Here is a 53,456-nt window from a genome sequence, read left to right as displayed (position 1 = left end):
ATATAGACCCTGTATCATGTGTTCAATGGAGTATATTTTTCATTCAATTCCCAGATTTGGTGTTAATGATTTCCAGTTTAAGAAATAAATAAATAAAAACAAAAAAAAAAAACAATCTCTAACTAGTACATACTAAAGTAGTTTTTCTTTTGTTTTATCTCCTCGCTACTTTAAGCAAAAAGTTTGTGTAGTTTGAAGGTCCGTAAATACTAATAAGCTGATTTAATCATAATAATAATTTCCAACGGATAATAGAGATATTCTAAAGTTCATCAATACCACATCTATATAGGTATACTGACAATGTGTTATTTTTAAATAACAAAACATCATTTGACCATCTCGATCGGATATATCATGTAAAACTTTAATCCAATCTTTGTTGGAAAGAAAAAATAACAAATATTGACCTATTACTTAAGAACTGAAAAAAAGAAAATTTACATTACTCTCGGGGAAATCATCCAAAGTTTAATTATTCCAAAAATATAGTTTCTTGTAAATACTATTGGAATAGACACTGGTACAGTAAACTATTTAGATAGGATGATATATAAATTTATATGGGATGGAAAGCCTGATAGGATAAAGCAAACAGTAATGATTGGTGATATTGAAAAGGGCGGGCTGAAAATAAGAGACATTGAATGTCATGTTAATGTTTTACGCATCTCGTGGATAAAACGTATATTAGCTTCATGGAAACTGATTCCACGTTTTTATTTCGAGCAATTTGGGAAAAATAACTTATTATTTAAAATGAATACAGATTCTATAAAACTACACGTACAGCAAAAAAGCACGAAATATCAGCTTTTTATTTAGACTTGCTAAGAGCATGGTATATGATGCAGACTGATAATAGTGTGAACAAAAATTACAGAGAGATAAAAAAAAACAACAAAAAAACCCAAGTGATTTGGGGAAATAAATACATGACTTTTAAAGGTGAAACTTTATACTATACCAACTGGATTGATTCTGGTATGGTCTACATTAAGGACATTATTGGAAGAAATGGAAATATTGATGATGATCTTATATATAATAAATTAACTTGTAAAAGAAACTGGATCGCTGAAATATCTGCCGTAAAACAGGCGAATTTGGTTAGAGGAGCTACAAAAAGAAGGATCTAAGTCTGTTGTTCAAATTGTTTGGAAAGATGTTTGTCTTTACAATAGGAATTGTGTGATGTTAGTAGAAAATATAAGTAACCATGATATTTATGCAATGTTACGGGATAAAAAAAAAACCACGCATATCGCATAACTTCAATATATGGAAAGATCAATTCAGTATTGAAGAAAACATTCATCAAACTTTTACAAGCTTCTTTCATTTTATATTTAGAATAATAATAGAAAATGATGAGAAAATATTTCGTTGGAAACTATTTCACAATATTATTTCAAATGGAGTATTATTAAAGAGATGGAATATTATGTTAAGCGAAAGCTGTCATGTTTGTAAAATTAAGGATGATTATAATCACTATTTTATTGAATGTCGTTGTATTGATCCACTTTGGTATCATGTAAGACAGTCGCTGGATAAACTTGGATACACTATTGATTTAAGGAATTTGAAGTTTATAGTACTTGGGTACAAAATTGTTTATACTGCTTATTATGATATTAACTGTCTTTTATCACTGATTGGTTTTGTTATATATAAATGGTACCACCTTAGTGAATCAAGGACCAAATATGTGGATATAGTCAAATTATTTAAGCATGAATTAAGAAGAATATTTTATTTAAAAAAATACCAAAGGCTGTCTTTGTTACATACTTTTCTATAAAATAAGTTTGTAATCATAACGTTACTGAAAAACGTGTGTAGATATAAAAAGAAATAAAATAATCAAGCGCAATGATGAGAACAAAATGAGATGATATCAGCAAAAGCATCACACGAAATCAAGATAAAAAAGAAGATATATACTAAACTAAGTATGTGTAGATATAATTGCATGTATGCGTTAAATGTCTGTCAGTGCGTATGTGCTCGTAGTTGAGGGAGTGACTGCCTGGTGTATTTAGCTTTGAATTATCTTTGTACTTTTTCTTACATGTCTATCTAAGCATGTCCGTGTCCTTCGTGAGCGTATGCAAATTGTTCTTTTTGCATCTGCATGTCTGTGAAGTACACAAACAGTGATGATTATCTAGTTGTTTGTATGATTGTATTGACGAATGCGTGTGTACTTATGAAAGGACATGTATATTTGTGTGTGTATCCACTTTCCGTGTCAGTCTGCGTTTTTTTTCAGTACCCTTTGCATGTGTGAGGGAGTGTGAGGGTATGCTCTTGAAAGGACGAATGTGTGTATGTAAGATTGCACGTAAGTATACATTGTACAGGTATGAACATGTATGAACAGGTATGAACGACATTTATGAAAATATATAAAAAAGGAACATATGCCGTGTTGTTGCTGGCTGATAGGTTGCATTAACCGGCTCCGAGTGCAAAAAAACAAACAAAAAAACAACTTTAAATCAAGGACACTACTCCTCAAATTAGCCGCTTATCTCGATCTTTACCTAGAACGTAACCAGCAGGAACTGATTACAATTCAGTTTCCCAATTTGTATATTTTCCATTTCTAGCTAGTAATGTCCCTGTCTACGGTGTTAACATATCCAAGCTCATTCGATATTCAATGATGCCTTCCCATTATCAGGATTTCCGTGACGGGTGTCGACTACTGACGGAACATACCATGGTAAAGTTTTATGGCCGACATCCTGATATCGTTTGGAGATGTTTTATTTCTTGAGCGATGTGAATCCAGACGTGTTCGATGCTTGTCGAAATGCCTAGTTATTCCGTTGTCATCACCATTTATCATGTTAAGAATGTGAATAAACCCAAATTTGACCTAGCTTTATATGACTGGGTAACGTCGTGACCTAGATTTGTATGGCTGGTTTCATCGTGACCTAGATTTGTATGGCTGGTGTCGTCGTGACCAGGATTTGTATGGCGGGTGTTGTCCTGACCTAGATTTGTTGTATGACTGGGTGTCGTCGTGACCTAGATTTGTATGACTGGATGTCGTCGTGACCTAGATTTGTATGACTGGGTGTCGTCGTGACCTAGATTTGTATGACTGGATATCGTAGTGACCTAGATTTGCATGACTGGGTGTCGTCGTGACCTAGATTTGTATGACTGGATGTCGTCGTGACCTAGATTTGCATGACTGGATGTCGTCGCGACCTAGATTTGTATGACTGGGCGTCGTCGTGACCTAGATTTGTATGACTGGGTGTCGTCGACGAAGCAGAAGACGCTTACTCTGCTTGAACACTGGTCTTCTAATTCCTGTATTTTTAAATGGTCTGCATGAATTCTAGATTTTTTTATTCATTTTTTACAACCGATTTTGAGTTTTTAAGAGTTACGGTTTTGTTATTATGTCGGTATTCTCTGTGGTTGGTTGTTCTATGGAAAACTTTTAATGTGCGATGTCCTATACAGTTTTATTGCCGGTCTGGTTGGTTCTAGATCACGACTACATTCAGGAGTTTTGTTACAGAATTACCTCAATTTCACAGCAATCATCGCTTGGGTTTCGTTAGGCACACGGAATGCTCCCCCTTATATCTGCTTGACTGGTCAAAGTATTGAATTGTTATAGAATTAATGATGCAATTATTTCCTTTCAATTCCACTTTGTAGTATCCCAACTCATAATTAGAGTTGCGATATCATGTATTTGGTGTAGTTCAAAACAAGAGAATGTTGATTTGTGAACAAAATCGTAGAAATCGGAAAACAGCTTAAAAACACAGGAAAAACATTACATGGAAGCTCTCAAGTTCCACCTAGGATATGAGCAAAACTACACACTTACATATCTTTAATCAACTCAATGAAAACATAATATAAGAAAGTATGCTATTATCGAGCCACATACTACAACTTCAATTTGTTCGACGATTTCAAGAAAGCAAATAACTCAAAAGACCAATGTTTAGCATGAACAGTTTATTCAAAATGGATAATCACAGATTCAGAAGCATTCAAGAAATACAATGCATGGCGTAAACCAGCATACAGGATGATACACGTCTGGTAACTGCTTCACTTCCTTTTTTGTACAAAATTATATTTAATCACTTGGTTCTACTAAAGCAATGTTACAACAGACAATATATACATATTATAAATAAGTGAAAACTAACGCTTTCTTTATATATCACAGTCAATAGGTTTATCTAAAAACTCCACATTAGCTCGAAAACCAAGTGGATAAAACGTACGAAACGACATATTAGGTAGAACAAATACATTCGATCTGGTATGATTGTTAAACAATTAAACGTGAAAAAGGGAAGAATTAAGTATAAAAAGTGAAAGACAATTAGATTAAAACTTCAATACAAATTATAATCATGAGCAAACCGATATTGATAAATTCAGCAGTAAATGATTTAACTTACAAGCAACTCCACTTCATAAATCATGCAGCATTTAATTGATTTATCCCTGATAGTTAACCTCACTTTTGAAATTCTTTCTTTATAACTACTAATTGTACCTCCAATGTCCAGCACATGATACAAGGAAATCAGCACATTAGCTATGGGCTAAAATCGGCTTGCATGATCCGATAATCGATTAGGAATATAAAGAAATATTTAGATAAAAAAAATGAATAAAAAGTTTGACAGCTTTTTGTAAGAGACATTACTCCAAAGTACTACGGGTAAATAGCGCTATTAAGTATATGGTTTTCTTCCCATTTAACAAAAAAAAAATATAAAAAAAAACTATAACCAGATCTTTAGTGAGAAGTGAACATAACAGGGTGCAGAAACAGTGGCTAGAACACAAATCTACAGACAAAATAGCACATATACTGTAACATGAGGCCATGTATGTACACATGAAGACCACTTTATAATGCCGTATGGAGTAATATAGGTCGTGGTCTGGACGGCTAATACTGAAGAACTAACAGTAATCATTCATATCACATTTTCATTTTCTTTGATGTTTTTTTGTAGAAATTATGTCAAACTTTCAAATATCAAAGAATTATAGGTATGCCTTTAATCATATATAGTCCTACACCATGAGTCGTGAGCCAGGGATGTAGCGAGACTCACTCCAGATGTTAGACTCGCCACAGTTGACCATTTTCCTCTTACACTGTCCACACCGTTTGTACTTATCACACTGTTCATGTACAAGAAGACTAGGACTAAGGGCACGTAAGCGTTCATCCATCTCATTATTCTTCTTCATGGTTGCCGCCTTCTGCCAGTCGCTCTCCAAACGCTTACGCAAATGGTACCTATTTGTAAATCTGGTGCCGCGGTCCTCCATTAGTCTGTGAACAAATACAAATATTTTTGGTGTTATTTTTGATAGTCTAAAAATATAATAGGTTTACACACACTACTCTTTTGAATCAACAAAAATAATTTTGGTACTTAAAGAATTATATATTCATGCCATCCTGAAAGTGATTTAAATATGAAAAAAATCACTTATTTCTTGTTTAGTTAAACAAAATCTTCACAAATTTGACCTTTCATCTGTAAATACGATGCCATTACATCAGAATAAAGTGGAAGAACACATACTCTTTCTTTGTCCTGTCCAATACGTCTTCTTCATCTTTCTGGTCATTCAGACGTTTGAGGATGGCTTCCCTCTTCCTTTGGGCGACCAGATCTTGTTGATCACGGAACAAGTCGTAGGCACGTGATCTCCTAGCAGCCATTTTCTCGTTGGTCATATCATTCTTTCCGAATACTTCGTTGTCTGCCTCCCTGGGTGGTACTTGTAGGGGTTTAAACCGCAACTGCAAAGTACGGACAACGTATATTTAACATTTGATAGTTTTCTTCAAAATAAAGATGTCTGTGAAACATCAGTGAATTGTTTACCTTCAGGTGTAAATATAAACACGATACACAATCATTTATAACTGTACTAATCTGCTTAGTTTTAATGAAGGAAATAATTACAGAAACATTTGGTTTGTTTTGTTTAACGTCCTATTAACAGCCAGGGTCATTTAAGGACGTGCCAGGTTTTTGAAGGTGGAGGAAAGCCGGAGTACCCGGAGAAAAACCACCGGCCTACGGTCAGTACCTGGCAATTGCCCCACGTAGGTTTCGAGCTCGCAACCCAGGGGTGGAGGGCTAGTGATAAAGTGTACAGAAACAAAGATAATGTCATTTTAGCAAGTTTGGATACGATCAAAATGTTATCCTTCCTTATACAACTGATTTTCGCTGGTTCAGTATTTCTGTATTCTACCATTGATCGGAATTGTTTGGTAGATATATAAAAGTCGAACATTGCTATTTATTTTCTTCTTCTGATTTTCAAGAATCAAATTTAGCAGGTACAGAAATGTCTTGTTTTGGTATAATCCTTTATTCATAGCAAATTTTGACTGGTTTATAATAAAAATGCTAACCTTTTAAACCTGGTACAACTAATTTTAGCAGTTCTAGAATGATATAATATCTTAATTTGTTATGCTCATCTATAACAGATTTAGCAGGCCAAAACATAATCAATCTTGTTAATTAATGTGACTTAATCAATATTAACCAATGTGCTCTATTTTGTTTATCAAACAGAACGCATAATCAAGATCAATGATATACCATTAAGCGGTTCTTGTCTGAAATTATTCTGTATACAACAGTTTTACATTGTTTTCAGTTTGACATATTATTTGAATCTCTTATGGAAGTAATATTATCAAAACCATTAACTAGTACACTAGAGACTATTCATATGTAACACACATTTTACCATAAGTTAGATACAAAACCGACAATAGTTTAAAACTATGTACTGGTGTTGTGTCTCGTCAACTTGGAATACAAATGTACTTTAGCAGTATCCGTAGACAGGTGTATAGCACTCTCTCATGAATAACTAATATCTGGTATTCTTTTTATGTGCCACTGCTTTCAAGAATAGCATCACGGTACTTTTAAATCAATTTCAGACCTACATAATCATAAGTAAATAGAACTAACAAATTGATCAATATGATATACATTTTTACATAGGATAGAAGCAAATATTGAAAGCAAGCAAAATGACTACAAAGTGCATGCAAAATAAATCATGCTATTAAAGCATTAGTAAGACATGAAGATGTGCAGCTATCCAAGAACCTCACTTAACTCAACAATCATAATCCTTTCATACATTCATTTTGTTCATTTTTGGAAGTTACGAATTCAATTTCGTGTGAAATTGGATAATGTTCTAAATCATGTATACTATGGAAAATGGAATGCATTACTCTTATTTTGAAGCAGCTTAAATCTAAATAGATTAAGGGGAATGAGAAAGTTGAGTGAGGTTATTGTGAATCTATCTACCCGTGGGAGTTCCTCGTTGAGACGGTCTTTGGAAGAATTGGAGAAGGGGGACAGGACCTTCGGGATCATGGGAAGGGTGGAGGTGGTAAGGTTATGATGGGGAGGAGGTAGTATTAGGGGAAACCTCGTCTCAGAGGTCGTTTGACGCATTGGCAACAGTGCAGTGGGGCGATCAGGTGTACGAAGCAGACCGTCAGGCTTCCGGAAACGACTGCGGATCTTAATCTGAATAAAAATGTTAGTGCAGAAAATAGCAAGATCTGAAACAAAAGCAATAGGCAGAGGTAGAACAGTATAGGTTAATAAGCCAGACAATAAAGCAGATCGATACACGTTAACACAATAGATACGATTAATTCTCATTAGACAACAATGTGAGATGATTAAAGCAGTAAATGACTACATCAGAAGGTGATATAATATGAATATTAATGATAGATATTGTGAATGACTACATCAGAAGGTTATATAATATGAACATCAATGATAGATATTGTGAATGACTACATCAGAAGGTGATTTAATATGAACATCAATGATAGATATTGTGAATGACTACATCAGAAGGTTATTTAATATGAACATCAATGAGAGATATTGTGAATGACTACATCAGAAGGTTATACAATATGAACATCAATGATAGATATTGTGAATGACTACATCAGAAAGTGAAACAATATGAACATCAATGATAGATATTGTGAATGACTACATCAGAAAGTGAAACAATATGAACATCAATGATAGATATTGTGAATGACTACATCAGAAAGTGAAACAATATGAACATCAATGATAGATATTGTGAATGACTACATCAGAAAGTGAAACAATATGAACATCAATGATAGATATTGTGAATGTCTACATCAGAAGGTGATACAATATGAACAATTTCATGACAGATATTTTTGTCTCACTCGTAAGACAATATCATATGGTTGAATTATAATTTTGTCAATAAAAGAATGAAAGTTTATTAAATTCAATCATAATGATGTGAATAACTATACATGTATTTGTATTAGACTTTCTGAGATTATTTCAAAATGATCATATTTCAATACTGATGCAGACAATGCTCAAAAATTAATTTGGTATGAAATTGCTCCAAACACATTCTAGCACTACTCATGCTACTAGGTTTAGAAAACACAGGTGATACATGTATGCTAATAAACAGCCAAACCAACCTGAACCTCCAGTGCTTTCTTATACATGTCCTGTTGTTCATTCTTATCTTTGAGGAACTGTTCACGCTGAGCTGCCAAACTATAGCACAAATGAAAACGGTCACTTCATTTACAGCTATATATCAAACACACTTAGAATATGAATATTTTCATAAAAAGAAATTCTTATGTGAAATACCTCATAGGAATTTCCATAGAAATTAGTAGTTGCTTACAGTATCCAACTAAAATGTATAGTGTAATATATCGACTACGTTTTACAATTAGTCTTACAATGTTTTAATCATGTAAGTCTAGTTTTACTGTTTTTTTAAACAAATAAGGGACAAAGTTTTTATGAGAAAATTCTGGAATGAACTCCTTAATCAACATTTCCTATACATATACCGGTAAGTCTCATAACATCTATCTATCTGGTAGAATTGTTCAGACTTACTCTTCAGCCAGCTGAACCTGTTCTAGCCTCTCCAGGAACTCTTCATCTGTTTGGTGCTTCTTTTGTGTGGACGATTTAGAGTCCACCTATACACATAAGGAGGTTAGATTATTTTTTTACTACAGTGTTTCTGTGGAAAGGCAGCAATTCTACAGATACAATAAAACATCTATAATCACAAATGAAATGTATTTCTAAACTTTTGTTTATTCTTTTTTTTTTTATTAATGTACAAGCTTACCTGTTGTGCTAGCTCCTTGGAGTATTCTTCTTGTTTGAAAATTTTTGGTGGAGTTAAAGGCCTTTTTTGGAATATGTAGGATTTCTGTAAAGTAATTACCATAATAAATACACAGATACATCAATGATTCTATATAATTTCACTCATCATATTTTATTTTTATTTCCATATTCTTCAACATATTTGTGAAAATCATTAAACTTATTTAAAACTATATTAAAAATCCTATTCTAAAACTTAAGACAGGGCTTACATGGAATTCTAAATCTCTGGCTTTCTTTTTGGATAACACAGCTTCAGACACTCCTAGATTGAAGGCGGCCATCTTTTGAAGGTCATGGCGTTTGGCTAGAAGATTTTCCTGTAAAATAAATGGAAACCCAGATGAAAAAAAAACAAAGTCTAGGTAGTTAAGTGGCTTGTAAACCCTGAATATGAGATTGTTGCAAGTATTTTAAATATTTAAGCATATATAGTGATAGCAGTCTTACCTGTTCTCCTAGGGTATCCTCAGCATCCTTCATGTACTGAAACTGTTGGAGAAGCCTGTCCTCCTCCTCCTCTCGTCGCTTCCTCTCTTCAGTAAAGGAAACAGGAATGTTCCTGCGGGAGCGTTGGTGGCACAGATAGCACAACTCCTGACCAGCGTTTGGGTGACCACATGCTGACATTGGAGGATTTGGGACATTTCGCTGCCCCATACGGATTTGGTCCACGCTCTGTGCTCTTTGAAGGGGAGACAGTTTTGGGGATGGAGGCTTCATGGGTTGAATTTGACTGCAGGTAACAAATATTTTGAATTAATGAAAAGTAGGGCAACAATGGAGAATATTCAAAACCAGAATTAATATGTAACAACGATTTCCGTGGTTGTAACATACATGTAGACGAGACTTTGAAAGGCTGACTTGAGTGATTTAAATATTAGTGATGGAAGGTTCTGATATACAAAAGTCATTAGTGATTTAAGTGGTGATAATGCTTGGAGACTGATTTGGATTATTATGTATTGGAAAGTGATAAAAACAGTAAATACTATTCCATTAGTTCTAATATCCTGTCCCTAACTACTATATACATCGTCAAAGGCATGTTGCTCATCACTATTTAATGTTAATGGCTTCCTCAGTAACAATACAAAGTTAATATATATTGATTATATCCATGGCCTTGTGATCAGAAACAAAACCTGCTCTACTTGACTAATCAACCATGTCTATACTCCAGGTACAATCTACTGAAATTTTATATTTATATCATGTTATCTCTGTTTTACTGGGGAGTATGGGGTTCACTAAGCCATCAAACAGAATGATAAAAAACATCGAACAAACTTTCATTTTAATTAATTGTCAAGTGTTGTTGATTGCCAGACCAAATACTTGATCATGACTCCATTTCAAAAGATATGGAACTTCAACCCATCATCATATATGCCATTCAATTAAAATCAAATCAAGAGTGAGTGTGTCAGAGGCCAGTCCATCATTAATATATATGATAGACAGAGCTATGGGGTGGGTGTAATCTAAAATCAATAATTACTGACTAAAAGCCTTTCAACAGGACCTGGGGTACATTATACTCCACCTAATTAATATAAATCACAATATGATAGTGACAAACTCATGAAGCATACCTAATGAGAGTGTAGGTGATATACTGCCTATTCTATGTACTAAGTGTATGGCCTAGGTACCTAATACTTGTACTAATTCAGCTAGTGTACAGCATATCTAGTACATGTACATGTACTAATTCAGTGTACAGTCTAGGTAGTACATGTACTAATTCAGTGTACAGTCTAGGTAGTACATATACTAATTCAGTGTACAGTCTAGGTAGTACATATACTAATTCAGTGTACAGTCTAGGTAGTACATATACTAATTCAGTGTACAGTCTAGGTTGTACATATACTAATTCAGTGTACAGTCTAGGTAGTAGTACATATACTAATTCAGTGTACAGTCTAGGTAGTACATATACTAATTCAGTGTACAGTCTAGGTAGTACATATACTAATTCAGTGTACAGTCTAGGTAGTACATATACTAATTCAGTGTACAGTCTAGGTAGTACATGTACTTATTCAGTGTACAGTCTAGGTAGTACATGTACTAATTCAGTGTACAGTATAGGTAGTACATGTACTAATTCAGTGTACAGTCTAGGTAGTACATGTACTTATTCAGTGTACAGTCTAGGTAGTACATGTACTAATTCAACTAGTGTACAGCATACCTAGTACATGTACTAATTCAGTGTACAGTCTAGGTAGAACATATACTAATTCAGTGTACAGTCTAGGTAGTAGTACATATACTAATTCAGTGTACAGTCTAGGTAGTACATATACTAATTCAGTGTACAGTCTAGGTAGTACATGTACTTATTCAGTGTACAGTCTAGGTAGTACATGTACTAATTCAGTGTACAGTATAGGTATAGTACATGTACTAATTCAGTGTACAGTATAGGTAGTACATGTACTAATTCAGTGTACAGTATAGGTAGTACATGTACTAATTCAGTGTACAGTCTAGGTAGTACATGTACTTATTCAGTGTACAGTCTAGGTAGTACATATACTAATTCAGTGTACAATCTAGGTAGTACATATACTAATTCAGTGTACAGTCTAGGTAGTAGTACATATACTAATTCAGTGTACAGTCTAGGTTGTACATATACTAATTCAGTGTACAGTCTAGGTTGTACATGTACTAATTCAGTGTACAGTCTAGGTAGTACATATACTTATTCAGAGTACAGTCTAGGTAGTACATATACTAATTCAGTGTACAGTCTAGGTAGTATATATATACTAATTCAGTGTACTACCTTTAACTGGATTAAGGACTGAAATTCAAATTTTCTGTATGATTTATTTCCATTTAACCCTTCATTTTATTTTTACAAAACTATGAATATTTTCCATAATTTACACAACTTTAAACCTTTCAAAATGTGAATTACTTAAAACAGCTCAAAATTGTTTTCTTTTAGTAAAATTATTAAATACTTGAAATTCAGAATGGCCACATCATGGAATTTCATTTCATCCGGTTAATTATTTATCCTAGATTAGCTACAAGAATTTCAGCTTAATTACCTGGCCCCAGTTTCATCAATACTTCTTAACTGAAGGAAACTCTAAGTTAGAATTACCATAGGAAAGCATTATTAGATTTAAGAAAAAAATCTGAACAAATGAACTTTCTTAAAATCTGTAATGCTTTTATTTGGGAAAATTTAATATAAGGAATTTCCTTAAGTTAAGGAATATTGACTGGGACAAAGTAGTTTGTAAAGAGTTCTGGGTATTTCAGAAAACGTATAATTCATTCAAAACATAACAGAATTGATTACAGGAAAATTTTAGGTGTATATTCTTGAAGATTCTTTGTCCATTCAGGTGAAGTATTTTGTTTCTAAATGCTTTACAAGCACAACTACCTGGTATCATGCTTTCTGTAACACCATCAATGTATAAACTTACCCATCGGCTAGCTCTCGAGGAGGTGACGGAATAGGCTTTTGGATGGGTCCCAGAGGACTAGGGGCTGACTTTGGTGTATAAGAAGATGGTATAAGGTCATCAAGCAGACTGACCCCGGTGGCTTTTGCCAGAGGCATGGCCATCCGTGACCCAGCACGGCTTGGTGCCATTGGTACCCTCTTCTGGTCTGTAACAAACAAAAAAACAAAACAAAAATGAAATGAAATATAATATCCCAATGGTATCCATTGATTGTTAATACTGATCAACTAATGGACTGTCTCTGACAGTAGTAGACACTTGTATCCAAGGTAATATTCAGTCTTCAGGAATGTGATTAAGGTTCCTATAAAGGGCATGATCCCAGTGGAAACTATTTGTTTCCAATCACCAAGAAATGATACATTGTATTCTAGATTGCTTTTTAACCAAGTAGGCTATCTTTTAATATCAAATCCATGAAATTGTGTGCTCCGCGAGTATATGATTAAATAAAACATGACTAGAGGGAAACATCAAAATCACAAGTATTATAAAGTGCCTTTATTATTCATGTAGACAACTAACGAATAGAAAGACAACAGTGACTGTAGGTTTCCTTCCTAAATTTTTTTTCTCTTCGATGCAAACAGTTTTTAATGCAATGTGCTTGAGTTTAAACTAGTTTATATCTACATTATAACATTTTGAATATATAAAAATCATCAAGAGTTTGTTTAATTTACAACTGAGAAAGTATTCAACAGACGTGTGTACATAAAAATAGATAGATACAAATCATTGTTTGATTTTCTCTATTCACTTTCTAACTCTATCACTGTATGGAAAACTTGTCTCTAAATAATTATATATAGGATAAAGAAAATTTCTAAATATCAATTAGTTGCCAAGATATCTTGATATAAGCTCACTATAAAGAAACATCAGAACAAAATCCATGTTAAAGAACAGTAATTACTTACAGTAATTAGAAAAGGTGTCTCCTGATTTGAAAATGCCTCCAGAAAACATTGTGAATCAAAACTTGTTTATCACAATCCCTAATAGCTTAAGTCTTTAATTTCATCCAGTGTCAACAGAATTAGACCAACTTAGTAAATCTCCATCCAAAATTACCACAGCAGGCACACAGCATTAGTTTGTTTAGAAATCATAACTAATTCATAAAGAATATCTATGACAACAAAATGATGACGCGTCCCCTCATTCACTGAGTTATCATGACTAATTAATGTGTTAAGCGGGCTTCTCCACCAGGTGGATACAGGTACTGGGCTTACACTGGTAAAATCCTATACACATCAACTGCAGCAGAGCATAGAGATACGTTGTTAGGTAAAATGAACTCTGCTTGGTCTGTAACAAACTAATTAAGAAAGCTCTAATTCAAAGAACACATTCCCGAAAACTAAGATGGTGGTCCTAACCCTTTGGTTTCTAAGGCAGCCATGTTTTGTTGTTGTTGTTGTTTTTTGTTTTTTTTTGTATGCAAAATTAATCTTCTTTTTCATGATTAGGAAGTGTACCGCTAAATCAATGAATTTCAAAAAGCTAATTCTGTTGAATGAAGACAGGCATGCAACTTTTCAGTGAAGGAATGTGAAGTGGAAGGTTTTACCGCAACTGTGGGCATTAATACAAACTCTTTGTCAATACACAAGCATGAACTTTACAGGTGTGCACACTGTGTGAAAAGAAGTTTCATCAATTTAAGCCTCATTACTTCTGTTCAAGGATAATCTAGTGTAACCAATTGAGAGTCAAGATTTTGTTTGTCAGAATGATACCATTGTAGTTCCAGCATATCCATGTATAACCTCAAAACTGTTTTGTAAAGAATTTAATTTCCTTAGCAGAAATTTACCAGATATCAAGATTTTGTAAGTTTTATATAAACATACATATATAAGCTGTACACAAAGATTTGCATATCCAAATTACTTTAAATTTTCATGCAAACATGTTTGAGAGCATTGCCAATAATGATGTTGTTCGTTCGTACAACTTGTCTGATTATGTTAAACAGCTAGACTGTTGCTAGTGTAGTGTTTAAGTTCAATACCAGTCCTAAACCATCATGCTGGAACTTGGCACTGATCCTAATATCAATGTGTTAAAACCCCATTACTATCATCATGTTTAAGTTTTTAAACACCAGTCCTAAACTATTATCCTGAACTTAGCAATGATCCTAATATTTGATAACTCATTAATATCCCATTACTACCCATAGTGTTAAAATTTTAATAACATGCCTTAACCACCCAAATTAAGTAGATTGTTTGCATGGTCCTTAATTGTTTAATTGAAGTTAATTCAAATATCATCCTACTGAAGTAATACCTATAAATATTGTATAACAGTTGTTCCTATACAACTGAGGTGATCCAATACCACCCTATGGGTTGATCTTATCATACCTGATCCTACTGAGGCCATACCATCCTACTGAGGCTGTACCATCCTACTGAGGTTATACCATCCTACTGAGCTTGTACCATCCTACTGAGGTTATACCATCCTCACTGAGGCAATACCATCCTGAGGCAATACCATCCTACTGAGGCTATACCATCCTACTGAGGCTATACCATCCTACTGAGGTTGTACCATCCTACTGAGGCTGTACCATCCTACTGAGGCTATATCATCCTACTGAGGCTATACCATCCTACTGAGGTTATACCATCCTACTGAGGTTATACCATCCTACTGAGGCTATACCATCCTACTGAGGCTATACCATCCTACTGAGGTTATACCATCCTACTGAGGCTATACCATCCTACTGAGGTTATACCATCCTTCTGAGGTTATATCATCCTACTGAGGCTATACCATCCTACTGAGGCTATACCATCCTACTAAGGCTATATTATACCATCCTACCTAAGAAGCTGATAATAAAACTAGCCTACTCTTTCTGACTATTACCAGTTCTTTGCCATTCAATGAGAAAGTGTCCCAAGTCGTGGGATATGTGGTATTCTTATAGAAATTGTGTGTAACTAAAACATTGGACCACAATTTGTAACAAATAGCCTGACTAATAACTGGGCTGCATAATTGATAGGTTCCCATGTAGTTTATGGGGTGTAAGGTGGATGGTGGTATTTCCCTTATCTTTACATTGTGTGTATTGATTTGGACAGCAGTATATTTTATTGTTAATTAACAGTAAAACAGACAGACAGACTGAACCAATCACGTACAGTAGTTAATATACTCAAACATGGCTTCACCTGGGGTATTTTCTGTCTCAAATTTACACTATTTCATATATATATACATGTATATATATATATTCAATTTTTGTCTAGCAAGTAGCTGTTCACCTACTACCACAGAACCCTGACCCAAATGTCCCCACCCTTTTACATAATGGTTATTGCTAACAGGTATCTTCCAATCACAGCCCTTATATAAGCACCTCATACCATAGATCCTTCTATATCAAATACCTGTTCATGACTTTCTACATAAAATCCTCCTGTCCGATTATTCATGATTAATGCTGTCCCTCAGGACAAAGAACTATTTCACTGATTGATTTAATTACAGTTCCCACTGTCAAGTAGATCCCTATCTGATGGCACTAGACGATTCTATTGATTCCTTGTATAATGGCCAATTTTACCTTACAGTAAGGTGACCTATGTCATGATTTATAGATTACTAATTGGCTAGCATTGCCTTCTTACAGACCACAATATATGTCTCTTGTTTGTTGTGGTGATCGGCCTTACCACAAACCATAGCAATTATTTATCTCCTGGGTTGATAAATTTGGATAAGGAATTCATCCAATACAGTCATTGCCTTACAGGTATGATGGTATATACCGTAGTACATATTGAGACCACTTCCCTTTCAGAATTGGCTTTTATGTGCATTGTGTTATTTTGAAAGGTGATCATTCAGGAAAAAAAAAAGAGCTCTACAGTCGTTCGTATCTGTAGACCACATACAAGACAATGCAAAACAGTGACCTACATACATATATATACATGTACATATATATACCAATCAAGATCATGATGAATTGTGGCATTACCATTGATTACATAGAATATGTGTTTATGTATTGATAATACATACATGCTAAATAAAAGATGTGTGAGCCTCATGTGTTGATCAATGTATGACATGTATTTTAAGGAATACAAATTCTACAAAGAACAAGGGGTAGAATAATTACCAGGCAAACTCTCTTTCCTACAACTCCAATACAGGAAAAGTGGGGAAATGTACTATTGGACTTATTACCAGGCAACCCAAATGCAACAACCAATACAGGGAAAGTGGGGAGATGGAATGTTACTATTGGACTTATTACCAGGCCACCCCTACCCCAACAACCAATACAGGGAAAGTAGGGAAATGGGGTGTTACTTTTGGACTTATTACCAGGCCACCCCTACCCCCACACCCAATACTGGGAAAGTGGAGAGATGGAGTGTGCCTATGAGACTTACCAGAAAGCAACCTTTACCCCAACCCCCAACCTCCAACCCCAAACCCCCAACCTCCAAACCCCAAACCCAACCTCCAACCCCAACCCCCAACCTCCAACCCCAAACCCCCAACCCCCAACCTCCAATTACTGATAACAGGGAAAGTGAATGTCATAATTGGAAATATTATATACTGGGTATACATGTTTATTTTCAGTCAAATATGGAACTTGTAGATGACTGGACTGGTATTGATCATATTGATTCAATATCAGTGTATTATATCATCTTCTTTAATAAGCATTTCAACCCCTGAAGGGTTCATTAGGAATATTAAGAACTGACTTATTATAGAAATAATAGTTCAGAAAAAATATCAAACTGGCATGATTTGTTAGTGACAAACTCTAAAGAACAGACCAAACAGGACATTTAACAACTTCTATAAAACAGAAAAATTAGGATACATGAAACTCCATGGAACATACATGTAACAAATATTGAACTCCCTAAACAAAGCACTTTGATACAACAGCTGAAGTTGTCTTAATGACAACGAGCTATTAGGAAAGGTCAATCACAACTGGAAACATCACTGGAGATAACAAGAATCCATATGTACATTTATCAAAAAGGATTCAATGATATATATGACCCCCCCCCCCCCCCCCTTCAATAACAATTAGTCTCCTTAAAATAGTATAATCCTATACAAGACTGATACACCAATCAGATTAGTTAGAAGCTCTACATTATTTTTAATCAAATAGTGTGAGGTTAATTTTTATAAAGTTATCCTGGGGACAGAGATAGCACACATTCAGATTTCAAATGATAAAAAGAAAAAGAAAAATGACAACTGCCAGATAATTACCAAAAAATATATATATATTTAAATGAAGACACCTCAAAAAATGCCCTAAGTGGTTCCCTGATTAAATCCTATCATTACCACTCATTCACACACAGAATCTCATTAATCCTCTGACATTTAGCACAAAGCTATGTTTAAAGTATGTGATATATAGATTTGATGTGGTAAGTGGCGATTAAAACAAACATAAAAATAAAAACCAAACTGCAGGCAAGGGTTAATGTGAAACCATTATGGAGGTGATCATTCATGCAGGACATGCATTCCCTCCCTATACTTACGCTCGTCAATATCTGGGAACATTCTCCCTGGTTCCACTGGAGGGGTATAACAGTGTACAGTTAATTTCAGAACTACACCAAGGTTAATGCTGCCCTCAGACATAATCACTTCAGTCTATAGCTCCAAACTGTTCACTATTATGTAACCCCAAGTTTAAAAAGTTCAATAATCAAATAATTGGTTTTATGATTTTAGCCATAACACATAAATGACAGTGTCAAAGCCCATTCAATTATGCTGTCCTGAACATGGTATCTAGCCCACATTACGCTGTGTTGATTTTTATAATGAACACAAACTATGTTACTCATTAAATATGAAACAGAACATGCATAGCGTTGCTAGCCATGTTAATAAAATTTCGCATGCAAAGGAAATTATTCTTTAGTCCTTCTTTCCTTCCTCATTCACAAAAGAAATCATGTTCTGAGTGAAACAACACCTGAATTTCTTGTGAATATTAATCAAAAATTTATTAGGTTATTATAGATTTTGGAATTTCATGAATATTAAAGTGCAAAAATGAAGAGGAGCTTTTGAGAAAGTTAAACAGGTGTAACTCTAACTAGAATAAATCAGCCATACAAAGCAAGAGCCACAAGGCAGTGATACAAAATCCATCTTAACAAGGAGGAGTGAAAAGAAATCGGGTGTGGTATAAAAACGGAAATTCCTATCATCCAAATGTCAATTAATAAGTTAATAAGGCATGTACCCAACATAGCTTTCTGCATACTAAACTATAGATGTTTTTATTCCATTTGTTGACCTTTAATTTTTCCGTAATTGTATCTATAGGCATGTACACATTAATCCCAGTGGATTCATTACTTTTGCCAAAGAAGGTAGACACTAGAACCCTGGATGAACTTCAACTCTGAACTCTTAACTGAGGCTAATTATCTAATTATAGCTCTACAAAATTATTTTTTTATATATGTCCCTTGATAAAACACTTATTAGAAAACTCAAACAGTTCTCCTATACCTAAGAAAATATCTAAGAGTAAAATTTCAAGGCCAGCTACGTAGAAAGACCCCTGAGATAATTGTGTTAGCATACACTATACATGAACCACCTTTCATATGTATTGTGTTATTTTTACATCTGTTGTGCTACATACATACATCTGTAATGACGTAATTTAAGCTTTTGCTAATGTATAATTATATAAATATATAATATATATATAAATTTAGCACTTCAGACGGCTTACCTTTCTCCTCCAGTTCTTCTGGCATTGGAGCGTGTACAGGTTCAAAGGCCTGTGGTTCTTCCATACCCTCTCCAATAAACTCGATGTTCCTGATTGCAGTTGCTGTCTGCTCATCCTCAACGTCCCTGCCCTCGAACACTTCCTGTTTCTGATTCAAAGTGACGAGTGTCTCCTGTTGTACTGGGGTGGTCACTTCTGGATCCTCATAGCTAGGCTCCAATGCCTGGGCATCCAATGGATGTATTGGAGGAGGTTCGTGAAGGGCATCACAAACAAGGGCAGGGTCAACAGGATTGGCCTCATTGGTCTCCTCTGCCACAGGGGCTAGTCCTCCTGCTGCTAGGTTGGTACTGGAAATTCTACAGAGACAGAGAATTTACAATGCATATTAATATGTTTAATAAAATTCTAAATAGTGAAAACTAGTAAACATTTGACTACTAGATTAAAGATTATTAGTCTTAAGTTCTTACTTATAAACTGGCATATATTGTTTCTGTGCAAAATGCGACTATTTGGCTATGATACTCTTGTCTTCAATTTGAGGAAGATGTATATTTTTTTTTATAATATCAAACACCAGTATTGTATGTATATATAAGGTTGATTTCTCTGTGGTTATTTTAGGTAGCATGCCTGTATGTTGAACCTGGGTAACAACAGGATATTACTCTGAAAATGGTACAACCATTTAAGCCAAAAATAAAACTTTCATGATATCTAGCTGAATAAACATTGTGTAGATCGGATTTTATTCTTACTTGGGTAAGATGACTGTTGAGCTTGTTCCTGGTCTGGAGACAGGGCGATCAGACATAACAGAATCCACTGTTCCTGGTCTCTGTGAATACAGAAAAACCATGATAATTGACATTCCATCGATAAATGATTGAATCAACTGAACAAGTTGTTCTCAGGGAATCTTAAATTGACCAACAGATTCTTTACTGGAAAAATGTAATTTGTTGATCATGTTTTGGACATGTTCAATAACATATATGCATATAATTCCACAATACATAACAAAGAATTATTCCATAATTATCAGTCTGATACTGGTAATCTCAAGAATTCTCATACATATATATATCAAACTTAGTAAGGTATTGCAAAGCAATGCCTATCAACCATATAAAATTTGAAGGGAATTGACCTGATGGAACCTAATGTAATGACCCACAAAGCTATCTCTAGTAAGCGCTGGGAGAAGATTACTCTATGAAGTTTTAATGAATCAGCTTGATAGGTACAGGTAAAACACAAAATTCTTTTCCTTTTGTGACCTAACCTGATCTTTGAATTTTGGACCTGAAAATCAATCCATAGCAAGTACTTAATGTAAAGAAGCACTGTATTAAGCTTGGGTCGAATTTGAGATAGTGTGTGGAAACCAAAGTAGGACAAAAGGGCTGGTGGTTCCTTTGTCATAATCCTTGTTTTCATTTAGAGAATGTGACATTATCTGGATTCTATAAAGCAGATTTACATGGAGGGTACTGTCAACGAGGCAGAAGATGATTTCCCTTTTAAAACATGTCATGTTATTCTCCTTGTACTTTTTTAAGGGTGTCCATAAAAATCTTATCTTTGTTTATATTTTGTCCTTGTTTTATTGGGGTTTTTTTATTTTTAATTACAATTTTGTAAACATGTCTGGATTCTGTTGTTGCTATAATGAGATGAAAATGTATCTGACAAAAGATATAAATGAATGATCTTTTAGTATGACTTACATTTTGCATAGATGTCACCAGTTTGCCTGTGCCATCCATCTGGTTAATGAATTCTTTATAGAATCTCATTTTGACTTTGGAATCTCGGATGGACAAACGTCCAATACCGGTAAAGGTGAGCTCAACATTTTTCCTTGCTCCTACAGCACGGGACACAGCTCCAAGTATTTCCTTCACACAGTTTTCCACTGTGTCTCTGTCAAATGGACTCTCAAAAGACATGGCAGCAAAGTTGAGCTGCACAACTGGGATCTGGCCTGAAAACAAGAGAAAAGATCAAATACAATACCTTTAAATATGTGACTGAAATTTTTCATGATTACAATAAAAACTTCTGTAAGTTTAAAAAAAATAACATTATAACCACTTTCAGACTTATTCAGCATGGGCCACTGTCAGACTTATTCAACAAATTCAACAGGGATAATTTAAAGGCTCATAAAACAGGAACAACTACCAGACTTATACAACAGGAACCACTATCAGACTTATTCAACCAGGATCACTGTCAGACTTATTCAATAGGGACCAGTGTCAGACTTATTCAACAAGGGTCATTCTAAGACTTATTTGAGAAGAACTACTGAAAGACTTATCCAACAAGCACCACTGTCAAACTTATTCAATAAGGACCACTATCAGACTTATTCAACAAGCACCACTGTCAGACTTATCCAACAAAGACCACTGTCAGTCTTATTCAACTAGCACCACTGTCAGACTTATTCAACAAGGACCACTGTCAGACCTATTCAACTAGGACCACTGTAAGACTTATTCAACAAAGACCACTATCAGACTTATTCAAAAGGAACTTTACTCTCAGACGTATTAAACAAGAACCACACTCAGACTTACTCCGCATGTACTTCTATAAAACTTAACCAACAAGGACCACTGTAAGACTTATTCAACTAGGACCACTGTAAGACTTATTCAATAGGAACCACTCTCAGACTTATCAAACAAAGACCGCTGTACAACTTGTCCAACATTTTGTATTAAAGACTGTCATTCAAGACTTGTAATATCCACTCCTCTACGATACTCTACGATACACTGCAATGCAAGATCTAACAATTCCCCATTGGAGGTCATCTCAGCATGACCTTTGAGCTTCAAATATAAGCCAATGACGTCATTACTCAACCAATGACAAAGAGTCTTATACGAGCCTAAAAATATTGCTAATCATCTGGACGTTACATTGAAAGAAGAACAGAAAACGATTAAACAATATCTCGTCGACACGACAGATTGTGTTGCCAACTGGATTTCGAAAATCGTTACCGTACATGTTATATTTCCTTTCAAACTAATTTTTTTCACGAAGCTGTTGCCTTCACTGTCTATATCTGTCGTACCATGAAAGAAAAACCAAACGGACAGCACTCTCGTTTGTTAAATCATAAATTTGTCTAGGTTTCTTGGTGAGCCGGAGTGGGCGAAGCCATGTTGTTTACCGTTGCTATCGACCATCGGAATACCTCGGGAACGTTGTGTAAGTATATTTATACATCCGAAGAATGAAATCACACCAACAATTTCATAGGTGGCGCATTGATTGGCTGAGCTCAAAGGTCATGCTGAGATGACCTCCTACAGGGCATCATTAGATCTTGTATTGTAGTGTATCATAGAGTATTATAGAGGAGCGAAAAGTACAAGTCTAATTTTAATTAGATTGGAACCATTGTCAGCCTTATTCAACCAGGACCACTGCATGACTTATTCAACAAGGGCCATTCTAAGACTTATTTGAGAAGAACTACTGTCAAACTTATTCAACTAGGACCACTGTCAGACTTATTCAACAAGGACCACTGTCAAACTTATTCAACAGGGACTACTGTAGCACTTATTCAACAGGGACCACTATAAGACTAACTTCTGCCTAATTCAAACTTTGGTGTTATACAGAAGATGGACAGAGAGTAAACCTTTACCCCCTGCCCCTGCTGGTTTTCACTGTTAGGGGATTAATAACACTAGTAGGTTGAAAATGTTGTGACTCAATGTAATATCTGAAGTTTCACAATCAATATCCAGATAACAAAGATTATAAATATAGCAGAGGTTCAGGACTCTATAAACTGCAAACATCCCTAGTGATTACCAAACTAGGCTGTGAGTAGCTGTTCTTATCAGTGGTATTTCAACACTGGAATATTATCAGTTTATATTGTAGCAAGCCTTTAAACTGCCTGGCCATTTCCTGTTCTACCATTCTCTTGGTATTCAATATATCAATACATCATTCTGCCTAAGGTGAATAGATTTGCGCCATTCCATTTTATTAACGTACCTAAGGTGACCAGCATTTAACACTGTTCAGCTGATCAATACTTGGACATCAATAACTGAGTGCCCTAAGAAAAAACTTAACTACAGTTTTCTCTAAGGTTAAACACCAGGTCTGAAATGAGGCTTATTACTTTTTCCTCAGTTCTGTGTTCGATATATTTACTACTCACTCTGTCCCAAACATATTTGAACAATTGTACTTTGATCGAAATATATATGAACAATGATAGGCATAGATAGTTATAATTCATTGTAGGCATTGTTCAAAACAAATTTTCCTCTTCTTTTTAAGAATTTATTTTAATTTAAACATTGTGTATCAGAGATAAGGCATTTCCAATATTTACCTGAAAAATACCTCAGTAAGCAGAAACACTCCATAATCTTTTCCTTTTCTGCATATTAAATGTTATTATTTGGTGCAATTAACATGTGCACTGAATCAGGAGACTGTACTTTTCATATACAATTAATCTCCTATGAAAGTCTCTTGCACAATCACATATGACAGGTTTTACAGTTTCTCTTTTCCGTATTATTTTGTCTACCTTTTATGTTAATGACTGAATTAGGTTTTTAATATGCAAGGCCCCAAATGACCTTCAAAAATATTTAGATCAAATCCCATAATTGCGATCTAGACCTATTTTTATTTCTGCCACGTATTTTTGTCTGCTATATAAAAACACATACTTTCATTTAGATTATTATGCAAGGCCCTACTATTTCATCCATTTAAGTATTTGCTTATAAATAACCTGGATATTTATTCAAGTTTCCATTTAGAAATCTACTCTCTGTTCCACAAAGTGGCAGTATCCAATACATCTCTAAAATGAAAAAGTACATTTTACTATGTACAAACTTTATTGACTAATACTTTTCACACTTGTTTTGAAATTATACAGAATCTTCTTGTAAGAATTTAGGTGAGGGAACAGTGTCAGCACTATGGTTTGGGTAAGGACCCAATAATAGATGTAAAGTATAAATTATATTTGAGATATATATTTTATTGTTTAGATTTAGTTATGACTAGGACTGGGAAAGTGGGAGATGTGGACACAGAGATGTCATGTACTGGAAGTATTTTTGGTATTTTATGGCAAGCATTTCGAAGGATAAAAATCTCCTAAATTTCACTTTAATAAATCTGATATCATGCATTAACTCGCCACTATATATCCAAATTGTTGCAAGTGTTACTTAATAATAAAAACATGAAAAAAATATCAAGTGTCAACCCTTTTTTCAAGAATTGTTATAACAATAAATAATTTTGTAAGATGTTACATATACAATCTACTTACCTGGAACATGATACTTTGGATGCTGGAGACTATGAGTTTGTGCAAACTTTTCTGACAGTGTGAATACAGGTCTCTGCATCATAATGAATTTATTGTTGCCTATATCCAATTTCTTTTGTGTAAATGTAAATGTCCCAAAACCTTGTACAATGACTCCCTAGAAAAGAAAATAGACACAGTATCAGGAATATGTATCATTAGATATGTTAAACCTTAATAAATGTCTAAATGACTGTTTGTTTTATGAATTTCATTTATATAACATGCCCAGTAAAAACATGTTGGCTGTTCAGTGTTTTTATGTCCACTTAAAGAAAAACAGATGGTGCAAATGGTTGACATGGTCTACTTTCACATGAAGGTGTGTTTATCTTGCCTCTATACCATATTAAGTCTAAATACACATTTATGACATAAAATAGATACTTTGCTAACTTAATAAATAAGTGAATGTCCCACACAAAGTTTATATATTGAAAGTTGGGTTTTCTTCTGTGTAGTACTATATACATGAATGTCATGATAAATATAACAAGAAATTTCAACCGAGGATAGTTTTACCTATATATTTATATATATATTATATATATAAGCGTCCTTATAAGACTTGACCAAAGAGTGGTATTATCAGAAGCTGAAAAAATGAATAAATAAATACAATCAAATATTTTCTCTGATCTTAGAGATTGTTGAAAAATCAACAGGGAAACATCTAAACTGTTAAATTGAGCATTTGTTCGTTAAAAATATTACTGAATATGTGATTGAAAGCATATACCTTCATTCAGTCACTGTAATCATTTGTATAGATCTGCTAACTAGATATATTATTATACTTATTATTAAAAAGGAATGTGAAGGTGACACATAAAACTTCCTTCTGTCAACAGTACAGTTACTTGATATGTACCTTTTGTTGAGACATTGTCTTTTCAATAAACGATGATACATTCTCCCAGACAGCTGCAACATCTGAAATATAAACAACATTATAAGAAACGGGTATGTTGAAAAACTTTTCATGGAAAACTTAATATAAAATCGATATTATGAATGTGTTGTGGCAAAAGAAAATGGCTTCCGTCGCCTGTCAATCCTTACCATCGTCAGATAATGTGTCCTTAATCTGTGAATATCTATTTTTCTTGGCCTCGGCCAATATTCCATGCATCACTTCTGTCATTTTGGCGAAGTTAATGTATACTCCCGACGTTATGATACATAATTCATCGCTCCAAACACAGTTGACACTAAGTGGTTGACTCCATGTCGGCGCGACAGTGTACCATAGTATAAACGTTGCCAAGGAAGAGGTCACCCACGGGTTGACAACTATTGACCCCGCAGTTTCGTATTTTGATATTCATAATCTTATTCTATTTTGATGATATACATTATTTTCATTACGAGTTTTCAGGAAAACTCAAATTGAGCTGGCTGAATTTATTACATATACTTAGATACTGCATCGATCACCAGAAATGTATACGTAATAAATGATTGTGAAGTGATGCACTAATATCAAAACCGGAGGGCCATTTTCGTTTTTGCGGTCCTAACGGACGGACCAGTTAGACCGGTGTTGTTCGTTATGAAATAAAGACGGACCTGATGATTTCATATTGTTTTCAGACGAGCCTTGACAAAGACTCCCAATGCCTGTATTAACATTTGTAGGTCCGTCATTATATATGTTTGAAATATTACATATAACAAGAAATATCTTTAAAAAAGATAAACGGCATAGTTTTAATGCTGGTGGTTATAATGTAAAACTATAATGGTGAAATAAGTTAACGAACTACATTGTAATTAATAAATGCGCAGTTTCAGCACGGATAACAAAATTATATCAGTTTGAATCATTTTTGGTGATAATAAGACTGTAAATGTGTCATTTGAATAGATGCATCCACTTATTCAGCTTGCATTCAATTTAAAAGGGACATCACGGTAAAAACGTTGCAATTTTCACTGAATGTACGCATTTTGTTCCTTTCCAGTTATGTTTCTGTGCTGTCCCAAAGTTCACAGTCAATCCCTATGTCCAGCTTGACCACTCGATTTAGTTGGGAATCCCCCTCTAAATTTAGCGCGGAAATTATCTTTAAATCATTACGTGACTGTTTTGAAATCGTGGCAGCACAAACACACGATAGTTTACAAGGCGATATATTTTTAATCCATCTGGGTTAGTTGGATAACGATATTATACAGTGGTTTAAATGTTAAATAACACGTTCTGTATATATTACGGCACACATATTTATGTGTAAATAAGTGTAAACATTGTTCATATAGTATAGTGACAGTAGCGATGTACTGGTACAGACTGTATAAATATTACCGAGATTGTGGAACTATTACAGAGTTTGTGGAAATCTATCGAGTTTGTGGAAATATTACCGAGATTGTCATGACCTACTATCAAACAATCAAGCAGAATACGAGCGGCGTCCATATTACTGCTGTTTTCATGTTTGAACTGTTACAGTCTATTGTACTGCTTCCCAAGTTTAATTCTAGGATTGTGTTTGACCCATTTTCCTATTATTCTCTTCATTGCGGAAGCTGTTATCGTTTTCAACCGCAGTCGATTCACATTGGAAGCCATTTTTGTTTCCATGTGTTTTAGTTTGTTGTGCGCATGCGTTTATCGTATATGTCACAAAATTTTTGCATATTCAGATTGTTTGATAACCTTTTAATAATTGATAATTGATGTTTTTATGTACATAGGCCTACATCATCGAATTCGAATGGTTATTGTTCAGAAGGTTATTTTTTTAAAAGATATACCCAATAATATGATAAAATATACAAAATAAATATTGGTTTACCGTGAGGTCCCTTTAACTTTGTTTCGTTTTTAACTGTATATCTGCATTTTGCATTAACCGCTACATTGACCAATCACATACTTCATCTTGACCAGAACGCCACCTGTCGCGTCATAACCGGGGCCAAAACAAAATTAGACGGCTATGCCGAAAAAGCGAACAGGCCCTAGGTTTTATATGTGGCTTACAGTACAGTACAGTACATAAAAAAAATCACGGAGTGCAATGGGATTCATTGGAAAAGTAATGGATGAAGGCTAGATACATCTAGTATTTCATATCCAGATTAACCGAATTAAATTGGGGGTGGTGGTATTTTAGCAACAGGAGAGGAGAAAATGTAGCGGCCAGACCGGGACCTCCGAACACTATAGCCGGATGCTCTACCAATATTGAGCTATCTGGTTTATAGAACGCCAAATTAACATATATTCAATTAATTGAACCTATCTTCAATTAATTGAAGATAGGTTCAATTATTTGTACCTATCTTTAATTATTTAAAGATAGGTACAATTGAATTGAACCTATCTTTAATTAAATTGAACCTATCTCTCATTTAATTGAGCCTATCTCTAATTTAATTGAACCTATCTCTAATTGAATTAAACCTATCTTCAAATACAACATACTCTTATTCAAATTAAACCTATCTTCAATTGAATTGAACCTATCTTTAATTCGTCTCCTTTCCCTATTTGTTCGTAATTGAAGATAGGTTCAATTCAATAAGAGATAGGTACAATTCAATTAGAGATAAGTTCAAATCAATTGAAGATAGGTTCAATTAGTCTTATTTAAAACTATCTTTAATATAATTGTACCTATCTTCAATTGAATTGAACCTATCTCTAATTGAATTGAACCTATCTCTAATTGAATTAAACCTATCTTTAATTGAATTGAACCTTTCTTCAATTATTTGAAGATAGGTTCAATCAATTGAATACGTATGTATATGTAATTTGGCGTTCCATACTGGTCACCGATGATCGACCCAGTCCAGTCCCGCTACACTTTGATTAATGATGATGTTCATTCAGTTGAAATGTTGCAAGTTGTATTCAGCCACTACTTTATTTCATAGGGAACGTGGCGCTCCTAGGCTGCATTTATTAATTTAAACCGGGACTCAAAATTAAATTAATAAACAAATATGCCTAAGACATCTAAGACATCTAAGACATGCACAAAATGATATCTAAGGACATCTATTATCTTTTGTTTCAAAAAGAACAAAAGTACTGAGTGTGAAACATGTCTATAAATTTTGTATTATTAGTATCTCCTAAAAGTTCTATCTTAGGTAGCGTCACTGTAGATCTATCCTACTTACGTTGGTGAACGAAATCCACACTTTTATTTCACTGATATCAAAGGTTTATACAATTATAGTGAACTGGAAATTACTTTTTTTTCAGATTGCTAGTCAATTAACTATCAATTGGAATTAAATGATTGGGGATCATCCTCCTTATGCTGCGAGCGGTAGCTGTTCCTGACGTTTTCCGCGGAAGCTGTAGTTTGTAGTTCTTCGCTCTGAACAGTTGATTTTGGTCTTTGGATTTGTATCTATGTTCTTCATACAGGTCATGCAGCTGGATCTTATGTAAAAAATAAGTTAATATACCAGAAAAAATGTCAAAATCTGGATAGGTAGGAGGAAAAGCCCCATAATTCAATAAATTTCATCATTTTCAATATTAGACTTCAAAAGTGTGAGGAGGGGGGATTATTCAAAAGATCGAATTAAATTACAATAGGCTACATGTATGAATGTAATATGTATGTATACATGTATGTATTAACAAGCAGATCAACCTCGAGGCCTAATACATCTACCGGCAGTGTATATACCGTCTGCAATCGCTAAAACAGACATGCAAGATATTAGAACATTTCAAATTAGATCAAGGATCTATACTACAGCCAGAACGCATCTTAAGAGTTATTCCCCTTTGAATACACGGATTACATGCATAAGTTAGACTTTAGAGTATGTATCACTATTTATATGAAATGTGATGGAGAGTACTGATGTCATTATTTAATTTTCCTCATAAAAATCTAAATTTGAATCTATAATCTATTATGATATATTGGGTCTATTGACAAACGAGGCGAATACGTACATTTAAAACATTTAAAACATACTATCTAATACTTTTGATTGAGAGACAGTTTTTGAAGCTTGACTAGTCTGTGATATACTCCTGGGAAAAGCAACCCTTTTTCGAACAATACAACTCAAACACCAAAATTCATTTTGGAAGTAGCCTGCCCGACAGACGTGTTAGACTGACTTTTATTTTGCGGCATGTATTTAATGCATGTACGAAATAAATGTAAAGTATACATTGACAAAAATATCAACTCTCTCTCATCTCGCTTTATTAAATCTAATCTAAGATCTATGCCATCTTCAATAAACACATATATACAGAATGTGCTTATGTAACGTTCAGGGATGAAACTCAATGAGCCAAAAACTCTGGAAAACCATCTGACGTTTTACACCTATTCTATCATTTGACAAAGCCTATGATCTCTATGTATCAAGAACAAATAATGATAAAATAAAATAACTTATTTTTCTAAACGTTGTTCTGTCTTGCGGGTCTCTGGCTATAATGACTCGATCGCACATGTATTCCCATTTATCAAGGAGAATTTTTTTTTATTATTATTATATTATATAAACAATTTATTGATAATATTACGTTCATTATCAACCCTTGTGATGTAACGTTACTTCTGAGGAGCCTTTAAGACGTCCAGTGTAAATATTTGAATGTTCGTCAAGGACCTATCTATGCCTGTAAATATAGTAACAAAGCCGGATTATTTGTGAGACCAAATCTAAATTTATCATCAGTTTAAGCGTCTTCATGACACAGACATCAACAATGGCTGTAAGTAGAACGTAATTTAGATTTTGGCCTACAAATATCAACAAATAACTCATGTATTGTGTACATATACCTACTCTAATTATTTAGAAAATTTAAAGTCCGACTTTTCAATTATATTTAGATGAATTTTGTCCTTATGTGGATCTATGGCCTTAATATTACCCTGGTCACTGGTGCCGTCAGCTGACCGTATGGTAGTGGTAGTACTAGCGGTAGCCTATAAGCTAGTAGACAGGGATGATGTCAGGACCAGAGAAAGCTCGTGCTTGTATATTAGGCCGTTTTTGTTCATCATGGTCGAAACGGTTAGACCAGAGTTGTTCGTTAATGAAATAAGGACGGACCCGGTTGGGGTATTTACCGAAACGGACCGAAACGGAGATGGAATTACCGAAACGGAGGAAAATGGGGCTTAAATTAGCATTCTTTTCAGAGAACGGACCCGAATATATGTTCTACAGTGCCTAACTGTGTCATATGTAAAATATCGGGGGTTTATTTGACCGAGAAGTATTTTAATTCGATTTTTTAATCATTCGCGATTAGCGGCCCGATTGTCGTCCGGGTTGCATTACCGAAATGGCCGATAATGGACCCGAAATCGATATTTTTACAAGAGAATGGACCCAATAGAATAATATTTGGTGTGTATAGATGTCAGAGGTAAAATATGTTTTATTTCTTTTGCCTAGAAGTATTTGAAAATAATTATTAAAATACCCGATTGATGGCCCAATTTTCGATTGAGGCGAACTACCGAAATGGAATTAAATTTACCTGAAATTATCTGTTTTTGAAGAGAAAGGGCCCAAAATATTATTCTTCAGTAGATAATTGAATAATGTATGAAATATTAGGGGTTTATGTGACCTGGAAATGTTTTAATTTATTTTTTTTAAACCTCGCGATTTCACATTCAGATTGTAAACAGAGTCGCTCGCATAGGGCGTGAGTAAAAGAAAGAGCCGGAAAACGGAAATCCGGATTATGTAAACACATGCAAAAATACTTATAAATTTAGTTATAATTAATAAAAGGATTTCTTGTTCTTTATAGGTTCTTTAACTATAGAAATACCGTGTTTTATTCTCTAAGTTGTTCTTTATAGGTTTTTTAACTATAGAAATACCGTGTTTGATTCTCTAAGTAAAATTGTTGTGGAACCTTTGGTAATTTTTAAAACAATTTATTTTAACAACTTATAAAAATAGTGATTTTTTATTCTCACCAATCCATATTTCAAACTTGAAGTAATTAATTAATTGAATTGAGTCAAGGCAATGAATTAATATTTTTTCTTATTATTTTTTTAATAAACTGCAAAAAAGTGTCCAGATGACTTTTTGTGCCATGCTGTCACAAAATTTCCATTATAATTCTAAAATCAAAAATTAACATAAAAATATGATAGCCTGTCAAAAAAAGCGAGTGTATACATACGTAGTCTACAGTAATCCCAATCATGTCAGTGGATAGTGGTACATATGCATATTACTGTTATATGAACAGATCTTTTTTCTTATAATTTTAGAATGATCGAATGTTATCAAATTTAGATTAAGTCTCATCAAGAACAATAAGTGGATTATTATAATTGAATTCTAAATGAAATCAACATGTCAGTGTAACTTCAGTAAAAATTCATTATTGTTAAAAATCGGATCCATGAATAATATCTATTCTAAAAAAATCAACAGAATATTCATAATCCATCAGCTGTATACATGTATATAACAAGATATCCCAGAGGGATCTACGCATCAACCATTGAGATTGATCTCTTTTCTACTTTTCCATTCTTTCCCCTCTTACTTTAATTCTTTTAATTATATGGGAAACCTACATATGAAGTCTAAGTTAGATCTTAAGAAAAACTTTTGGAAAAGTATCAATAACAGATTTAACTGTCGATACGTATGGTGGGCTAGTGGCTGCCTTTAAGACATTTTGTTTTCCTGATCAGACTCAAAGATAAATAGGTAAAAGTAGGGATCAAGGGAATTTGTTAGGCAGTACTTTTCAAAAAATGGGAATTATAAGGAATTGTTTATGTACTTCCATCTGATGATGGTGAGCAAAAATCTTTATTCTGTAGGTTTTCTTTTTTGTATGAATAAATTACTTAAAACATTCTGTCTTTTTTAAGTTATAGGAAATATCTAGCTACTTCTAACTAAGTGTATAAGTAGTGATGATATGATGATTAGATATACTTGATTAACTAGTTGTTTTACATAAGATGATCTGATATTAGTTTTTTGGTCGCTTTCGGGTCCTTTAATCACTTTAAGTCCCTGAGAATCATTCAGGTGTCTTAATTGGGACAAAACAACTATTATTGATTTTTGCTATACTGTATCTATATCTTAATTTATTTTGAAAGATATAAATATCTTGTGTCATTTGTACAACCCTTAATCATGTTGTAAAGATTTTTAATATTTACTTGTCATTTTCAGAAAGGTGTGTACGTATACTCTGTAGGATCATGCAGATATTGTTAGAAACATTGGAAACCTAGCAACCAAACACATTATTTTAATGATTTCCTTATAAAACATGTATACTGTGCTGCTTTAAAATTCATGTGCTGCTTTAAAATTCAGTAATCAACAGAAAAGTTGTTGAATTGAATTGAATTGAAAACCTTTTGGCTTTTAGAAATCTTATTAACTTTCATTCACACACATTTCATAATTAAGATACCTTATAATTGAGTGTAGAAAAAAATCAGGAAAGCTTATCATTGAAAACAAAATCTCTTTAAGTTTGTACAATAAATTATGATGTTTTCCACAAACTTACTCACGTTTTCTGTCATATATGTTGCATACTTCAATTAATGAATACAAAAAAAATTGCAGTGTCTCAAATTATAATATAATTAGTACCCAACCATGCAAACATGTTGCTCTGTGTTGTATTAATTTTAATTTTAAGAATGATTAAAATCAAAGAAACAATATAAAAACAAATTATACCTGTGGCTGTGCAAACATGGGCATTTCACTGTTGATACACCTGAAGCCATTAATGATATATTTCTTTTCAGGAGAATACAATATCAATGAAAAACCTACCAAATACCTGTGTAACAACTTATTGTTTATGTAACAGTTCAAGTAGTTGTTTGAACCTTGGGACTAGTTGATAACATTGCAGAATCCACTGATGACTGAAGTCACTTATACAAAATACATGTATGTATATATGTAGCACTAAAAAATCAATAAAAAAATAAATATCATTTTTTTTTTATGAAGGGGCTTTTGTCCACTTTTTGATTAGTGTGAAGGGGCTTTTGTCCTAGGGGCTAATGTCCGGAGGGGCTAATGGCAGGGGGGGGGGGGGGGGGGGGGGCACCCGAGTCCGCAAAGACAAAAATACAATGTACATTAATTTCCAATTAAGATATTTTTAAAATCTATTTGTATTTTTAATAAATAGTTGGGTTGATTGGCATATAGTTACATTTTCTTGATGAGAAAGTTCATTTTTTCCGAATAGCAGAAGTTGCAGGTCTAGTGGGATGAAATAATTTAGATCACGAAACAGTTGCAAACGCTGAACAGAGTAATTATTACATTCAAAAAAGAAATGATATGCATCTTCAACAGGGTGTCCACATTGGCAGTGTTTAAAATTAATCAAATTTGCATGAAATAAATTGTTGTTAAGAGTACTAGATCTGTTTCTTAATCTTGCATGCATAATGTTATGTTTTCTGTCACCAATTTGATAGTAGAAGGGAACTTTTGTGTCTGTAAAATTTTGAAGAGAATGTTTAAAGGCCGAGTACGTAACACTTTGTCGGATTTCGTTATCTAAATGATTCCATAGTTGGATAGTAGAGGGAAAGAAAGATGAATTAGTAAGATGTAAACGGTAATTTGGTAACGAGTAATTATTGGCATTTCTAAGGTTATATTGAGAGTTTTCTGATACTAATGGTGGAAGAAGTGATGTTAGGTAATTTGGAGATAATTTATGTTTAATTTTATAAAAAAGCTGCAATTTTCGCCTAGAGCGTCTAATAGCAAGAGGTTCTAAACCACTTTCAGAATATAATGGCTGTATACTAGTGTAAGATGGTAATCCCGTAATCACACGTGCAGCTTCTAGTTGAAGTTTTTCTAGTTTATCTGAGTCACCGAGACTACACCCATCCCATACCTCACAACAATATTCTAATAATGGTATAATATACGAAGTATATATTCTATATAAAGTGTGGCGATTTAATATATATTTAAGTTTACGCAAAACACTTATCTGTTTCGATACCTTTTTACAAATACCATCAATATGACTGGTCCATTTACAATTTCCGTCCAATATAACTCCCAAGTGCCTATGATTTTCTACGAAGTTCACACTAACATTATCAAATTTAATATCAATTACATAATCTAGCTCAGAATTATGGATAAGCAGTGCCTCTGTTTTGGAAGGATTAAACTTTACTAACCATTTATTTGCCCAATTTTGAATGTGCTCTAAATCGTTGTTGATTACAGATTCAACATTTTGAGGGGATGGATTTGAATATAATAATGACGTATCGTCTGCAAACAACTTTGAAAGACTTTGTAGATTATCGGAAATGTCATTAATGTATAAAATAAATAACAAGGGACCAAGTACAGAACCTTGTGGAACGCCAGCGTTAGTAGTTTTAACAAGTGATTTAGAGTCACCCACACAAACTTGTTGTTAAACATTCTCATTATGATGAGCAAATTCACACACATGAAATTGTATAATGCAAAAATAAGAATTTACATTGCATGATAATACCTATTACCCAATATGCAAGAAATAGCGAGTGCAGGACAAAGAAGATTATGATCATTTCCATTTTTATGACATTGCTATATATTATTACCTTAACTTGGTGAAGAGTATATGATTATGAACATTATATAGTTAACTACTTAATTGGATCCAATTTCTGTATGAATTACTTACTTGACAATATGAATTTGCGATACGTAAATTTTACATATTACTCCACATCACCCTTTTAGCCAACTAATACTTTCAGATATGAAAGTTATTTCTAAAATATTTGAAGATTAATTTTTCACACCTTGGGAGATGATTGACATCCCTGTGTAACTTGCACTAATTGACCAGTGTATTGAAAGATCCCCTTAGGCTATAACTGAACTGTCAAGGTGTAACACACCTGTGTTGAAGGTGGAGAGAGAGAGAGAGATTGGGGGGGGGGGGGGGGGGGGTCCTATAACCTCTTTTTTTCACCTGTGAGATATATTTAAGAGTTAATTTCCTAAGATTTAAATATAACAGGTATAAATTAAATCTTAAACTGTTCATTAAACATCAGTATAAAACTCAAAAGTTGAGTATGAATTAAAAATAAATATTGTATCAGGTACTGAGCTTGTTATTCTTCTTTTGTGCCTTGTGCAATTAATATTAAGTACATTAAATAATTCATAATAACATTAAAATATTACATAAGCAATATTAAAAACAAATGTTATTTTGATTATGGCACATTTCACCAAAATAAGAATATATCTTATAAACCCATGATAAACCTTAAATTATATATATATAATAAACCACAATATTCCAAAATATTTTAATTTAAAAAAAAGAAATAAAAAACTGATAAGAGGGCGTCATATAAGCAAAATATTTTATGTATATTCCATGGAGGCCCTAAAAAAGTTCAAGGAGAATAAGACCATCAGTTGTGTATTCAGATGGGCTTCTAAATTTCAAACTTGCCACGGTGAAGATATGATTAAAATTATGGTCCATAAGGTGGTTTGAATTCATAAGAAAACTTCAAGAGATTCTACTTCAAGTGTACTAAACATGTATGTTTAATGTTTTCCATTATTAATATGCTTTTTCCTTGTGAAGTAGGCATGTCATATGCTTCAGTGAGATAGCACTTTAAATCTGCAAAAGTTCCGGCCTATCACAAGGAGACTTAACACGAACATACCACAGCCTCCCATAACACACATACGCACTCACCACACGCATACATACCACATGCACAGGAGGCCGTCCTTAAATGACCTTAGATGTTAATAGGACGTTAAACAAAATAAACCAAACCAAACCAATCATCTAAATACAAAATAAAATCAAAGCGAACACAATATTCAATACATGAATTTTATTCAATTTTATTTGAGAGATTGCATTTTGCCTCAATTACTTATAATATTCAGACCTTTTCTATAATTAACTGAAATAAAACATAAATATCCATAGGTTTTTAAAAGATTCGTTTGGTGTTTGTTATGATATTAAAACTGATTATTAAGCAAAAATATACACCGTATAACACGCATAAAAAAAATTTACAGCATAAATGAACACTTTTAGTTCATTTATAATAAACTCCTGAAGTGAAGCTTTCATCAATATGAGATATTTTAGTCGGACCAAAGTAACACTAAAAGTCTTTAACTTTTTTTTTTGCATATTTTGACACTGTTGTAGATTTATAAATTTGAATTAACCATTTACATGTTTCCAACAAGGAATTTTTCTTAAGTCTACACTTGCATTGATTTCAGTCAGTGATAGGATGATGATATTTCGACCCAATATTTTTTAGATTAAAAATCAATTTTATGAAGTCAAAATTTACAGGTTTATAATTTTTTATTATATGGTACAGAATGTAATGATAATTGTACAAATATATCATAAATTATCACTTAGTCAAGTAAAATGATATTAGTTATAATCCTGAATATTTTAATATACACTGTAATTCAAACATACTCATTTGATGATGAGAAAATTACAACTCTTTATTCCCAGACTCTTAAACTCTTAAATAGTATGCAAAAGTCCTTAGATATTGGATGGATCCTGCATTCAAAACCCAATTCTTCACAAATCTTTACCAATAAGTTAAAACTCTTAATTCTTGAACCCATAGACCTTAATTTTTAACTTGTTAAACTTTTAAAATTTTAGTTCCTTATTTGAGATGCCTCAATATCTAAATTAATGAACATATTGTTTTAATTCGTGAATATTTAAAGAAAATTCAGATACCACAAAATGTAATGATAATTGTACAAATATATCATAAATTATCATTAAGTCAAATAAAATGTTAATAGTCAAAATCCTGATATTTTAAGATTATTCAAACATACTCATTTGATGATGAGGAAATTTAAATGTCATCACTTGATGATTTATGATTAAAATTCTTAATTTTCAGACACTTAAATTCTTAAATCTTAAACAAAATAAACTGATTTTGGACAGATGATGCAGGTGTAGAAGAAATGACAGTCATGGAATCTGCTGCAAAACATCTTATAGGTTGATCATACTATTTATTAAATTCCTGAATGTTTAAAAAAAAAATCAAACATCATTTGATGATCAAAAATTCAAACTCTTATTTCCTTAGGCACTTATATACTCCTAACGTTGGAAGGATCCTGTCGACAAATCAGAAAACCTTAAATCCTAATATTGGATTGATCATGCCATTTATTAAATTTAGAATTTTTCACTCATAATCCCATAAATATTAGACTTTTAACTGCTAATATTGGACTGAGGAAAGGAAATTCTTCCTCTTCTTCTTTTTCTTCTTCTTGACTTCTTTTTCTTCTTCTTCCATAAAGTAGAGGGATACAAATCCTTAATGGCTGTCGAATGAGCATATCTTACATAATGAAGGGGGTATACAAATTCTACAGCTACGGTATATATATATATATTGGGCATATCTTACAGAAGTTAGGGGGATACAAATCCTATGGCTATAGAAAAGAGCATTTCATATGATAAATTTGAATAGAATTTACTGATTTTCTTGGATATCTTTACCTCTGTATTTTCTGCATGTTATAGCAAATGCATGTAATAGCAAAGAAAGTAAGACAATTTGCAGATATCTACCATATATAAGGAATAAAGAAATCAGAGTGTTTCATAACATATGATATAAGTTATAGTTTTTAGGTCAGGTCAGGATGACCTATGGCATGTATCATGCTCCATCCATGGTCCACCGTTAGACTTTTTCTTTCAAAACCCTACTCCTCCTTAACCCCAAAGTGTTTTATTTCCAAAAACACCATTGGGGAAGGACAGTTATATCTTATATAAATGAGGCTAGAGGGTTAAGGCCCCAAAAGGGAAACTTTGCTGTTATTTTGGTTTAAAACCCTACTCCTTTTTTTTTACCATTATGCTACATGTATATTTTCAACTAAAGACATCTTACTCTTTAGCAGTTTTATAGAAGATTACATTACTTTCATCAAAACCAGTTTTCCTTGGGAATACGTATTTACAATAACCATTTAAATAAAATTCACCTTTTTCGAATAACCAGCATCCACTTAAACATATATTGTAATAATATTGTAAGATCCGTCTGATATTGAACCAATAAATACCATTCAATAGTGGATGCCAAGATCCCTCTCGGATCTTGTTATCTTATTAGAATAACACTATATGTCAGATAATTAAGTAACAACATTTTATTTCAGAATACATGTACTGGGATTACCAGGAATCTCTGTTAAAGAACAACAAGCAAGAGCAGAGGAAATAGAGCTGCTGATTTTTTTTAATTATTGATAGATCTTTTTAATTTAATTCATTTTTTTAAAGTGCTTGTTGGTATATTACATTTGCAGTGAAATATGAGTATACAGACATGTTTGCGTGAAATATTTTTTTGAAATCTCTATTGTATTTTATTCCAATTATGGGTTTTATGCTTTAACTGTGCTTGTTTTAAAATCAGTTATACAATATATATTACATTATTTGTTCACACAAAAAGTTGATTTATTTTTTTCATAAGTGTTTAAGCTTTTAACATATTTTGAGAGGAATATTTTCTTTCATCCTATGTTAACTATATAAGGCTAACTGCATGTTAGAAGCATTGTTTTCTTGTGTAACTGTTATATATATATTCCAATGAAATTTACATTATAACTTTTTCTCTTTGTGCTTATCACTTTGTCCATGCATACCTATACAACTGATATGCAAAATACAGTGCTTGCTTTAAATTTGCAGTATTACAGTGCTAAATTCATTAGTTATAGAACACATATTTTATTATCTGTTTACACTTAAGATTTATTTGAGTGATTTTCCATTAGTGGGTGAAGTTTTCAAAAAATGATATCTCACAAGGGAAACATTTATTCTATAACTTTGACTTGTTTCATATTGCCAACTGTTTATTTCATGTCTTTGCCTTTGAGCTCAATAAAATGTGAAAAGTAATTATTTGTCTTATCTTGTTGAGGTTTCAATTATTTGGATTATAAACAATGGTTAAAGCACTAAGTTTAATTTTGTTTTCGAAAGATAATTAAAAACATAAATGCTCATGTATTATGCTTCATGTTTCATTTCATTAATGAAAACTGTTTAAGAATTTGAATCAAAATTTTTACCAAAGATAGGTCTGAACAACAATGTCTTCTAGTGATCATCATGGGAATGAAAGCGACAAGATTTATAATTATGAATGTCATATTGATATCTTCAACACAATTATTATGGCACGTTTGACCGACGTGGCTGCTGAATCTATCTGCATAAACTATAAACATCGGAACCATACAGAGATGAGCAGCTTTTGCACTGACATCAAGAGTAGCAAGGGATGGCACACATCGAATGTCATATAATGTTGCATTGAAATTCTTATGAGTGGTTATAACCCTCACCTTTAATTACACTACAAAGTTAAATATTTAAAAGTTTTAAAGAAATCATTTGAAACATGTTGGAGGTCTCCAGACAAAAGTCAAATACTGAAATAAACAATGTGCAGTAGATTGCAAAAATGGTCAAATCAAATTTTTTTTCATGGAAACATAATTTGATAATAAAGCCTTACCAATTTCCCAATAAGTATAGAACGACAACACAATATACAATGTATATCATAATAATCTCATCAAATGTTCTGTAGGCCAAGAACTGTTGTAAAAAAACATAACTTCTCCCGCAAATGTTTGTCAATTAATTATTAAAATATTGGATAAATAAGATTTATATTGTGTACTGTACTTGATGGAATTAATTTGTGTTACTCACCCTGAACTGACATCATTCATAAATAGCTAAAAAATCTCCGATATCTTCAATAACACAAAAATGTTGAAGTCCAAATCATGTGATAAAGCAGGTGGAAGTTGTTGTTTTTTTTTGTTGTTTTTTTTTTTTTAATAAAGAAGCTGTCCGTTTCGTTTTTAATATATCCGGATTTCTGTTTTCCGGCTCCTTTTTTATTCATGACCAATGCGTAAACGAAAATTAGGTCGTGGATCGGGTTTTTGGATAATTATTTTAAAATACTTCCAGAGAAAACATATCAAAAATATTTTTCACATGACTTCTGTATATACCAAAGAATACTTAATTGGGTCCATTATCCCGTAAAAATATCGGTTTCGGGTCCATTATCGGTCATTTCGGTAATTCAACTATGACGGCAATGGGGTCGTGGATCGGATATTTTGATAATTATTTTTAAATACTTTTAGGCAAAAGAAATAAAACATATTTTACCTCTGACATCTATACACACCAAATATTATTCTATTGGGTCCATTCTCTTGTAAAAATATCGATTTCGGGTCCATTATCGGCCATTTCGGTAATGCAACCCGGACGACAATCGGGCCGCTAATCGCGAATGATTAAAAAATCGAATTAAAATACTTCTCGGTCAAATAAACCCCCGATATTTTACATATGACACAGTTAGGCACTGTAGAACATATATTCGGGTCCGTTCTCTGAAAAGAATGCTAATTTAAGCCCCATTTCCCTCCGTTTCGGTAATTCCATCTCCGTTTCGGTCCGTTTCGGTAAATACCCCAACCCGGACGGACCTGGTGATAATTTGTTGTTTTCGGAGGAGCTTTGACAAAGACTTTCAAGGCCTGTATTAATATCTTATAGCCTGAGTTTCCTCGTCTGGTGTATAGGGTCAGAGCGACGTACAACTATATGAAAACATGGAACATATATGGATAAATGAGATATTTTTATTTACCCCCAAACACCCATTTAGTCCCACATCATCAGTGTTATATTCCGTCCGTGTAGACACTCTCTTTAAGCTGGTCAAAATTTCACCATGTTTTAAATTTTGAGGTAAATATATATCACATTTATCCATATATGTAGCACACTATGTGTTATGTCATGCCAGATTTTATTGTGTTTGTACAAAGATCTTAGCGACACCAAATGGTGTTGAAGAATTTTATGTTTTCATATACTTAGTAGTGCGCTCTTTCGGGGTGGATGGGTGATCATTTAAGATTTTTAGCAATTTTTTGCCTCTAAAGCAGCTTTGAAGTGTTCATAAGTTTTATAGTTAGATTGTGTCACAGTTTGTTCAAGTCTTAAACAAACACCCTTCTAGAAATACATATATAGTGTAAAATAGGTTTTTAGTTATGTCAGTAACTGTACATCTTGATAGTCTTAACTGTCTTCAAGGTTGATGATCTTGCATTTGATGGTGTATTATATTGAAGGTAATAAGTGGGTCAGTGGTGATGGCTTCAAGCTAAAGCTTTGTACAATTTTGTAAAGGATTAGCAATATGGGTCTTGCCTTCACTCCTTAGTGTTTTCACTAAGGTTTTGTCATCAAATCTGTAATTCTACTTTATCGACTGATGGCTGTAGTCACTGCAGACAAAACCAGCTGCTTGTGACAAATCCAGTTAGTACAATAAGATAAAGTCACAATAACATTTGTCTCCTTCATACCAATACAAAGTTCAGAAAAGCTTCATTGTTGTTGATGGGATCTAGTAAAATAGTATAGAATTGGTACTTTTAGAATACAGTTATCACTTCAATGTTGCATAGAAACATGTGTTCATGGTATTTTATCTCTTTCAACTTAAACATAATATTCAACCATGTTATATTGTAATTCCTCATTAGTTTCAAACTTTAAATCAATATTAGATTATAATGTATTTTTCAGTCATTAACAATACAAACAGAACCATCAAGTAGCAAGGGAAGTTCATCGAAGAGTAGTCGATTAGACCGATTGAAAAATTTGGAATTACGCATGGTGAGTACATATGTATTGGAATATTATCTATATTTCATAAAATCTATTTTTATTCACTATATATATACAATCATGTACACAGTGTAAAATGATACTTCTGCAACATTCTGCTTTCTAACTGAATATTATGGAAGGTGGGATTGCTACAAATTGTATAATTGTTTACAGAATGAAGCCAGAAAGCTGAATCACAAAGAAGTTGTTGAAGAGGACAGAAGAAAGAAACTTCCTGCAAATTTTGAACAAAAGAGAAAACGGATAGAGTGGGAAGAAGAGGAAGAAAAAAAGAGAAAGGTGACATATTTGAACAGTTGTATGATATATGACTAGTGTAACAGTGTATGAGATTTAGTTTTCAGTTACTAGAGCTGTTTCAATATCATTTAAGTGTCTGTTTCCATATCAATTTCAGTTTTTTACAACATCATTATAGTTATTTGGAAATAGCTATAGCCTTCTTACACTGATCATATTAGCACAGTCCCAAGGACCATAGCATACTGAACATGTATGCACCATGGCATCAACATCATGCTAGGCATGAAGAAACAAATACAATTCTGTTTCCAGTATTAGAGAAAATGGAGAAGAATAGCAATATAGGAATGGTTTGCTGTGAATCCCAAGATAAGCACTGCATGCCATCCATGTATAATGCATAATTTTTCATACATTTGGCAATTGCATTAAGTTATCATATAATTTGCAGTCAGTAAACAGTGTCTGTTTACATCTTATTATTAGTCCCCTGCTGAGAACCGTGAGAACTATAGTTTTGTGTTGTGTCTTGCTGCCCTTCCACACATCTTGTCTATATCTTACAATATATATATAGCTACTTGACACTGAAATTTCATGCTTGTTGCTCGGGTTCTCAGAGATGAGGTGATGTGTTATGTGTCAAAAGTAGGTCACTCTCACCTACAATTTGACCTGTGACCTACATCATAGAAAAAGTTTGTTCAAGTTCTATCAAATTCATATTGACCTATACAAGTATTTTGACTTTTGACCAACATCAAAGGAAACATCTGTCAGGACTGAAGGTCAAAGAACAAGCTTGTCTATTACGGATTTATCAGCTGTGCATTCTTGACATATGATTTCACATCCAGTCGGGGACTGTTTGCTGAAGTTTTTTGTTATTTATTACATCATTCTCTAATCAATGTTTTAGTGTGCCATATCAATATCAGATATCTTATTTGCAAAATTAACACATCTAATAAACAAGTCATATAATATAATATTCATCTGTTAAACACCCAAAATTTATCTTTCAAAATATTAGTATTTTTGGATATGACTTAATTGAAAATAAAATTTGCAACAGTGCATAGTAATGAATGTTGTTACTGGACCAATACAAAATCAGTTGGAGCATATCTCAAAGTTTTGATATAATTGACAGCTAGGATTTGAAACATTACTTATCATATTTTGTCCTTTATAATAATGATCTTAATTTATAAAATTTGAATTTTCTAATTTTGAAATGATTCTGTAGGATGCTGAGGCCAAAGGAGAAGAATATGACAGAGTAAAATTGCTGGAGATTGGAGCTGACGAGGCAGAAAAATGGGAACGAAAAAAGAAAAAGAAGAATCCTGACCCAGGATTTTCTGGTTTGTTTTTGTACTTCTTGAAAATTTTGTTCTTACACCTGCCTGAAATATGTAGCTAGCTGCAATTTTCTTTAAACACAAATGTAATACAATGTATGTCCGTGTCGACCTTCAATGACAAGATCATTGCCCTCCATGACAGAAAAAGCTGTTGGATCAATTTTAGTATCCCGTCATAAGCTCTTTCTTATTTGATGTTTGTGTACAAGCAATATGACACATACTCTGTGAACAATACAATGGTGGTTGTGGGTTTTTCTTAAAAATAAAAGCACTTTTCAAAAACACAATGGTGGTGTTTAACTTTTGTCATGATGTATAGAGCAGTATTCTGATAGACTGCTGAATGCTGGTATGTACAGATATTCAGTTCTACCTGTTATTATACATGTGTCAGTTTAAATGACTCGATGAACAGTATAAAGCTATTCCAAATTTTATCATTGATTTAGCATCAAAAGACATTGGAATAATTAGTAGATATCAAATTCAATAATGAACTTTAAAAGTTCACCTAAAATTCTGTTTTAAAAACTTTTCATCAGGGTAGGATGGTTCCAGGTTTTGTTATCGCTGAGACATAAAACATACTTGATTTTTTTATTTAAGGATATGAAGCAGCAACACGTCGACAGTATGACAGACTCACTAAAAGTCTCAAACCGGACATGGACAACTACAGCAGACAGAAGGAAAAGCTGTAAGTACTATGTAAAGGGAGATAACTGGATAATTATTACTGATTCATCTGTGAATCCTTAAGGTGATGAAGTTAAGATATTATAAATCAGGAAAATGTTAGTTTGAAATTTGTATTAATAAGTAAGGAACACAAAAAGATTATTATTCAGGGGTTGTATTTGAAAGTTTTATTTTTACAACAGAGAAGAAGATTTCTATGCAACTGGTAACACACTGGGGCTTAATCAGCGCAAAGATCCTGAGGAGGCTGTGGACAGAATGGTGGACGATCTTGAGAAACAGTAAGTAGTGCCTGTATCTACTCAGCCAATGCTGTGCTTTGAATTCAAAATTTTGGATATTATTAGCTCGTTTGTCCAGGGGAGCTATTGCTACAAAACAGCGTCTGCACTGTCTGTAGACAGTTAAAGTTTTTATAAACCAGTGTTGTGTCATACTAATTAGAATACAGCTGAGGTATTTGACATGAATGTTCCTTGTGACAAGACCTTTCCATTGGTATTAGTACTACATATGCGGATTGGCTGACCTTGACCCTGATCTTTCATCCTCTTTTAAAAAACTTATTTTAATAATTCTGAATTTTAACCAACTCTGAAAGTGATGTTTTCTTCCGGCAACTCTTTTTATTTTCCTGTTTGTACTTAAAAGCACTAAATTTTTCAAACATTTTTCTCTTGATTTCTTCTAGGATTAAAAAGCGTGAGAAGTACAGTCGCCGCAGGACATTTGATGAAGACGCTGACATTGATTATATTAATGAGCGTAACATGAAGTTTAACAAGAAGTTGGAGAGATTCTATGGGACTTACACTGCTGAAATCAAACAGAACCTTGAGAGGGGAACAGCTGTCTGATCCAAATCTATACTACACGTACAAACAGACAATACAAATGTCAGTCGTTGTTTCTAATGCAGATAATCTGTGTTCTAGTTACAGAATATCTTCATCAAGATTTAGTCATACAGTACATATTTTCAAAATGTGTACATTGAGAAAGGAAAAGAAAGAAATGATTTATTAAAGCTACTTCAGATGATTGTCAAATGTATATCAACAAGACAGTTTTTAATGACTTTATCAGACTTTATCAGAAGGAAATAGATTCATCTAAACCAGTTCTTCAGTACAATGTATTATATCCTGTGTATTTATTCATAAAACTAATAATTTAGGAATGTGTTATTCACAATCTTAGTCTATAATTCATATTTTGTGGTTTCATGTATGTTGAAAATATAACAAAAATATTGTTCATTCTGCTAACTCTATTTACACTCCCAACTTAATAAACATGGGGTGTATAGTAATCACTGTTTGTGTATCTGTGAGTGAGTAAATGAGTGCATTTGTATGTGTATCCGGGCATGCACATATTTTTTCGTCTGTGAAAAGCCTGTTTACAAGATATCTACTATGTAATTAATCCATGGGAAGATAGATCATATTTACTCCATAACACACCATCAGATTCTCATGGAGTTAGATGTCAGTGGTCATCAGTCAGGATTAGAGGTCAAGGGTTGTACTTGACCACCTATAAGATGAAAAGTAAGGAATCCTCATGAATCCTGGGCATTTTTATTTCATGGAATGGGGGAAGGTGTATATATGTTAGCCCCTACTCACTGCTTTATAAAAAGTCTAATATCTAAGGTGGGGGGATGAATCTTTCAAGTTTTTGTTGGGTCTGTCCTCACCACATCTAGGGGCTATCTCATAAACTGTCAAAAAGATATTTTGGACAGCTCTGTTTGATTTCAAATTGTTCATATTTTATTTCTTTCTGTATTATATATTTACTCATATACTGTGTAAATAGTCTCGGACAGCTTAAATTGTGTTTGATGATGAACATGGATTTCCTTTCCTTTTGATTTCCTTATTTGAATCACCAAGGAGCTTGTCTTACCTACCGCATTCAACCATCATTTCACGATTGTTTGTCATTTCAGATGAGTTTTACCTATTTAACTAAATACGATTGATCTGTACATGTGAAGGGGTGTTCATTCCTTGGTATTTAGGTAGTACATTTTGTGTCAAGGCTACGGGGAATTTTCAATTCTATACATTACTATTGAAAAAATCTTGGTATGTGGTCGACTGCCAGGAAATGTTTGTTCACAGTAGTGATCGGCTGATGGTGTAGTTACAATGACCTTACTTTATAAATGGCCATAGTTAAAAGGTCCTATCTGTAGACAGTATATACTAACAGTCTGTAGGGTATACCATATTGGTGACCACTATACGTATCACTGTATACATATATTGTATATTTAAAAGATAAAATCAAAGCGACAGTTGTGTTTTGCTAAGGTTTAAAAAGATAAATCAACATGCTAGTCGTTATATCACTGTACATGTATATACTGCTTACAGTAGGGCTGTTTTATCTAGGGTAAATTAATGCATTTTAACACTTATGTGATGTAAAAGGATATGATAGCATTGAGTATTAAAAGATTTTAAGATAATCATGTGTAGTGTACTGTTATGTGTATTTATTCTATACCAAACTATTTTCAATTCAGTGCTAATTGGAAACATCATATTTCACTTTGATAGCGTTTTGTTGTTGACTAATAAAACGTGGTTGCAAATGTGCTATAGTGTATATATCATAATTATAATCATAAATATTGGTAATAATATCTTTCAATTATAACTGCAGAAATGTAATAATTGTTATAAATATATATATTTCGTTCTTTAGAATGACGTTATAATCACTAGTGAACTTATGTGAATGGTCCATCATTACATGAAATCAGAGACTTGTATATCGTATATGCGTCTCTGATGAAATAGAACGCTATATAGTATCCTCATGTTAATAATCTGGACAATGTCAGGGATCAAATATGTAGAAAACCCTTTGATAATCCTCTATAGATATTTAGCCAGTACGTACTCAGGATAGAGTGTTATAAAAACTGGCCTTGACTTATTATCTTAACTAATAAATCTGTAAATGCTGGGGTTCCAAATCTGTATCAATGCTATTTACTAGAAAAAGAGATACTGAGATTGTATGGAACAATCTTAGAATATTCTGGCATGTATGGGACAATTTTAGAATATGTTGACATTGTATGAGACAATCTTATAGTTGCTCAAGTAAATAATTTAGAAAGTCTAAATTTAGAGGCAGCGTCTTCTGTGACCACAGGGACTAATCTGACGAGTAGGTATATGCTGTATCAGGAAACCCTTGTCAAAAGACGTGAAATCCAAAGAAAGTTTCACAAAATGGGCGTGGTGTGGTTCCTCCTTACTTACAAGACATACTCCCGATTGGAAATGCTGTTAGACACACTCATGCTATCGGAAATGTAGACAAATTTCTTCCAATGTTTTGTCAAACTACCTTGTTTCGCTCATTCCGTCCGTCCAAAAATGTTGCAACTCTCTTCCTCAAAATGTTAAATTGATGAAAACTTCAAACACATTTATATAGGTATTATAGTAATTCTATTATACATTATTGTATTTCTCCTTTGAAAGTAGGTATGGTCAGATCCACCATACGGGGCGCGGAATGGAATGTAGTTCTCTGAATAGTAGACCTTTACTCAAAAGGATTGACTGCCAAAGTCCACTTTGTCCAGGCGTGTAAACGATTGAAACAAACTTACACTATCTACTGTGACGGCCTCTATATGATAAGTTCTGATTAACTAACTTCAACTCAATAATATATTATGATGTTACTGAACGGATGTTAAATTGAAAGATGAAAATCGGCTACTAAACGTGTATCATAAAATATCTATATTATTTCTTAAAACATAAAAACTTTTCACATGTACAAACTATGGTACATTTCAATAATCTGAAGTATTTGAATATGAATTAGCATCTGCATTCTGTTTAAATCAGATTGAATTTGTAGATCTGAAGTGTTTTAATATCAATCGGTGTCTGATATTTTTTAAAAGGATAAGAATAGACGTTTGGAAAAAAGTGATCTAAATGGAAAGAGAGGAAATAAAGTACACACTATCGGTTTATACCGGTATGTCACAATGGAAACAAAGTACACATTATCGGTTTATACCGCATGTCACAATGGAAATAAAGTACACACTGTCGGTTTATACCGGTATGTCACAATGGAAATAAAGTACACACTATCGGTTTATACCGGTACTATAGTATGTCACAATGGAAATAAAGTACACACTTTCGGTTAATACCGGTATGTCACAATGGAAATAAAGTACACACTTTCGGTTTATACCGGTATGTCACAATGGAAATAAAGTACACACTTTCGGTTTATACCGGTATGTCACAATGGAAATAAAGTACACACTTTTGGTTTATACCGGTATGTCACAATGGAAATAAAGTACACACTATCGGTTTATACCGGTATGTCACAATGGAAATAAAGTACACACTATCGGCTTATACCGGTATGTCACAATGGAAATAAAGTACACACTATCGGTTTATACTGGTATGTCACAATGGAAATAAAGTACACACTTTCGGTTTATACCGGTATGTCACAATGGAAATAAAGTACACACTATCGGCTTATACCGGTATGTCACAATGGAAATAAAGTTCACACTATCGGCTTATACCGGTATGTCATAATGGAAATAAAGTACACACTTTCGGTTTATACCGGTATGTCACAATGGAAATAAAGTACACACTATCGGTTTATACCGGTATGTCACAATGGAAATAAAGTTCACACTATCGGCTTATACCGGTATGTCATAATGGAAATAAAGTACACACTATCGGTTTATACCGGTATGTCATAATGGAAATAAAGTATACACTATCGGTTTATACCGGTATGTCACAATGGAAATAAAGTACACACTATCGGTTTATACCGGTACTATAGTATGTCACAATGGAAATAAAGCACACACTATCGGTTTATACCGGTATGTCACAATGGAAATAAAGTTCACACTATCGGCTTATACCGGTATGTCATAATGGAAATAAAGTACACACTATCGGTTTATACCGGTATGTCACAATGGAAATAAAGTCGACACTATCGGTTTATACCGGTATGTCACAATGGAAATAAAGTACACACTATCGGTTTATACCGGTATGTCACAATGGAAATAATGTACACAATATCGGTATGTCATAATGGAAATAAAGTATACACTATCGGTTCATACCGGTATGTCATAATGGAAATTAAAAATATCCACTAATGCTAACTAGATATTTCTATATTCCAATATGTATAACAGTTTTTGAAGTAGCTGTTTTTCTAGTACGTTTAGGGAATTTACCTCAATATGCTGTCAATTTCAATGTTTGATAACTTAAATGATTGTATCAGGCTTTACCGGATGCCCTATCCATTTGCATTGGCAATAAAATTAGTTGAGATTGACGTATGTTCAAGGTCACAGTGGTCATATATGTTTAAAAAATTCTTGGATCCGCTTGGATTGTCAGTTTTTTAATGAAATATTTCAAACATATATCTTGATGGACCTGCATATATTAATACCGGCCTTGGAAGTCTTTGTCATGGCCCGTCTTTATTTCATAAACGAACAACACCGGTCCGACTGGTCCAACCGTTTGGACCGCAAAAACGAAAACGGCCCAGGAGAGTCCTACCGGTAATATTATTCCTTCAGATTTCATCAGGTATGTACCATTTACTGAAACATCACTCCCATAATGTCAACATCAAAGAATACAGTAGAAAACATTTTATTGCCATTACATTTTTACTTTTATTCCGGACTATCCATCTGAAAGATCCAGGTCCTTTGGGCCTCTTATTGTACCTTTCTGTATACTGCCTGTGTACCGGGTACTATTTAGGATTATCGCATTTTGCGATAGTAAGAATAGAAAATGTAATTATTGAAATGCTGGATTTAAGAATCCCAACGAATCTTCTGAAGAACATTTGACTCTTACACTACGGCGCTGTACTCTATGGCATATATCATATCAAACATTGTATTGTTTATATTCAATGTGTTTCCATTTACCTGTATATTTTTATATTTCAAAAAGATTTTATTGAATGAATTTAATGAGTAGTTTTCCATTTGTTTTTTTAATAAGTTTGAATTTGTGTTGTATATCATTTGTATTCTATATTTCAATATTTATGTTCTATATTTATTACATGCATTTGCATTGTACAATCTTCTATTGATATTCTATATTTCATATTTGTATTGTAAAGAAAATTATATATATTCAATATTTTGTATATATCACATTTTTATTCTATAACTGACTCATTTGTATTGTGAAATGTTTTCTTTACAAGTTTACAATACTGTTTATCCTGGTTCAATACTGATGGCTTGCATGAATGTGTCTATCCACCGATGGAAAATATGGGCCTATCCTCCGATTCCAAAAATGGTATTTTTACCTATTCATGATATGGGCTGTCCACTGATTGGTGATATGGGCCTATCCACTGATTGGTGATATGGGCCTATCCACTGATTGGTGATATGGGCCTATCCACTGATTGGTGATATGGGCCTATCTACTGATTGGTGATATGGGCCTGTCCACTGATTGGTGATATGGGCCTATCTACTGATTGATGATATGGGCCTATCCACTGATTGGTGATATGGGCCTATCCACTGATTGGTGATATGGGCCTGTCCACTGATTGGTGATATGGGCCTGTCCACTGATTGATGATATGTGCCTATCTACTGATTGATGATATGGGCCTATCCATTGATTGATGATATGAGCCTATCCATTGATTGGTGATATGGGCCTATTCATTGATTGGTGATAAGGGCCTATCCACTGATTGATGATATGGGCCTATCCATTGATTGATGATATGGGCCTATCCATTGATTGATGATATGAGCCTATCCATTGATTGATGATATGGGCCTATCCATTGATTGATGATATGGGCCTATCCACTGATTGATGATATGTGCCTATCCATTGATTGATGATATGGGCCTATCCATTGATTGATGATATGAGCCTATCCATTGATTGATGATATGGGCCTATCCATTGATTGATGATATGGGCCTATCCATTGATTGATGATATGAGCCTAACCATTGATTGATGATATGGGCCTATCCACTGATTGGTGATATGGGCCTATCCACCGATTGATGATATGGGCCTATCCATTGATTGATGATATGGGCCTATCCACTGATTGATGATATGGGCCTATCCACAGATTGGTGATATCGGCCTATCCACCGATTGATGATATGAGCCTATCCACCGATTGATGATATGGGCCTATCCATTGATTGATGATATGGGCCTATCCACTGATTGATGATATGGGCCTATCCACAGATTGGTGATATGGGCCTATCCACCGATTGATGATATGGGCCTATCCGCCGATTTGTGATATGAGTCTATCCAACGGTACATGAATTATGGAGACGAGCATATGAAAACAACACTTTTTATTATTAATGTATCTGAATGTGATAGATGTATTATCTCCAAGAAGTAGTGTCAATTTAATTTGTTAATTAATCTCTTCTTCCGTGGAATTCAACGTTTGATAATGACATGGTAAATATCACGCCAGCGTGACGGTTACTTAGAACTTTTTCTATTATCTATTACATGGCACTTAGAATACTGACAAAAAAATATCACGAATAACTGTTCAACCTTGCTTGAAATAATAGATGTTACAGTATTGGTGTACAGGCTTTTAACTTAAGAATGTAAACATCGTAAAGTTTATAAAGACAAAAACAATCGAGGTCTTATAATTGTAACAATAGACATTATTCGATCGTGTACATTTGGACACTGTTAAATTTTACCCGAAGAGTAATTAATTTAATTTTTAGAAAAAATGCATTCCCACATAATTCAGTACCAAGTGAGAAAATCGTCTTTGTTCAATTCAACTGTGACATTAGTATACAGTTTGTTTTCTTCCATATGTAGCAATTTATATTTTAGACTGTTAAGCCCGTCACGTTTCATCCGGGGAAAGGCATTCTTCAATAATTTGTGTCTGAAAAAGAAACCAACTTGTATTAAGACACACATACCAAAATGTTATCCGGAATCTGAGGAAATCTGTCGTTTCTAGATGGTTCGTAACGAACTACTACTGAGAGTTGGCCAAACATTTGACAGAGATTTGATTGATAGTGAATGATGGCAGATACGCGTATAAACTGGGATTGATCAAGGTACTGTTTACCAGTAATACCGAGAGTTTTGACGAGCGAAACTCAATTTTGACGAGTGAAATTCGTAGGTATATCGTATATCCATATTCCAACGGGTAACGATCACATACCCTCTCTTCAAAGAGAGCTGCAACGCCGTGTGATCATAATTACCCTACCTGTA

The 53,456-nt window shown here is 33.5% G+C and overlaps 2 protein-coding genes across 4 annotated transcripts; one reads left to right on the top strand and one right to left on the bottom strand.

The window, feature by feature from the left end:
- Window positions 1-3,982: 3,982 nt before the first annotated feature.
- Window positions 3,983-26,237, bottom strand: LOC117327951 (coiled-coil domain-containing protein 81-like). 3 transcript variants are annotated; one of them, XM_033885209.1, is made up of 15 exons: window positions 26,023-26,235; window positions 25,832-25,893; window positions 24,922-25,078; window positions 21,308-21,564; window positions 20,336-20,415; window positions 19,575-19,933; window positions 18,358-18,393; window positions 12,749-12,935; window positions 9,738-10,023; window positions 9,500-9,607; window positions 9,247-9,330; window positions 9,006-9,091; window positions 8,570-8,648; window positions 5,604-5,824; window positions 3,983-5,347 (listed from the first exon to the last, which is right to left on the bottom strand). In XM_033885209.1, exons 1-15 carry the CDS (start codon window positions 26,102-26,104, stop codon window positions 5,083-5,085), a joined length of 2,349 nt encoding a protein of 782 aa, XP_033741100.1. In that variant the 5' UTR covers window positions 26,105-26,235; the 3' UTR covers window positions 3,983-5,082. The 3 variants fall into 3 exon arrangements, with proteins under 3 accessions (XP_033741100.1, XP_033741101.1, XP_033741102.1); XM_033885210.1 differs by lacking the exon at window positions 18,358-18,393 and having other exon boundaries at window positions 5,083-5,347; XM_033885211.1 differs by lacking the exons at window positions 3,983-5,347; window positions 5,604-5,824 and adding an exon at window positions 5,846-7,598 and having other exon boundaries at window positions 26,023-26,237.
- Window positions 26,238-30,585: 4,348 nt separating this feature from the next.
- LOC117327950 (pre-mRNA-splicing factor SYF2-like) lies at window positions 30,586-47,586 on the top strand. The gene is made up of 7 exons (XM_033885208.1): window positions 30,586-30,673; window positions 42,680-42,772; window positions 42,941-43,066; window positions 44,280-44,397; window positions 45,007-45,097; window positions 45,282-45,380; window positions 45,791-47,586. The coding sequence occupies exons 1-7, from the start codon at window positions 30,650-30,652 to the stop codon at window positions 45,954-45,956; spliced, it is 717 nt and encodes a 238-aa protein (XP_033741099.1). The 5' UTR covers window positions 30,586-30,649; the 3' UTR covers window positions 45,957-47,586.
- The last annotated feature ends 5,870 nt before the right edge of the window (window positions 47,587-53,456 follow it).

This window comes from Pecten maximus, chromosome 5 (assembly GCF_902652985.1).
Source record: "Pecten maximus chromosome 5, xPecMax1.1, whole genome shotgun sequence".
NCBI lineage: Eukaryota > Metazoa > Mollusca > Bivalvia > Pectinida > Pectinidae > Pecten > Pecten maximus.
This window is presented reverse-complemented; position numbering and strand designations above follow the sequence as displayed.

Excerpts from the sequence above, each read along its gene's own strand:
- LOC117327951 (XM_033885209.1), bottom strand. The coding sequence starts at position 26,104 with ATGACAGAAGTGATGCATGGAATATTGGCCGAGGCCAAGAAAAATAGA. Across the intron at positions 25,894-26,022 it reads GGACACATTATCTGACGATG|ATGTTGCAGCTGTCTGGGAG; the intron begins GTAAGGATTGAC and ends TTTATATTTCAG. Across the intron at positions 9,092-9,246 it reads CCAAGGAGCTAGCACAACAG|GTGGACTCTAAATCGTCCAC; the intron begins GTAAGCTTGTAC and ends TTATGTGTATAG.
- LOC117327950 (XM_033885208.1), top strand. The coding sequence starts at position 30,650 with ATGACACAGACATCAACAATGGCT. Across the intron at positions 45,098-45,281 it reads AGCAGACAGAAGGAAAAGCT|AGAAGAAGATTTCTATGCAA; the intron begins GTAAGTACTATG and ends TTTTTACAACAG. Across the intron at positions 45,381-45,790 it reads GTGGACGATCTTGAGAAACA|GATTAAAAAGCGTGAGAAGT; the intron begins GTAAGTAGTGCC and ends GATTTCTTCTAG.